At 35.7% G+C, this 72,089-nt stretch overlaps 1 protein-coding gene and 2 pseudogenes across 1 annotated transcript; all 3 read left to right on the top strand.

The window, feature by feature from the left end:
- Positions 1–9,309: 9,309 nt before the first annotated feature.
- LOC111895899 (AP2/ERF and B3 domain-containing transcription factor RAV1-like) lies at positions 9,310–9,961 on the top strand (annotated as a pseudogene).
- A 7,804-nt stretch (positions 9,962–17,765) lies between these two features.
- Positions 17,766–19,487, top strand: LOC111895898 (uncharacterized; annotated as a pseudogene).
- A 21,204-nt stretch (positions 19,488–40,691) lies between these two features.
- LOC111895893 (2-methylene-furan-3-one reductase) lies at positions 40,692–43,311 on the top strand. The gene is made up of 4 exons (XM_023891942.3): positions 40,692–40,934; positions 41,461–41,784; positions 41,970–42,123; positions 42,966–43,311. The coding sequence occupies exons 1-4, from the start codon at positions 40,755–40,757 to the stop codon at positions 43,238–43,240; spliced, it is 933 nt and encodes a 310-aa protein (XP_023747710.1). The 5' UTR covers positions 40,692–40,754; the 3' UTR covers positions 43,241–43,311.
- Positions 43,312–72,089: the final 28,778 nt, after the last annotated feature.

The raw sequence follows: 72,089 nt of genomic DNA, 5'->3' as shown, positions 1-72,089 counted from the left end.
AACCTTTTATATTTATATACATATACAGTTATATATAAGTAAAATTTAAACGACATTCAGACAAATAACCGATACCCTAAATCCACATCCAAACAAGGAAAAGGAAATAAAGTGAGATATCAGTCCTATGCCCTTTAAATCTTATATATATATATATATATATATATATATATATATATATATGATTTTGGGGAAAAATATAAGTTTATAAATCATTTTTAAAGAGTTTAACCTTTTTGAAATACTTTTGATGACTTGATGTTATTTTAACACAATTTGAAACTATTTGTTTCGAAGATAACGGAAATTCATTTTGTAAGCCATTTTGAAACCATTTGTTGATAACACAATATCCTTGTGTTAGACTTATATTCCCCCCCCCCCCCTAAAACTGTAAAAACTATGAAAACATGGGGGTATGAACTCACATTTTAAGAGTGGTTCAAATGATGATTTGATATAGGATGTTTTAGTTCCACAAGTGAAATCCCGTACAAAAACAAGTCCTATATAACAACTTGTATAGCATGTATGCAACCAATTAGCAATTATAATCATAGGAATGATTGGAAATCGGGCTAAGTTGTAAGTGTAAGTTACAAATAGGAGTGTTAGAAGCTAAATTGGAAGCTGATAGGTGTTCACGGCTAGGAGTGAGGGTTCGCGGCTCTAGCTTGAAGGGTTCACAGCCCTGTGCTCTTGATGAATGAAGAACACTTGAAGAACCTAAGCTATTTTCTAAGAAGATTCAAAGGTTTTCAGGTGGTTGTTCTTCGTGTTCTTTTTGTAATCTATTAGACATTGTGAAGAGCTAATGATAATCACTTGAATATGGTGAGAAAGGATGATATGGGTATGTTCTTGAGGAGATATGATGTTCTTGGTGTTCTTGACTGATGATACCTGAGAGAAAAAGGATTAGATTTGTGTTTGGAAGCGTAGAAAGTGAAGAAAATTCGGCTGCCTTATGTGTGTGTGTATATATATATATATATATATATATATATATATATATATATGCGCGAGGATTCACGTTCCGAGGGGGTTCACGGTTGCGAGATCTCGGTCCGAAGGGAAGAAAGAAGAAAAATGTGTGAAACTTCTCGATTTAAAGCAGTTCCCTTCTAAAATCAAACCCAATATTCCAAGGTTTTTAACAAATAAAGGTTTATTAAACTAACCTTAATAAAAACCCAAGCAATAAAAAGGACTATAGTTGACCCAAGTTTGACTTTGGTTGACTAGGGTTGACTTTTATAAGATAGAAAATAACGGGATGTTACAATAAAGCCAACACCACTCCAGTTCCCGTACACCGAGGTGCACACGAACCATGTGTCACACGACCATTTAGAAAGTTCGTGCAACTAACAGCCGATAAGGCTTAAGCTCTTTCAACCTATTAGACTTGCAAGGATCTACCCATGTCACCTTTACACCCCGCAATGTCATTTATACATTAAGTAAAGCATGTAATGCATACCATATAAACATGTATTAAACATGCAGTTTATGCAGTTATTGCGGTCTAAAATCTTATTGCGGTCACTTGTCGTGATTTAAAATAGCGGTTCTTGCGGTGGGATTGTGGTTTTTAAAACTTATATATATATATATATATATATATATATATATATATATATATATATATATATATATATATATAATCACAAAAACTAACTTGTTTACAAGTTAAAACTATAACTTGTTACACAAAAAGAGTTACAAATTAAATGCATAACTGAGGTTTGATTACAATTACAAATTATACACATCAACCAAGGTTTAATTGCAAATTAACAGTCTTTATATCTTTATCTATTCCAACTTGTTTCCATGTGGTTTCTTCTAAGTTCTGATTAGGTCACAACGTTAACGAAAGGTGATTGGGATTATAATATTACAAGTTTTGGGCTAATCCATATCAAAGTACTTATTTTTTTTTATAAATCTATATAAAAGGCCCAAAAAATCAAATAGCGGGAAAATAATGGGATACCGATATTGAAATATCGGTGAAATAGTGGCTGATATCGGCGATAATCTCGGCTTCGATATTTCAGACCACTATTTGAAACTGGGATTTTGCAAACACCTGAGAAACGTTATCCCACCGAGATCTCACCGAGATCTTGGCGCTATTAATTACCCAGCATGCAATGTATTCATAACCAACATATCAAAACACAACCATACATCATATTTCAAGCAACTTAAGCTAGCATGTTATATACATCAAGTCCATCAAAGTGTAAGCAACATAACAATTAGGTCATAACATGAGATTAGCACAAAGCATATCTTGGCATCACAAATATCATATCATCATCAAGCACAAGTAGTTACATGGTCATCCTAAAGTAAGTCAAATCACCATCTACAGATTACACTTTTCAATCATGCAACCTTAGTGAGTTAAAACTATGAACTCACCTATAGCCTTGAAGAAATGCTCCTTCTATTCCAAGTCTTGAACTTACTTAAAATTCCCAAGACACCACCTAAACACCACACATAACAAACAATTAACAAATAAAGTATATGTTTCAAAAATACAACTTTATTCTAACTATTATATTAATTTTTATGATTTCCCAGCCCGGCCCCCGTTCAATGTTTTAAACATAAAACCGAATCTATAGCTCTAATTGGGATGACATTGGACTTTCTGGAAACTAGACTCGATTTCCAAGAACTTCATGAAAGCGGAGCATCAACCAATTTGTAACGCCCGCAGATTTGCGCTAGTCAATTTAGAGACGACAAGCATAAAAAATGATTTTTTGATAGAGGATTATTTAGAATAAAAATCTAACTAAGTTGTAATATATGTCACAAGGTTTCCGTACATATAAAGAACACTGAAATCCGAGTTATAATGACGAAGTTATGACCTGTCGAAGTTTCGCAACAAAACCGACACGATACCAGGAATCATAAAAAGTGAGTTTATGATAAAATATTTTTTAGCCTTAGGGTTATAAATGAAAGTTGTATAGTACTTCTCCACCTTTGCGTGGATATAAAAAACGTCAAAAACAGAGCTCGTATTTTATGGCTTTCCGAAGATGTAGTTGTTTGAGAGCATGACAGGTGTCAGAAACCCTAATCTGACTGGGCTCACGATGTGAGCATCAATTTGACCGGGCTCACGAAGATGTACCTGTTGGAGTGGTTACATCTATCTAAGTGGTTTATACGAAAATGGGAATGTCTAAAGAATTTAAGAGATTAATAAAACATTTTTGTGAAAATATATTTTTTACGAAGATGATCCTTTTCGGTCTTTCCATAATCACATAGTGTGTACATATTATATATAATTCAGATCAAATAGACCTTTGAATAAGTGATCCTACTCTAAAACCACAACCACACAAGGAACAGGAAGTAGAGTGAAATCACATATTCTATGTCTATAAAATCTCAACTATATATAACTTTAACGTATACACTTAGAAATTATAGACTTATAAGTAAGGATCTTTTAGTTTTCATATAAGATTTATGGTACCTAAAATATTCCTATAGTATTTTTAAACTTTACATTTCTTTATGTATATGTTTGGTAAGTTTTAGACTTGTTGCAACACCACTATCATTCCCAAACACATGTTGGTCGTATCTCAAATAAATATAGTTGATCATGCTATATTTATCCCAGATATGATTACATAACTGTCCTCGTTTGACTGTAGTGTCCAACCTCCAAATACTTTTGTTTTGTTCTTCTTGTGATACTCGTTCTAGTATATATGTATTATGTAGGTACGTATACTATTATAAAATATGATCATATTTTAAAGTATAACTTCTTGGTCAGAGTGTTTTTATCCCAATGTGTTTATAGTTGTATATCTTTTATAAATTGATATACTGAGTTCACTATAAACAAGGCTCTGATACCAATCTGTCACACCCCCAAACCGGAACGGCGGAAACGTTCGGGGGCGGAGGACGTCATGTTTAGTATCATAACAAAGCACAATACTAATCATAGTACAACATCCATTACATTTATGAAATATAACTTTACATCTGTGTTCAACTTATTGTATGTTTGACACCAAAAATTATAATTTACAAACATAATTATATAAAACTCTATCTTCCTCAAAACCTGCTAATACATGTTTAACGATTTCCTGAAAATACAAGTAGTTTTGAAAAGAGTGTCAACAATTAAGTTGCTGAGTTCATAAGTATGTTATAAAAGTATTCTGTCATTTGTTCTCTGAAATGTAAATATGTTCACCCAGAAAATCCTATATTTTCTGTTGTATATGTATTTTTATTCTGAAATAATATAGTTTTAAATTCCCATAAAACTATGAAAAGTATGTTTTCTCTGTATTAGAATAGTATTCCATATTTCTACTTGTATGAAATTGTATTATAGTTTTAATTTATTAAAACTATATGAAGTTACTTACTTATTCTTACACTAATATATTAATCAATATCAAATTGTGAGTTATCATAACTGAAGGGTTTTGAGCATTTTAACACTCTTATGGTGTACATGCAACCCTAAATACCTTGGATCTAGGTTTTCTCTATTATAAATGCAAATATCAAATTTTCCAAGGTATTATCCTAACTAGCATATTATGAAGTACAAGTAATATAAAACTAGTAGAATTACATACCTCTTTATTGGTGCTTGATTCCATGGAGCTCAAGAGCCTAGTGCCCCAAGTGTGACACCTCAAATGGTTCACACAACACCATGAACATTTGGAATAACCATGAGAGAAGAGATGAGTGCATAGAAATTGGCTTGCCCTCTTGTGTATACACTATTGCCAATTTTCCAACCAATGGGGTATTTATATAGTGTGGCTATTAGGGTTACACCATGTAACCCATGACTTTACCCATTCCTTATGCTCCATGGGTTTTAACCTCCATGGAGTATCCATGGTCCACCACATGGGTTAAACCCAACATAAGGAATCATGGATCACAAGCCCACATATATAAGAATCAATGATTTACGCAATCAATGCCCATATATTTAATTAATCTCTTTTTGATCACTAAATTAATTCCAAATTAATTCTTGATCAATACTAATTAAATAATATGATTTCATAATAATATATTAGAACTTATAATATATTAATATGTCACAAATATCTTATTCTCATTAAAAGGTCTACCCAAATGTTTCGATGCCATGCAACCCAAATGGACCATGCCTAGTCGGGTCAAGTATATACCAATTATAGTTATGGACTTAGACACTAATCCAACAGTAACCATGCTCGATGACCTAAGCCTCGACTGAAACACAACGTTCTTTAGGCGTTGTAATTTGGTACAACAATTTTCATCCCAAGCCTACCGACTTGACTGTAGCTAACAGTCGGGATGTGAGATTGTCAGTCCCGTATAGATCTATACACAAGTGTCACGCTCTCCCTCCAGGAGACTCTGGTTATAACTTTCAGGACTTCTGTTTTTATACTTAAATAAGTACTTGAAGCGTGTCTCACAAATGCTATATTGATAGTTATATGTAAAATAATGAAAAATATCTTTGAAATAGATATATTGTAAATATCTCATAGATTATATTTAATATAATTTATATGGTGATTTTCGTAAGTTACTCTAAATATGGAAAGCAATATTTAGTTCCATAAAGTGTATTGATAAGTATACACGATTCATAAATTATACCTATTATAATTTTTTTGTTATTTTCGTAATAAATCCTGAATCGGTAAAATAGTTTGTTTATAACAATCATAAACTCATTGAATGAATTTTGTTATTTATACAAGAATTCTTTGTATTTTGTTATTTACGTTTACAGTGTTTTGCCGGTTTTATCGCGAATCTTCGATTGGTCATAACTCCTTCGTATTTGGGAGTTCTTTATATTTTTAAAATCCTTGATAAAATCTCTATCACTTTTTTCATCCCAAATAAGTTTATTTAATACTTCATTTTTTACGTTACTTTTCATCTCAATTAATTTCTATTTTTACTATTTGAAAATAAATTACAATAGTTGTCCTAGACTATTACATTGTGAATTTATAAGTATCTAGGTAAAGTTAATAACTATAGAATTTCTCTAGTTATGACATTATCCCCCCGTTAAAAGGAATTTCGTCTTGAAATTAAGTCTAAGAGATACACATGGATGAAGGTAAAAGATGTGGATACTTCTGTTCCATTTGATCCTCCCGCTCTTAAGTGGATTCAGGTCCTCGATATGTATTTTAGCGGACCTTCACTATCGGGGTATGGTTTTTTTTGTTCTCTGGACTTCACTGTCTAGGATTTCTACGGATTCTTCCACAAAGTTGAGGCTCTCGTTTACTTCGATCTAACAAGAGTCTCGTCAAAGACGTGGATGGTAGGTTAAACTCATGTTTAGTCTAGTCCCAAGAGATTTTGGAAGTGATTGCTTGAACTGAGAGGTGATTCTACTATCTTGAACTGAGATAACAGATATTAGAACACCATGTAGTCTAACTAATCTCTCGGACACACGTTCTAGTTAGTTTCTCTATCTTACCTCCTTTAATGGTAATTAGTGTGTGGGTTTGACATATTTGACTAAGTTCTTATCCATCCGTCTTAGGGTTTCACTTGTCACATTTTCAGGTTTCAAGGCTTCCTATTGGGACTCCTTACTTTGTGTGGACATATGTGAATGAATTGTCATAGTCAATGATTTGACTCTATGACTTGAGTACTCTTTCCTACTAAGTGTGTCAGCTACTATATTGGCTTTACTAGGATGATAACGGATTTCATATTCGAAGTCATTTAGTAGCTCAACCCACTATCGTTGTCTCATGTTGAACACCTTCTGTTCGAACACATGATGAAGGCTTTTGCTTTAAAGTTCATGGTAAGACTCATACTTGGCTCCTCCATCATCACCTTGTGTATACAAGTCGTATATAATTAAGACTAAAAAGACGTTCGGATGGGTGACTCTGCCCTAAGTCCACAACCAGACAAGGAACGGGAGATAGGGCAGAATCACACATCCTAAATCTTGTTAAGTCTAAATTATATATCACTCTTGCGTATACACTTAGCAATTATAGGTTAACCTTATGAGTTCTAGTCTCTATTCTCGAATTTGACTGGCGGTACGAGTGGTCTTCCTAAGAGATCTGTTGGGTATATTTTGGGTGGTTACGGGCTTCTGGAACACCTTTGGTGTTTTTCGCTTCAAGGCTATTGACGAGTGAGTAGGCTAGAAGGCGTGGTACCCCTCGCCTGGGTACTTCTAAGGTTTTGAAACGAGAGATGATATAACGGTTTGAGTTATGTTTGTCGTTAAAGATTTAAAGAATTTCATTTGACGGTTGACTAAGGGAAAAGTTCTTTTACATAGCATAGGAATTTGGTATGGTAAGGACCAAGCCAAACCATGTCGGATGATGATATCGGAACTCCTCGATGTAATAAATATTAAGTCGATTTGGAAGAAGTGATTTATCAGGATGATGTGATATTATATTCACATCTGTTTTCAGTGCTTTCGGTTTTCTCCTTGGTATTATTATCATGAACCTTAAGCCCCGAAAATAATGAGCACTAACAATACGAAGGTTCTGATAATTTGAAATAATGAACTTTCATGAAATGATCCCTACTAGGTCTCTCTATAACCGCTTGGTGTATACAAGTCATGAATAATTAAGATTGGAAAGACAGTTGAATAAGTAACTCTGCCCTAAATCCACAACCAAACAAGGAACAAGAAAAGAGGCAGAATCACTCACTCTAATTCTACGAATCTTAATTATAAACGACCCTAATGTATACACTAAGCCATCATAGCTTACCTGTTAGGGTTCCTAGTTTTATATGATTTCTGTGATTTGGTTCGAACGAGAGAGTAAGTATAATTATGATTAATCATTGGGGTTTTGAAGCGTACAAAAATTATAGTAGGGTTCTTTGATTCTTCCCCATGATCTGGGGTCAAACTCCTCCAGCTCCCTAGTAATTCTTCTATGTTGGACAGTCCCTCTTTAAATGTCATATTTCACCACAAGGTAACATATTAGACTCGTTCCAACATTGGTGGTTGAAGTAAAGAACTCAACCGGGATCCTACAGAAGCGGGCGGTGTGCCCCTTCATGTTGCATCTAATGCAATGCAGCACTCGACAGACTCCCTGATGATAGAAGTTGCACTTTTTGCATTTTGGTAGATTTCCAACACACTGTTTTGTTGGGATTAGGGTAACCGGGACAGCAGTAGGCACGATAGAAGGAGCAACAGATGTCGTGGCCGCAGAGGCTGCCACAGGTTGTTGCTTCTTGGCAAGTTTTTGAGATAACTTGCGCTCCTTTTTATTCTAGAATTTTCATTTCTTGCTCTTCGATTTTAGGTTCGGAGTGTCCTTACAGGCAGGCACTCGTTGTTGTACTTGGTTATCACCACGATTGGGATTGTCGATAAAATTTCCACTAACATTTGCGTTGTTAGCATTAAGGTGAGCCATGACAACTGCTACGACTGCAGTTACTGCAACTTGAAAAGTTGAAGAGTCTATATGTAGAATCGGGGTTTCATCGGTTTGCCGGGTATTTCCAGGTGAAGACATGATTCTATTACATAATGAGAAAACAAGCTCGTGAGCGACGATGGTTGTTTCTAGATGTACTCTAATTATATATATATATATATATATATATATATATATATATATATATATATATATATATATATATATATATACATATAAATTTTCGCGTTTTGATATATGGTTCTCAATGTTTCGACCTACATCCCTATGATGCAGTACTAGTAAAGGGGTAGAAGTAAGTTTTTAGAAAGGGTGATGAACCGAGTGTCATCCGAAGGGTGGGTAAATGTCAATATAGCCCATTCAACTATCGTCATTTATTCTATTTGGTCACTAAAGTATTTTTTTTACTGAATAGGTCATTAAACTTACAACTTGCATGTCTATTAAGTCATTTTCGTTAGTTTTTAACAGATCTTCCATTAACTAGTAATTATAATTTACAAGAATAGTCCCTATGATTTCAGTTTCTTTCGTGGTTGGTCTTATACCAACATAGTTCTTCACCGACGTCACCACCGTTTAATTCCGACGACCACCACCCTTTACCTCAGGCAACCTCGTCAACTATTATACTCAACCTTTCTCTTACACCCACCTCATATACATCATATTTCTCTCTCTCTCTCTCTCTCTATATATATATATATATATATATATATATATATATATATATATATATATATATAGAACCTCATTCTTCTTCCAGCTTCTATCTCCTTCAAGAACACTAATTACAATGGAAGGAAGTTCCACTGATAATCAAAGCACAACTACAAAAACAACTTCAACAGTTGCAGCACCGGTGACTACGCTTCCACTGATCGACAGTGGGGGCAGCATGGTTCTTGACACTAATGAAGCGGGGTTGGAAGCTAGTTTCTTTAATTCTCATTCAAAAGTTGATATCGTCGCTTTGTTGAGGAAACACGCATATAATGATGAGCTAGAACAAAGTAAGAGAAGACAGTTACCCCCAGCGAAAACTTGGTCAACGCCCGGGAACAACTTTTTGAGAAGACAGTCACCCCCAGCGATGTCGGAAAACTGAACCGGTTAGTGATACCAAAGCAGCATGCAGAGAAGCACTTACCGTTGCAAAGTGGAAGCACTTCCAAAGGATTTCTTTTACATTTCGAAGACATCGGGATGAATGTATGGAGATTTCGTGATTTCGTTACTCATACTTGAATAGTAGCCAGAGCTACGTTTTAAGCAAAGGTTGGAGCCGATTTGTGAAGGAAAATAACTTAAAAGATGGTGACATTGTGAGCTTTCAGATATCCATGGGTTCAGAAAAGCAACTTTACATCGACTGGAAGACAAAAAACGGGTCAGGTAGCTCTAATATTCAAGAACAAGCAACTTTACAACATGTTCAAGAACGGTAGTGGTGCAAGTGACGAACGATGCTAGTAAAGGACCAACCACGAAAGAAATTGAAATCATAGGGACCATTCTTGTATATTATAATTACTAGTTAACAAAAGATCTGTTAAAAACTAACTAAAATGACTTAATAGACCTGTAAGTTGTAAGTTTAATGACCTATTGGGCAAAAAAAAATACTTTAGTGACCAAATAGGATAAATGACGATAGTTGAATGGGCTATAGTGACATTTACCCGTCATCCGAACTAAGTTATCTTTGGTCAGAGAATATCATGCTCCAACTTTCGAAAAAATTTGAAAACAATTCATAATAGAGTCTACATGGAATAGATTTATGAATTTTTAGAAATAATCACTCTCAATTGAGATTTCGTGATTTGATTTACTGTTATTAGTCGTGACAGGAAAAGGCGATAAGCTTAATACCTAACGTGAGTAGTGTAATCACTAACTCACTAGGTCGAATTAATTTATTAGATATTAAAGTGACGCAAAAGGCACTTAAACACTTCGCATGTTTCACATGTGGCTTCCCTCTGTTCTCTGTTCTACTCTCAGCGGTAATCATTTGTTCTCTCCTGGTATCTATATGGTGTCCTTCTCCTTCGTAGGTATATTGAATTTCCATACAGTCTTACTTCCGATTCTGACTCTGATCCCCATTACTTCATAATGGAGGGTTTGAATCCAAGAACTTCATGCGAACTTCTCATCAGTGCCCTTAATAAGGTAAAGACACTTGATGATTTCTATAGTTTCTTTACTGTTCATTGGTTTCCTTCTCAAAATCCTCCTAGTGAAACTCTGTTGGATCTTTGTTGACTCCTCTAAAGAATTTAAGAGATTAATAAAACATTTTTGTGAAAATATATTTTTTACGAAGATGATCCTTTCCGGTCTTTCCATAATCACATAGTGTGTACAAATTATATATAAGTCAGATCAAATATACCTTCGAATAAGTGATCCTACTCTAAAACCACAACCACACAAGGAACAGGAAGTAGAGTGAAAATCACCTATTCTAAGTCTATAAAATCTCAACTATATATAACTTTAACGTATACACTTAGAAATTATAGACTTATCAGTAAGGATCTTTTAGTTTTCATATAAGATTTATGGTACCTAAAATACTCCTATAGTGTTTTAAACTTTACATTTCTTTATGTATATGTTTCGTAAGTTTTAGACTTGTTGCAACATCACTGTCACTCCCAAACACATGTTGGTCGTATCTTAAATAAATATAGTTTATTAGGCTATATTTATCCCAGATATGAATACATAATTGTCCTCGTTTGACTGTAGTGTCCAACCTCCAAATATTTTTGTTTTGTTCTTCTTGTGATACTCGTTCTAGTATATATGTATTCTGTAGGTACGTATACTTTTATAAAATATGATTATATTTTAAAGTATAACTTCTTGGTCAGAGTGTTTTTATCCCAATGTGTTTATAGTTGTATATCTTTTATGAATTGATATACTGAGTTCACTATAAACAATGCTCTGATACCAATCTGTCACACCCCCAAACCGGAATGGCGTAAACGTTCGGGGGCGGAGGACGTCATGTTCAGTATCATAACAAAGCACAATAGTAATCATAGTACAACATCCATTACATTCATGAAATATAACTTTACATCTGTGTTCAACTTATTGTATGTTTGACACCAAAAAGTATAATTTACGAACATAACTATATAAAACTTTGTCTTCCTCAAAACCTGCTGATACTTGTTTAACGATTTCCTAAAAATACAAGTAGTTTTGAAAAGAGTGTCAACAATTAAGTTGGTGAGTTCATAAGTATGTTATAAAAGTATATTGTCATTTGTTCTCTGAAATGTAAATATGTTCACCCAGAAAATCTTATATTTTATGTTGTATATGTATTTGTATTCTGAAATAGTATAGTTTTAGATTCCCATAAAACTATGAAAGATATGTTTTCTCTGTACTAGAATAGTATTCCATATTTCTACTTGTATGAAATTGTAATGACTGTATTATAGTTTTAATTTATTAAAACTATATGAAGTTGCTTACTTATTCTTACACTAACATATTATTCAATATCAAATTGTGAGTTATCATAACCATGCTCGATGACCTAAGCCTCGCCAGGAACACAACGTTCTTCAGGCGTTGTAATTTGGTAAAACAATTGTCATCCCAAGCCTACGGACTTGACTGTAGCTAACAGTCGGGATGTGGGATTCCCAATCCCGTATAGATCTTTACACAAGTGTCACGCTCTCCCTCCAGGAGACTCTAGTTATAACTTTCAGGACTTTTGTTTTTATACTTAAATAAATACTTGAAGCGTGTCTCACAAATGCTATATTGATAGTTACGTGTAAAATAATGAAAAATATCATTGAAATAGATATATTGTAAATATCTCATAAATTATATTTAATATAATTTATATGGTTATTTTCGTAAGTTATTTTAAATATGGAAAGCAATATGTAGTTCCATAAAGTGTATTGATAAGTATACACGATTCACAAATTATACCTATTATAATTTATATGTTGTTTTTGTAAAAAATTCCGAATCGGTAAAATAGTTTGTTTATAACAATCATAAACTAATTGAATGAATTTATTTATTTATACAAGAATTCTTTGTATTTTACCTGTATTTTCCCCCTTAAAACATTATAAAAATAGTGAAAATATAGGGGTATAAACCCTCTTGATAGAAGTGAAGAATTGAGTAGCAGTTCGTTGCTAGAAAATATTTATTTCTAAAAACCGGGCCTTCCAAGGGTTCGGATTTAGAAATTGAAAGACTCTATTTTTGCTTACTTCTGGCGTCTCGGGGGTGTTATGTGAGTGTTGGATATGATACTGGTGCTTCAGGGGGTTGTGAGTAGGTTTGTGGAGTTGAAAGTATTGAAAGAGATGCGAAAACGAGCTAAAAGTTGTGAAGGAACCGGAGATCTCGCACCCTTATATAGGTGCGAGAGTTCGGACCGAAGGGGGAGGCAGGCGAGACACGCAGCTCGCAGACGAGGGGGACACGAGGCAGAGCTCAGAAGGCGCCATCGCGAAGCCACGCATCGGATCAGGAGAGGATCGCGTCTCGGATGCGAGGGGAAACTAACACGCATCGTACATCGGGCTTCTTCGCGTGCGAGGTGACGTGGCCGGTTGTAGTCCATGTGAAATTTCCCGGTTTTCCATTAAATTTTGGTTTTTGTGTCCAAAACTTCCAAAATTCATAACTTTCGCATACGAGATCCGTTTTTGACATTCTTCGTATGCACGCGTAGACGAGAATATAATCTACAACTCTCATTTAGACTTCATCGGCTAATTTTGACTTTATTTTTAATATTATTATTTTTAACAGACCGGGATAGGAAAATCCGTTAAAATTTCATAACTTCTCCATCTGAAGCCCGTTTTTGTCTGTATTTTTACCATTGTACTACTATTGATAAGACCTTCGATTATCGTTTAGGTTGTGTCGGCTAAATATCATTCGATTTTTATTTCGAATTTCTGGGTGTATACTGTTATGTCGATTCTTAGAAAAATCATAACTTCTACATACAAAGTCAGATTTGGATGTTCTTTTTAAAGACATTCACGGTTTAAAGTATACTACAACTTTCATTTAGATTGTTAAGGCTAAAAAGTATTTTATTGAAAACTTAATTTTTACGTTTACAGTGTTTTGCCGGTTTTGTCACGGATCTTCGATTGGTCATAACTCCTTTGTTATAACTCGGATTTGGGAGTTCTTTATATTTTGAAATCCTTGATAAAATCTCTATCACTTTGTTCATCCCAAATAAGTTTATTTAATACTTCATTTTTGACGCTACTTTTCATCTCAATTAATTTCTATTTTTACTATTTGAAAATAAATTACAATAGTTGACCTAGGCTATTACATTGTGAATTTATAAGTATCTAGGTAAAGCTTAGACCCTAACAACTATAGAATTTCTCAAGTTATGACATTATAGTCACTCATTTTTACACACATAAGGATTGAATGATAGTATTAATACACCAATTGTGTACTTTATGAGAATATCAAACAAATGACACAAAATTATTGAGAGTAGAATACCTAAACATATAGACGAACGCTTAGAACAAAGTTCTAGATTTTGACCCGTAACAGCCACCTGTTCAAAGCCATTTTAACACCACTTAAGCCTGTAAAAATTTTAACTTTATTCCATATTCAGGTAGTTCATAATTTTAGCTTTAAAATTACTACTCGCACAGGTCTAACCGATTTATGTACAATTTTCTATGAATGTTACAAGACAGCATGTTCATGCAGCTAATTTCCGAACAGTCAGTGGAAAAGACAATTTTCACCTAAGTTGGAGGCAACAACATGTACTGGAAAAATTCATGGGCAAACTAGACTCAAAATTCAAACTTTTTAGAGTTTACGGATCATCAATCAGACTTTTGATGTTTTTTCTACAGTTTTTTCAAAACAAGGACAAATTGGTAATTTTTCAGAATTTCCCAGCAATGCATTTTAAGGGTTATTTGACAACTTAACCCATTAAGCCATAACCAAAATTAACTATAAAGTTGAAAATTGAGTACTTAACAGTAGCAACATGTCAAGAAGTTAAAATAACAATTTCAACTTTTAATTATGGGATTTAAGGGGTGGTGCCCTTAGTAGTTAAACTGCTAAGGTTATGGCCAATGTCCGGAAGCTTGTTACAAAGAGAAGCCAAGAGACAAGCATAATCAGAATCTATATCACACATGTTGCTATCTCGTAAGATGTTGTCTTGCAACACCCAAGGTTGGACCCTTGAGGCAACAAAAGCATATGAGGTAGCCTCTACTGGCGAGTACAAATCCAAACCACTAAACCTAATGGGTAGAGAAACAATTCGCCACTCTATATAAATGATAGAATCTAAGGAGTAGCTAAAAATTTTGTTTTTAAAAATGTAAATGTAGACCAATATGATCATGAAAGGTTTGAAAAAGATTGGACTAAAAACATGGTTTATGTGACAATTATGGAGTGCATAGGACCATTGTCTTATTCACATCCATGTGATTGTGATGATCGAATGAACATGGTAGATATAACTGGTTATGTTCAAAGTGTACCTACTATTATGCCATTCCAATCACTTTTGTGTTTCCTATATGATGTCTTCATCTGTGGGGCAATATTTTCCATATATATTTTCAAACTTCGACAAAATTACAAACTTCTCTAAATCTACACTTTGCACTGCACCATCTCCTTTTTATCTGTCTTTTTGTTCTGGAATCTAAATAAAAAAAATAAACGAAGGGCGTTTGGATTTTTCCATTTATTTTGCATTTTAAAATTATTTATTAGAATATGTACAGTGTCATATTCTATTAGAATATTTCACGTATTTTTCAAAAAAAAATGAATTTTTTTATTTATTTTTTATTTTTTTAGTTAATTTAAGTTCCGAAAATAATATTTAAAAAAAGAACTTTTAGATTTTTCCATTTATTTTGCATTTTAAAATTATTTTTTATAATATGTCAGTGTAATGTTCTATTAAAATATTTCATGTATTTTTCAAAAAAAAAAAGGATTTTTTTTATTATTTATTATTTTATTTATTTATTTTTTTTATTTTTTTTAGTTAATTCAAGTCCCAAAAATAATATTTAAAAAAAGAATTTTTGTATTTTTCCATTTATTTTGTATTTTAAAATTATTTTTAGATTTGGTCTCACGGTCTCACAAAATTAGAATGGTATCAAATGAACCTAAACATATATATATATATATATATATATATATATATATATATATATATATATATATATATATATATGGGGAGGGTTCATGCGAAAATGCAAATAATTTACGAAAATATGAAAACAAGAAAAATCTATGATATTGTGTCACCTCAACATTATATTTTGGAAAATAATTCATCCAAACTTTGAAATACATTATGATAATCGATGATAGACGAGAAATTGTTTCATATTAGCAAAGTATGACTTTTAACATTTTTATTATGAAAACATAAATTTAAAAATGATTAAGGACATGAAAAAAAAATTATTTAAACCGTCTTTAAATTTATATTACCATAACACCATAAACTTACTATCTTTAATTTATTGCTAATAAATTTATTTTTTTATAGTACATGTGTTTGACTTTCATAACATAAAATTTGTTTTTGCAAGATATTTATGTTTTCGCATGAACCTATATATATATATATATATATATATATATATATATATATATATATATATATATATATATATATATATATATATATATATATTAACTTATAAAATAAATCCTACTATTTCTATAAATAGATCCAATAAAATAATAATATTTTTTTAAGACGTTCAACTCTCTAAGCGTAAAGTAAAACTAATCATGAATAAAATAATATTAAATTTTAATCTGATTACCTTTGATCTTATCTCTTCCAAAAGTTTGACCCAATCTCTTATCTAATGAAAATAAAACAAATAATCCATTATATAGGCCATTTTATTTGTAATTTTTTTAAGCTTTATTTATTATTTAAGCCCTCTAATCGAAATTGACCAGTCAGTTGTAAAATCAAATACTTTGTTTAATATTAAGAAAAAATATCTATATATGATTTATGACTAATAGAAAACTAGTATTCCATTTGTTATTCATGTTCCATGAAATATGGTTGTATTAATTTTATTATCTTTCGGTTTAAAACTTTAGATAGTAAAGTGGATAATATGATATATCCGTTTAGACTTATCTGTATCAAGCAAACCGGGTTGTTAATATTAACTTTGATTCTCCCTTTTATTAAGTTTATCAATACCAATAAAATATGACTATTTAATTTGATACATAATAGCAGTTTTTATTTATTTAATAGTTAATTCATGCTTCATAATAATGTTTTTTATTTGATAAATAAATAATGGTTATTGACATTATTGAATATATATATATATATATATATATATATATATATATATATATATATATATATATATATATATATATATATATATATATATATATATATATATATATATATATATAGAGGATGACGTTCAATAGAGAACCATAATTAACTAAAGAACCAAGGAATCAATCTTTTTTCAACTTTTAGAACTTATTTTTTATCAAAAAAAAAAACTAAAAATACAGAAATTCGTAACTTTTTTTTATCCTTTTTCCAATGATATAAAATTCGATTTTTTTTACGTCAAATTCACAATGTGAATCTTCGAAAATTCACAACATGAATCCGAAAAATATTTTTCACGTTCACAATGTTAATATATGAATTTAGATATTTTTAAATTTTTTTTCGATAAAGAATAAGCTCTAGAAATTGAAAAAAAAAATTTGGTTCCTTGAAAAACCCATAATTATGGTTCTCTATTGAACTTTTCCGTATATATATATATATATATATATATATATATATATATATATATATATATATATATATATATATATACATATATACATATATATATATATATATATATATATATTTACTAATTTATAAAAGAAATTCTACTATTTCTATAAATAGATCCAATAAAATAATATTATTTTTTTAAGACGTTCAACTTTCTAAGCGTAAAGTTCAACTAATCATGAATAAAATAATATTAAATTTTAATATGATTACCTTTGAGATCTTATCTCTTCCAAAAATTTGACCCAATCTCTTTAATCCCCGGTTTGAGTCCATGCTTATTCCTAAACTCTTGGAAAAAATCTATCCATTGGCACGCCATTCTCTCTTCACGATCATCGTCAAATTTAGCAATGAAAGGTGGGTTTTCAACGCCTGGTGATTACATCTACTTCAAGTCCCAAGTCCCTCTCCACAAGATCCCAGTAAGTTTTTCTGGTCATATATTTCGTCGATCTTTCACTTGATTATACATCTATTGACTTACCCAATTCGATAAATCACTGGTTTAGTTGGTATCGATTGTTACTTTCATTATGTCTAAACCCTATTTACAGTTTCGATTCAGTATCAATTGTTCGATGTTTACTCTCAATAAACCTTAAATTATTGAAATTCACATTAAACTGGAGCTATATTCAACTTTTGAGATTAAATTGGCTAATTTGCAGCTTCCGATTGGTGTATTACTTACAAAGATAAAGCATTAATCTTTATAGCAAGTTCTATAAACAGAAAAAATGTTGATATTAGATTTTACATCCAAATTGATATAAGAATAACATATATGGACATTAATTTTGACATAAATTTTACAGATTTGCACAAAACAATGGAGATATTATGAATCCTGGAATTGCTGGAACAACAAATGTTTACTACAAACAAATCATGGCACTCTCCATGAAGGTAACAACAACTTTAACATTGTTAAAGACAAAAACCAAGTTGAAGGATTTTTTTTCATAACAAAGTTTTCAGAAATCTTTTTTTTGTTTTGTTTCTTTTTCAGGGTTATCGATTGATTTCTATTAATATTCCTCGTGTTTGGAACAATCAAGAATGGGTTCAAGCATTTGAGAAGTTTTTAGATATTAGTGATGTCCACCATGTAAGATTATCTGATTCCATTTTTGATGTTATTGTTATTTATTTATCTAATGAATCTTTTTTTAACAGACATCTTTATGGAACATCACTTGGTGGATTTTGAGCATTACTTTTTGCTCAACATAGGCCAAGAAGAGTAAAGTCTTTGGTCCTTTCAAATGCATCTTTGGATACAAAATATTTCTTAGCTGCAATGCCTTGGCCCCTGTGTACGTATCATAAAAAAGGACACTTTCTATATACAACTATACACAAAAGTCTTTTTTTTGGACTGAATGAACTGTGAGTAAATGACTATTTTACCCTTATGTAACATTGTTAGTTAGACCCCTTCTTTCCTGTTGAAACGGTACGTCCTAACAGGAATCCCAAATGGTCCACATGAACCATTTATTGTTGATTCTGTGGACTTTGTTGTTACACAGGTGAGTTTTATAAACACACATACTGAATTATTTCCTAATAATTTCAAAAAGAAAATCAATAGTTTAAAGTAATTATGTCGTAATAAATATGTTAAAAATATAAAACCTGCAGGTTGAGACCCTGACAAGGGGGGATTTGGCTTCCAGATTGACTTTAATAAGTGATGTTGCATCAGTGGGACCTCTTCTTCTTTCGGATTGTCTAATCACTATAATGGATGTAAGCTTCCATAACTCATAATCATATTAAAAACAGCAACCTAAACCTATCCCACCTAAGGAAATGTTAGATTTACACTTGCTGACTTAACACTTTGCTGTTGGTATTAATGAAATCGGAAACCAATTTTTACTTTAGAGCTATGTTACTAATAAGCATGAATTATGTTTCATGTCATTGTTAGAGAGCTCAAGGAATGTTTATCCATATCTGTAAAACATATGTTCTTGTGAATCATTTATTTATTTTTTTAATTAATTTGGTTAATAGATAATATTGTTTTGCAGGTAGAAGTGAAGATGCTACTGATATCATCATAGACTCATAGTACTACTTCTAACATAGCTTTCTATTGGAAGGGTATGGATCTTGCTATGTTGGCGAAAGGGGAGCTTAAGGAAGGGGTGTTGATTTAGGTTTCTTGGGATATTTATCTATTTTATGTAGATGGGTATGGGCTGGAAAACGGCATTGAGGAGGCTAAGTTGGCCAGCCTCAACTCCATACTCCATGGAGACTATTGGATCACTGCCCCCTCTAATGTCAGGCCAAATTACGTTGGAGTGATGACGCAAGCAAGGCAAAGCATATCTCAAGTTTGTCTTTTATTGAAAGGTGTTTTTATTTATTATCTTTTTTATTATTTTTCCAATAATACCTTTTGTTAGATACATATTATTTGCTTCATTACTTTATTTAGTTATTACTTGTTAGTTTTGTTGTTTTTTTTCTTCATATTTGTATTTCTCCAATTATTATTTTATGGAAGTCAATATCGTGCATGGAATAATGTATTAAAATATAGGCTTAGATATAAAAAGAAAAGTATAAAATATTACATTATGAATAAAATTGTTGTGATGGATGCTAGAAAAAAGAAAGGTATAAGCAAGTCACTTCGTATGGATGTGTCCTGATTTCTAAAATGAAGGACTATAAACGTACACTACACACCAAAATATTTATTTTCTTTTGTATTGCTAGGGTTACATTTATTTGTTTCCGTAAAACCGATCGATAACAATATGCATATGTTTTGTGTTACTTGAAATCTAACATGTTTCCGTATAGAACTTATTGCCGAATGAGAAACTATTTTTCGCCGTCGCTTTACACGGTTCTACGGCTAGTATATATATATATATATATATATATATATATATATATATATATATATATATATATATATATATATATATATATATATATATATATACACACACTAGCCGTTTACCCGCGCTACGCGACGGGTGTGAATAGTTTGCTTTCGTAATTTGTTCATTTTCGGCGAACAATGATTACTTTCAATTTAATGATTATTTTGATTTGGGTAAATTATATTTTTCATTTTTAAGTTTAATTGATTTTGCAAGTTTGGTTTTTAAGTTTAATTGATTTTGCAAGTTTGGTCTGAAAAACTAACTATTTAGCCCTTAAACCAAAATAAAAAATATACCATGTGAGACATATTTGTAATTTTCGTTTATGAAAAACTTAAAATATCTTTAGTGTATATTGTAAATTGAATGATTTATTATTATCAACGTTTTAATACCACAACCCAAGACGGTAGGTTGAACCAGTTGGATCGTGACATAGTTAAAATATCGACCAAATAGAAGACAATTGAATATTTTAAACTTACATAATTGAACATTATAATTTGACAGGTGGGACATTTTGATATGAAAAAGAATTTAACATTATAATATTTTTATTTTCTTTTGTACTTTTCATAGCTGTTGTATGGAAGAAAGCCAACTCCATTAAGTATAACATATTAAGGCTTTGGAAAGTTACGATTTCACATTCACAAACATAAAATACAAATTGCAAATACTTCTGCAAGTATGAAATATAGAGTAACTATGTAAGGAAATTTAAATTCAATCATAGGTACTAAAAGCCTTAGAAACCATCTTTTGAAATGCATCATCTTCATCATTGGGAAGCAGCTAGTTAGGTGGATTTGATTTAATACTTCATCATCTATAGCTCTCACTCATTGGCTATAACAAACCGAGACAATATAGGCAAGAAGTAGGAAGACTCGATGAGTGAGGTTGCATAAAAGATTGAAATTCTAATTACTTTTCACTAATATGTATCAACCGTATGAAGCTCAACCATGAGCATTGTCATAGCCATCACGACACCTGATGGCATCTTCAACATCACAGGATTGTTCGAACCATACAAAAAATGAGATACTATATGAGTAATAAAGCAAATGAGAAGTATTAATGCAAAGCTTATGAATATTATTTCAAGAAAAGCATAACCTTGGACTTATATGGATATTCTAGTTTTGAAAAGATGGTAAAAGCTCCAGACCTCACATTTCTAACATAAAAATAGCAAAGACCATTACCCTGATAATCATAAAGCTCGAAATACTTATTGTGAAGTAACTTAAAATGACAACATGCCTTCCCATTTTTTGAGTGAATGCTACTTGGACCGTTTAAGCTCGGATAAACCTTTCACAATTTTGTAAAAGTTGATACCAAGATAGTGACAACAAATACATTTTTAAATTAAAAAGAAAAAACAATTTTTTTTTGCAATCAAATCGTAGAATAATAATAATAAAAGCACATAAACAAATCTTGGGTAGACTCCTTAAGCTACGTGACTTCATCTATCAAGTAATTTCAACAAATTTATTTGAAAAAAGATGACATTTGTTACCAACAATAGAGAAAAAGTAGCGACTTCACAAAAATAAAAGTAATTTGTTTATTTTCTTGATTTAACTTAATTGAAAAGAAGTAGGTCTAAGAACATAGTGTGCGAAAGCCTCTCATGAAAATCACATGTCATGCCTAAGTTAAAAAAAGATCAAAACCTGTGGTATAAAGGAAGCCCATCTATATTGACACTTGAAATAGTGAAATCCTTCCAAATTCAACATAAATACCTAAAAAGTTCTACACAAAAAATAGTTAACTACGTACATGTTAGCCCATTAAGCCGGTTAAAGAAGGAAATTACACTTTGTGGTGTTATATTCTCTGAGAAAAAGGCATAAAGAGGACCAATAAAATTTCATAGTACATACTTAGGGAAAATGAAAAAGGGGACACTGAAGCAGAAAGTGAACAATCCTCAAACCCATCTTCACTTACAAGTTTCTAATTAACCGGAGCTAGAGTGAAGCCCATCTAAAGGAACATTCTGAAATATTCATACAACAATCAATAGCCTACAAATAAAATTAACTCATACAACAATAAATAGTCTACAAATAAAATTAAGTATATTCATAGCAGACACAAAAAGAAACAAAAAAAGAGTATATATCTTATAACACCAAACCCGTCAGGTGAATCCTAACTTTAACCAAGAAAAAAAAGTAAATATCAACTCAATGGCTGAAAGTATAAATAGAAAACAAAAATTGTCAATATTTGGAAAATAACTATGAGTAGTGTGCATGGAGATGGAAGGGAGATATGGACTTCTTCACCAAAATCGAACTTGAGATACCAATAATCAGGACTGGGAAATCAGAAAACCCTATTTCAAGAGTTATAAGCTAAAGAAACGCAAAAAGTCAACAAAACAAATTCGTTTGTATAACACGTATAGGTGTTCATCAAGTCCTAATCATAAAAATAAGAACATGTTTAAAACCATGGTGTTTACCAAGCCCAAATCTAAATCTGGTAGAAAAGAGGTTACATGAATGTGATACATTTACCTGCTACATGGACAGCTCCAACTATGAAACTTGACCTCGTGGCATATTTTCTAGCTTCGTCTCCTGGACAAAGAGCTTCACATAGAAGAAATATCAATAAAGATGAAAAACACTATAACAACAAAAACAACAGACTGGGAAACATATTGGTGCCTCAATTTGGCTGATTTCATCTTTTGAAAAAAAGACGATGGTGATGGTGGGTCGTTAACTGATGATGGAGATGGTTTCCAGGGTTCATACATGGAGATAGTATGAGCAACGTTTGATCTAGTGTTATTGGAGAGAAAGAGAATGGTTGTGTCAACCTTCAAAGTGAAGGCAACAGTGGTAAGTGTTATGCTTTCCAGGGGTGTCTGTATTTTTTGAAAGGGATATGATGAAGAAGAAAAAGCAGGGGAGTGGACGGCTAAGAAGGAGGTGTAGCCCTGGCTGTGATTGGAATGGTTGGGGCATAATTTTTTTAACGTTTTCTCTATGAAGAGGCTCCATTCTATTTTTCACTGAAGCAAAAAAGAAATAAGAAAAAAATTAGAGACATTGATGGATCTGATGGCTTTGATGGTGTGATCGTACCTGGACCCGACGAATCCGCCTACATAACTTTGAGGTGGTGATGGTGGATGTTAGAGAGATAAAGAAAGGTGGAGAATATAGGGTTTCCAAGTTATTTTTGTTGACAAATCTAGTAAGGGGTGGACGATAGAGAAGATGGTGAAGCCGACAGTTGGTGGCGACGATGCTTACGATCGAGGAAGTGGCCAAGTGGGACAGGAGAGGGGAGATTAAGGTGAAGGTGTTGTTGGTTTGACTGGATTTTAAGGAGATGGGATAGTGAACCATCGTGAGATGAAGTGAGACAGTGGTGAAGGTGGTCATGAAAGCGGGTGAACCGAGTTCCAGAATTCGTTGATAATAGGGAGAGTTTAGAGTGTGGCAGTGGTGGGGAAGAGATAGGATATGCTATATAGACATCATCTGTAGACCGATTATATTTGCTTAAAATAGGGAATACTAAGTCTAATTTTGACCTATTCAGTCGACTAAAATTGAGGGATTGTTAGGTTCAATTTTGACGGATTCATAAATGTTGACTGAATCAAATTCCAAAGCATAAAGTCATTGTACATAATGCAATAATGACTTGTACCTCTTAAAATTCAACCTTTGACCAAATATGTATATTAAGGTGTGTGTGTGTATATATATATATATATATATATATATATATATATATATATATATATATATATATAGATAGATAGATAGATAGGTTCAAATGTTTTTGACAACTATTGTGTGCCTGTGTGCACCAATAGGAATTTAGGAATAATTAAATAATTAAAAATTGTAATAAGGGTAATTATGTAACTTTAGCATGCTAATTAAAATAAAATCCCTTAATTCATGGAAATTGACATAAAAATTTGTTTGACCAACTATTTAACCCTAGCCTTTTATATCATACGTAATATGCCTCCTCTAATTTTCTTATGGACGAATGAACATCGTCTGATCAAAAGAGGTAGTCAAACCTCTTGCTGCAAATCTGTTTCCCCATTCCATTGATTAAGAAGATGTTATTCTTGGTGGCTCCATCTCCAATCGAAGCTAGCATCAACATCGAGGCAATTTTGGAGTCACAAGAAGCCGGTGTATGTTTCTGCATCATTGTTACAGTTCCTTCGATGATCGGTTCTCTAGAGCTTTTCCAAATCGAGCAAACTTCGTATGCCCTTATTTATCCGGTAACAACTCTTCAATTCTCATTAATTATGGATTGTTAACTTGTGATTCAAATTATCTATTTCTATTGTTCGCTGAACTGGATGGTTAAGTAAGGGAAAACCTAACGTGTTCAAGAAGAACGAGCTATGCACATAAGGTGCTCGACTAAATTCCTGAAAGAAGGACCAACTTGCTGTCTTAGTGAACTGTTGGTGGAATTGAAAATATTCTGATTTGCACACCAACTGTTTGTTAAAATGTCTCAGTGAACTTCAGTTACTTATTCCAAAATTGGTTCTTTCTTGCTTAATGAGTCACTTTTAGTTAGAAGGAAGCATAGAAAAAGATGTTAGTTCGTATGGTTCCAGCTCTTGTATCAGGGCCTTATAATGTAAGTAACATTCTTTATTCATGTGTTCAAGTTGATGAGTTTCAATTTCTTTTATGTGGATGCTCTTCTTTCTTACAAAATAATGTTTTCAAATCTTATATGAAAACCACGTTTCTATGCTTTAATGGGTCTGCCATATATTTTGTTTTTCTTTCGGTTATGGAATACAATTCTAGGTTGTTTGTGCCTTTTTATTTTTCATCAACACAAATTAATTTACACTTTGAACCTTGTGGTATGCATTCTAAATCATGTTGCTGGAAATTATGTTTATATGTAAACTATTGTAAGTAAATCAAATATGGTTTTTGGCTTGTTTGATGATAATGTCTAAAAAGTGTTTGTTGAAATGCCTGAAAGAGTATTTAAAGAATTTAACCTTGTGGTATGCATTCAGTCAGAATTACTAGCTGTAAATACAATACCTTTGAATGTATTCTATATATTCTATCAGAATAAAATCGATATATTCTGCCAGAATGTATTATATGTATTGTATCATATTCTATGTATTCTACTAGAATATATTAAGTGATAGATAACTGTAAGTAACATGTTTTTAACAAATATTAGTTTTTGTTGTATTTGTGATAGGAATGACTGGAAGAAGGCGTTGAAGACCTTGATATTCTTTTAGAATATGTATAATTATATTAGAATGTAAGAATATGTATGAATTTGTATTTAAGTTTGGATGTATAAAAATATATTAGAATTGATTCAAAAATTCTGAAAGAGCATCGTTCTAACAAAATAATATTCTATTAGAATAAAATTCTGAAAGAGCATCATTCTAACAAATAATATTCTGACAGAATAAAATTGGTAAAAAGTTGAAATTAAATTAATTAAAAAATTTAGATTTTTTTTTTTTAAATTAGAAGAATTAATCATCCCTAAAAATCCGAAAATTTCCTTTTATAAATGTAGTTAATTGTCCAAAATACTCTTTTGCTTAAAATTGTGTGATTATATGCTACATGTTACCCTATTGTAATATCATACACCCTCAAATCATGTCCATTGATTAATTTCATCCATTGGTCCAGATTTGTGCATTCTGTCACATAATACTTAGTAAAAACAAAATAACCTAAGCCTATATATATATATATATATATATATATATATATATATATATATATATATATATATATATATATATATATATATATTGAAAAGTTAAAATTTCTAAGTTATTGAAATCTTCTTTTGAAAGGTTGATGAGAAATTATTTTCATATTGTCAACTTTTTTTTTTTTTTTTTTAATTTAATGACTTTTCAAAAAACCAATAAGTTAATAAGTTGGTTTTAGATAAAATCTCAAAACACCATCATACTATTGTGTGGGTCGATGTAATGCTAAAGGACGGAAAGTTAATCGAATGAAACAAAATATATATAATCAACTTATATCTGGAATACAATATGTTTTGGATCGAGCACAATATGAGATAATTTTTAGTGATTGATCGCCACGTTATATAATTTAAAATATCAAAATTTCATAGACTAAACTTATGTCATTATTATAACATAATTAAATTATTAAAAGAATTCCGGTTCTTTAAATTGATTTGACTAAACTATACAAATGGTCCCTGTGGTTTGCTCAAAATTGCTACTTTTGTTCAAAAATATTTGGACTAACACTACAGGTCCAAAGTTTTCATTTTGTTGCGAGTTTGGTTCGATTTGATTTGAACTTTTTGATAAAGACGATTTTGTCCTTCCTTGTTTCTTTTTTAGTTTTATCTAAATATTTTTCGGTTTAAAAGAAAAAATTGCATTTTCCATTTTATTTATATAATTTTTTTTATAAAGGAATAAAAATAAATAAATAAAATATACAATCTCTCTCTCTCTCGCTTGCTCTCTCTCTCTCTCTCCCCCCCCCCCCTAAAATCTACAACCCCATCTTGTTCCATTCTCATATAAACGCCGATGCACCACCATTTGACGGAATATATGACCTTAACATACCACCATCAGCCGCCGTCCTCACCACTGTTAGCTAGCGTCGTGTCCGTCACCACCACTTTCCAAGTCGATCTCTTTTTTTCTCTAATCTCCCGGATCCGTTTCATCTTTTACTCACAATCATCGTCTTTTACACACAACCAACAATCAACAATACAACCACCAGCAATGGCCAACACAACAACCACCACCACGACCGGTCAATGACACCACCGATCAACATCTACATCTATAAAGAAAACGGCGCCATCATAGATCCAATAGTAACACCATTTTTCTTTTCTCTCTCTCTCTCTCTCTCACATCTAAGTTGGAGCACTGTCTCTCTTATATCCGATAATAGGAAGGTGATGAGACAAATCAGAAGATCGACGGTTCGTCATCTGAACAAATCTGAGTTGGAGCGCCTTTTTCATCGCCGACATCATTACTAGGGTTTCTGCACCTTCTTCCTTCGTATAGTGATAAGCTTCATTGTACAATGGTAATCCCCCTTTCTTCTCACCGGATGATCGATTTCGAACAACAACAAGTATGTGTGATTTAATCAACAACGTACAAAAACCCTCATGTGTGTGGGTTTGTTCGACCGACGCACAAAAACGCCATCTCTCAATCTCTGATTCGCTATACTCTTCTCATTTAGACCTAATACCTAAAATCGAAAGGGAAAGGGGGTGATTTTTGAAGTATTTTAGTTTAAATCAACAGAAACTACACATAGAGGTTGCAAAAAAGCAAAGCATACATGTAGATGATGAATGATGAATCGATGCATAGAAGGGTGGGATTTAGAACATGCTATGGTGATTAACTATTTTCTACAAATGAGTGATTTTTTTGTTACGATGAAAGAAAAGAGGAATTATGCTCTTATGTTGGGGGGGGGGGGGGGGGGGGGAGAGAGAGAGAGAGAGAGAGAGAGAGAGAGAGAGAGAGAATGTATATTTTATTTATTTATTTTTATTCCTTTATAAAAAATTATATAAATAAAATGGAAAATGCGATTTTTTCTTTTAAACAGAAAAATATTTAAATAAAACTAAAAAAGAAACAAGTAAGGGCAAAATCGTCTTTATCAAAAAGTTCAAACCAAATCGGACCAAACTCGCAACAAAATGAAAACTTTGGACCTGTGGTGCTAGTCCAAACCTTTTTGGACCAAAGTGGCAATTTTGAGCAAAGCACAGGGACCATTTGTGTAGTTTAGTCAATTAATTTATATTCAAATTTTATGGACATATTTGCAAATTAAACTTTGAAAAAATTGCAAAAGTGGTCCTTGTGGTTTGTCAATTTCTTTGGGTAATGTCCAAAAGAAAATTTAATACCAAAAAAGGTCATTATTTTGTGGTTTAGTTGTGGTTTTAGTTCCTATGTCGTTAACTATAACATTTGACTGTTAACTTTTTTAAAATGACAATTTTACCCTTAGGGACCATTTTTGCAGTTATCTCTTTTTTCCAAATTAGAATGACCATTTCTACAATTCTTCATTTTAAATTTATTCAATTATTATATACTAATTTTTCTTTCTTTTTAATTTTATTGAACTATTATACATTAATTCTTTTTTTAATTTTATTTTTATTGGATTAATTTTTTTATGTGAATACTATATATTAGTTAATTTTATTTTTAATATATAATATTTATATATTAGTAAATATTATATTTTTATATTATTAATTAATTTTAACTATTTTTTATAAGAAATTTATTGGATTATTTTTTTTAAAAAAAAATTATTAGATTTTTTGTTGGATTATTACATTTAATTTTTTATATTCTATATATATAATAATAAATACTATTTTAGTGGATTATTAATTTTTTTAAATGTATAATATTAATTTGTCACACCCCCGAACCAGACAACGGAAACGTCTGAGGGCATGCGTGACTTAAATTGAATATCATCACAATGAATATACATGAATCATAACATAAACATCACCTTGCATCAATATATTACAACTGGAATTGTTCACATCAAGTACATTGTTTTAACGTTACAAACCCATACATAAACTATTTGATAGTTTTCAATGACAAAACAAACTAACATACTTGGTACTTATTCCTCAGTTTACCTGTTACCGGAGAATACAAGTTATTTTGGAAAAACGGTCAACATATGGAATGTTGGTGAGTTCATAAGCAATGTTGTGATAAAAATGATCTGTATAGTTTGTAAAACCTAGAAAATCCAATATTTTCTGAAAAGGCCATTGTTTATAAAAAGGTGTGAAGATCCGTACAATATGCATGATGATTTCAAAACATGTATAATTGAAGAACTTAGTATTAAATGTACAAGTGAAAATGTTGAACTTCCCTGGAAAACCCGATGTTTTCCAAATACATAAAATACAGTGATTTCTCAAATTGTTATACCGCCACAATGAATGATTTTGATTACTCTTCCTTGATTACTCAGGTGGTGTTGGATTAATTAAGGTTTGTGAGTTGTTATAATCATGCATTAGTAATGACTAGTTATAACTACAGATTACGAACGATCCTTAGAGGCATCGCCCGTTATCACTCACTTAATCCAACCACCTTGATTACTCTCGATCATCAAGCTAAATCTGTTTATCTTGTTTACTCATAAGCCTAGCAAACGAGGAAAAGAGGAGTACAAATCCTGCTACTTCCGTGAGTTTACTTTAGGCCGTCGGGGATGCAAAAGACTCGTTGGCCCATCTCGCATTTGATTACTTTGACCTTACTGGCAATACTATTGGATCACTAGGGCCCAATAGCACTTAAGAGCCATTGAAGGTCCCTTTATATGGAATTGGGTTATAGAATGCCCAATAACATACAATCATTATCCCTTGGGCCCAAAGATCATGTTAATGGACTTGCAAGGTCCAACAAGCATGAATTGAAACTTTCAAGCCCAAGTGTCGAATGTTTACTTGTATTAGGTATTGCATATCTACTGGAGAGTTCGATTTAACGATTGTTGTTTCGTATCGACTCGAGACCGATGGTTTTGTTTGTAACGATATTTGGAGTTATACGTGTATTTGTCTTTCGATTTTTGTAAACCGTAGATTAGTATTTTTGACTCAATATTCTATAAATAAAATAATTGGTTTAAAAATAGTGATTTGACCTTTTCAGCCCCTTTCTTTTGTAAAATAACAAATGTAGTCCTTAATATAAAAGAAAAGTCATTTTAGGTCCTTAAAACATTTTCATGAAACTTTTGCATCATAGATTTGTTGAAATGATATTTTTAACTCGAAACTAATTTTGTTAACAGTTTCAGCCCTTCAAGAATGATATTTTCCGGTTAAACACTTTTTGCAATTTTTACACTTTTAGCCCAAAATCCAAAAACTTTACATTTTTTTTTATCCTTTTTGGAAATGAAAACCATCTGTAACCCTTGAAATAGTTTTGTTACACTTTTTATCCCCTGTTTTGAAGAATTTACTACTTCAGCCCTTTTAAATGTCATATTTTCGCAATTTTGGGCTTATTGGGCCGAAAGCCCAAAAATTAGCCCATTAAGCTAAAGATTTACATTTCAAGTCCTTTGAAAATTTTAATATTCAGAAAAACAATTATTTTAGCTGTTTTGACTCTTTAACCCTTAAGAAACCATGATTTGGCAACCTTTAACCTAAATTTTGTATTTTTGACAATTTAAGCCCAAGAATGGACTTTATGTTGAAATATGTTTATCACAATCTTATAAGTTATTATTCTTGACTTGTTGGGTGCAAAATAACTTAGATCATGTTTGTTTTCTTTCTTATGTCATAGATCTCGTGATATCACCCCTTTTTGGTTACATGTTGATCACAAAAACACATAAAATCATACATACATGCATAAAATCACACATAGCATACACATACATAGGGGTGAACGCGGTGCGGTTCGGTGCGGTTATTAGCCAAAACCTCACCACTAACCGTACATGCGGTTAATCCATTTTCAAAACCGCATGGTGCGGTTATTTTTGCGGTGCGTTTAGGCGGTTATTTTTACGGTGCAGTTTTGTTTTTCTATGTTGCGGTTATTAACCGCATTGATTTGGTGCGGTTATTTTGTATGGTTTTTAACCACAGTTTTGAACTCAAACGATTTTAAAAGTTCAAACATATTACTTGTAATAATAAAAAAAAACCATAAGGTATAAGACAAATAACTTAAATCACAAACAACTAATATCTTAAAAACGTCAAATCAATAGTAATTAACAATAAATATCTTAAAATTGTCTAATTTCATCATTTTTCTAAGTTAAACATAAGAAAAAACCAGCACTTTTGTCTTCTAGTATTTTATCTATCTTTTATTTATGAAACTTGTCTTATTTTTAATATTTAATATATTAATAATTAATAAAAAAAAATTGTATATAATATATGCGGTGCGGTGCGGTTTTTTTGCGGTTTTTGAAAACTAATAATCGCACCGCACCGCAATTTTGCGGTTTTTGAAAAATAGAAAAGCTCACCATCGGTTTTTATTGCGGTTGCGGTTTTTCGGTTACTGTTTATACGGTTTTTGCGGTTGATTTTAGTTGCGGTGCGGTTTCTGCTCACCCCTACACATACACATAGATCTACACATTTTCTTGTATTCTCCCCCATAAAACATATGAAAACCGTAAAGAGAGGGGTATAAAGCTCACCTTGAGTTGTGGGTTCGATTTTCGAAGAGAGAAATGAAGAAGATTCGATCCTAGCAAGCCTTCTTGGAAGATCTTGAACTTAGAGGCTTCTAAGATGGTGATCATGAGTGTGAATAGATTAGGAAGAGGTTTTTGATGAAATGAAGTTGTTAGATCATAGATTAAACATCAACTTACCTTAGATGATGAATTTTGTGGAAAATCCTCCTTGAAAAGCTCTGAAATCTCGAAAGTTTTGAAGGAGAAGTGAGAAGATGTTCTTGAAGACTTAGAGAGAGTTTTAAGTGTTTTGTGTGTGTGTGTTTTCCCTTGCTCTCGGCCGAGGATAGATAAGAGAGAGAAGAGAGAGTGTTGAAGTGATGTGTACATGGGAACATGAGTTATTGCATGGAGATCCAAGATGTAATAAAGAGGTGGCAAATGAAAGTCAACTGTCTTCCATGTTGGGTTGTTGGGCCGAGAAGAGGAGAAAGGAAAGGAAGGATATTGGGCTTCTTGTGTTTAAGCCCATATTATGACTTAATTATGAAATTTTCGGCCCAAATAAATCAAGGAATGATTTTTATGACCCATTAGGGTTATATAAATTTGTTGTGACCCAATAAGGTCCATTAGGGTATTTTATTTCATTCTAGCCCAAAATGTTAAAATAAATGAAAGTGGGTCCAAATTAGAGCCCATATAAGAGTTCTAAGCCCAAAGTAGTCAAATTGGAAGTTTATTGGTCCATTAGGTCCAATAAGGAAATCCTAGTCCAAAATGGACTTAAACCAGGATTTTTAGGGTTTCCAATCCTTTGTTGACTATTTGATGTACTTGTATGAAGTATTTGATGGAAGTTTTGTTGTTATTGAATAGGCATCATACATGCTTTCACATTGTTGGTTCACATTTGTTATCATTATTCAATGTTTACAAGGCATCCAAATTCCTAGTTGTGACATAATTCTTTTTAATTTATTGGTTGTACCACAAAGTCTTCGGAATAGGCAAAAGCACCGCATACCATTGTCGAAAATTGTTGGGACACCCGCTAATTGTAAGTCCCCAAAATGCCCGTGTATCAATCAGATCCGTTTGATGGTACGGAATCCCAATCAAACGGATGATGTCAAATCAAATAGAAGAGAAAGAGAAGAAGAATATGACGAATCTTGTATGTATTGATATGAATGAAGATCTGGATACAAGTTTCACACACACTAACACACACTCTCTTTTCTCTCTCTCTTGGCCGTACACTCCTTGTGTTCTTCAATCTACTCCTCACCCCTTACACTTATATTTATACATAAGAAACAGGGGCTTGGTGAACATGGGCCGTGAATGGGTTTATGGCCGTAAACCGGTTTACGGCCGTAAACACAACCGTAAACACGTATACGGCCATAAACACCAAGTTGTTTACGGTCCAAGACACAAAAATACATTTTCCTAGAAAAGTAAAGTATAAACCATATTTTTGACCCAACAATCTCCCCCTTGGTTTATAACTTTCTTTTCTAAGTTGACCCAACAAGCTCCCCTAAAAAGTAGCTGGATTTTCTTATTAATCTTTAGTTGGAGATTGGCTTCAGAGTTTATCTTCGATGATTTCACAACCTCAAGATGAACTTGATGAATCTTCAATAAATGACTTCATCTAGAGCAGTTGGGCATTTCTTCATAATTTGACATTTAACGCATATTGGGTGAGGAGGCTTCTTGTAGAGATTCTTGAAAGATAGTGCTTTTAGCTTGAGAATCTTTAGAGAGAACATCAGGATCACAAATCTTCTGGATCACTTCAGCTGGTTTAAGATAGCAGCAGGCTGATTGAGGAGGATTCAATGCAATCCGTCACATGATCTTCAATTTCAGCTTCACCTTGCTTCTGGGGTTGAAAGATTGAATGTCGAAAGAATAATCTTCATTTCTTGCTCCTTCGAATGAGAATTCTTCGATGATCACGGATGAAGCCTTGGCTTAGAAATCTTCGACACAAACTCCATGAGTTTCATCTTCACTTGAATTCAATTTCAAGACAAAACAAAACTAAAAGAAAATTTAGCACACAATATTTTTGGGTTTTTCATATTTTCTGAAAAGAAATAAAATAGAAACAAAAATATTTTTGGATTTTTTTGATTTTCTTGAATAAGAAATAAAATAGAATATAACACTATTTTTGATTTTGAATTTTCCGATTTCTATTTGTTTGTTTTGTTTTATTTTGTTTTGTTTTTTTTAATTCTCCCCCTAAATTTGTGCATAGAGGAAAACTATGAACAAATTTAACAAAAAGAAAAATATTTAGGATCAAAGTTGTGAAACAGCCTGAACTTGTTTATCAGTACCTTCACTTTCATGAAAAGATCTGGTCAATTGCCGTTATTGTGGTCCACTTAAACACGAAGGATATTGAAAAACTTTTCTAAACAAACCATGTCGCCGACAACGACCACAGGTATTGTTGTCCACTTAAATTAAGCAACGAGATCTATAGGCAACCTCTTAAATGGTTTAATTTTAGTTGCACTAGAACGTGTTCCCCACTTCCCGATATACCCTGGTTATCAAAAACTTCCAAAAAAACTCCTTACTTTAGGTAAGTAAACAATTATTAAAGAGGAAGTCAGATTTAGAGATAGATGCATATGTTGTGTCCCAGGTCAGATATATTTCAATCACGCAGAGGGGACAACATATGGCTAACTAGGATAGAGGGATTGAGAGGTAGAATGTTGCATATGCTGTGTCCCAGGTCGGATCTTCCGATCACGCAGAGGGGACAACATATGACTAACAAATAGAGATAGTTTCATAGATAAGAAGGTGTGTAGAAATAGAGTTGCATATGTTGCAATCTAGGTCAGATCTTCCGACCACGCAGAGGAGGCAACATATGATTGATAGATAGAAAGCAAGAAAATAATTTCCTACAGACCTACTTTATCAGAACCCCCTAGTCGCCCTATCAGAACCAGAATTAAGGACATAAGTGCGTACATCAAGGAAAAGTCGAACCACAGTTCTAGATGTGTATTAATTTAGTGTATCCTGTAGGTTCCCGTGTTTATCTCACTACTCAATCTACCCGAGCGTCGCATGGTCAGTCTAAACAGTCCTAACTAAATCTACACTGTCAAATCCTTTGTGCCTACCAGCACATTGAACACAGAGTCTAGATAATTCAGATTCAGTCCCTTACATATGTTTTAGACTGCCCGTTATCACATCACATTCTTGATATCACTTCCCAATAATAACTACTAATGAAAAACTATTAAGAAAATGAAAAATTGTCTTTAAAACGAATCAGAGTAAGATAAACTCAGGAGTATAGAGAAGAAAACGTAAACCGTAATTCATCGATTGAATTTTCATCCAGAAGGTCTGAGAACAGCACACATAATCTCAGAACAGATCTTAAAATTCTTCATGTCATTAAGCCCCAACCCTATTTGTGATATCTTCCTTTCCTCCTTTCCCTCAAGAACACATACTCTCAAACAATGTCCTGAGTGTTGTACAGTTGAGAGATGCCTCCATATCATGTGCTTGGAACAGCCACTACCAACAAACCGAAGTCTGATGATATGCCTCCATAGCTGCTCCGATACAGAGCGAGATCAGTTGGTCTTTGGAACCCAGTCCATTTTGAAACTAGGTCAACCTTTGTCATCATTGCAGGGTACTCTCTCCCATGACATAACCTGTTCATCACAAACAAAAGATGTAGAAATATTAGAACTGAAGATTTGGGAGAGTGAGCCTTCGGAACTCATTTGTAGTTGGGTTTAACCCACTCCTTTTTCGTTCTGATGGGTGCCTCGGCACTTGATTTGGAACTTGATGTCAGCCGTTGAGACGACTTTGACCTAACCGGTCTTTTTTTCACTGGAGCATCTCTTGGATTGGGCTTCTTGGTTGACATTCCATTCTTTCCCTTGGGATTCGGATTCTTGGCCTTGGAAGTTTGATTCTTGGCCATCTGTGCGTTCCAGTCACCATTGTCTGAACGTGATCTTGAGGGGTTTCTTTTGGAGTATCTCCCTCTTGGCTCGTTCTGTCAGCCTTGTGCATAGTAGGGAACGTATGCGCGATTAGGACAATTTTTGGAAATGTGTCCATGTGTTCCACAGTGAAAACAAGTCTTTTTCTTCACTGTGAAGTTGTTTCTTCCTGCCCCTGATGGCGTATCCTTGCCTTGTCTCTTATTGTTCCCACAAGCGCAGTTGCAGAAGGCACTCTGTTTCATTGGAATTGGTGGCCTGTATTTCTCAACAGTAGGTTGATCAGAAGCAACTGAGTTCGAAGCAACAGATTCAGAGCTCAAGGAGATGTTGGTTTGTTCAATGGTTTTCTCCTTGTTGAACCCTACCTTCTTATCGGCACTCATACCCCAGTTGTTCTTCCCGGTCTTCTTAGCAAACTGCTTCGCCCTGAAAACTGCCATGGAAATTTGCCAAGTTATATCCATTTCTTCTACGTCTTTTGGATGAATCTGATCCAAATAAGCAAATGACAATTGTGGTGGAAGATCTCCAGCTACAAGAACATTGTAACAGTTAACAAGTCCTGTGGCGAGAGCAAGATTTTCATCACACTCCTTAGCACTTGAGGAAGAAGCCCCATTTGAAGAAGAAGCAACTTGAGAGGCAACAAATGATTGGTTCTGAGGAAGAGGCATGGATGATACAGCAGGAAGTGAAGTAGTTGATGAAGTGGAAAAGGATTGATTCTGAACTTGCTGAACAACATAAGGTTGACCTGTAGAGGGAAAAGTGAGAGAGGAAAGAGCATTGTTATATGAAATTCCAAGGTTTGCAGCTGAGTATGAATTCACATGGTTTATCTCCCGCTGTTTATCATCAATATCACACGCCTTGATGATTGCCATCACTTCAGCAAAAGTAAGGCGATTTAGGTCTTTTGTCTTCTTGATAACGGCTATATTCATGTCCCATGACTTTGGAAGGGCATTTAGTTGCTTCTTGTTTATTTCAGAATTTTTCAAGAAGATTCCAGCTATGCTCATCTCAGTGGTGAGAGTTGTGAATCATTGAAGCTATGCCTCCAAGGTCTCACCAGGAATGTAATTGAACATATTGAACTTTTGGTGTAGCATGTCCTAGCGACTCTCCTTCATATCTTCATTCCCTTCATATACCTCAATTAGGGCTTCCCACAAAGCCTTTGCTGAAGTATACTCCCTAAAACCTTGAGCTATGTCCGGAGAAGGGCCATGGTCAGAGTGGCCAAAGCCCGTTCTTGCTCCTCAACCTTCTCAAAATCTTCATCAGTGTAATTCTCAATCATTTTGTCAACCACTTGCCGTGCAACAGTTGTGGTTATTCTGACGGGATTCTTTACGATGCTTCTCCAAATTTTGTAATCCTCCATTTTAATATACTTCTCAATTCAGTATTTCCACTCAGGAAAACCATCTGCAGATAAGAGTCTTGGAATGCGAGTAGTTGTGCCCATAACAGAGTCCAGCTCACGGTGATGTGTTTGACTTTGTGAATCCATTGAATATTAATTTAGATAAAAATTAAATTATTTTCCTAAAAAAAATATGAGTTTCCGGTCAAAAACAAACATTTACGGTCAAAGGGGTGTTTACGGCCGTAAACTCGGTTTACGGTCAAGAGTTTACGATCGAGTTTGCGGTCGAGAGTTTACGGTCGATGTATACGGTCTAACATTGCGGTTATTGATGAAACTTAATTTACGGTCTAAGAACTGAGTTTGCGGTCCAAGAAACTTCTTGGTCTTGCGGCCGTAAACTGAGTTTATTGCCGTAAACTCTAGGCAGTAAACTCCCAGAACTTCAAGAAATCATGATTTTTGGATTGAACTTGATTCCCCTTCGCAGAAAACACCAACTCCAGTCATAGACAATGAAGAATATGGCCAAAAACTCGTTTTAAAGATGGTTTGACACTGGTTATGCTCTGATACCAATTGTAAGTCCCCAAAATGCATGTGTATCAATCAGATCCGTTTGATGGTGCGGAATCCCAATCAAACGGATGATGTCAAATCAAATAGAAGAGAAGGAGAAGAAGAATATGATGAATCTTGTATGTATTGATATGAATGAAGATCCGGATACAATATTCACACACACTAACACACACTCTTTTTTCTCTCTTTTTTGGCCGTACACTCCTTGTGTTCATCAATCTACTCCTCACCCCTTACACCTATATTTATACATGAGAAACATGGGCTTGGTGAACATGGGTCGTGAATGGGTTTACGGCCGTAAACCTGTTCACGGCCGTAAACACAACCGTAAACACGTATACGGCCGTAAACACCAAGCTGTTTATGGTCCAAGACACAAAAATACATTTTCCTAGAAAAGTAAAGTATAAACCATATTTTTGACCCAACACTAATCACCTTCATCTTAGGTCTGACGATAACACTACCAACATGTTTCACCCAACTCCGCTATCCAGCAGTCACCTGCGACAACCTCTTCACAATCCGTTAGAATCCTTTATATTTTCCACTAAGCCGATCGTTTTCCACTAGAACCATCACTATTTGAACCACCAAGAAGTCCAACCTAAACACCCATGTCAGCTCCTCCATTTGTTGTCTTTTACCAGCTTACGCAACAAAATCATACTACCTGATCAGTTCCTCCATTCGTTGTCTTTCACAACCCGTGCATAACCTTATAACATCAAAGCTTCAAGCCCACACTACCTGAAAAGATCTAGCGGTGGATCTAGTGGTTTGAAAACCCTATATCTAACATTTTCGCCATTGACGACAGTGCGGGTAGTCAATTAGTGTAGTTTTGATTGCGAATGATGGATTGTAGGCAACGATCGAAGATTTTAGATAAGATGATGTGGCGGCGCAAGGTGGTAGAAAGCAACAAATGGAGGAACTGACCGAGGGTGTTTGGATCAGACCTCCTGGTGGTTAACACAGTATTGGTTGTAATAGAAAACGACCAACTTAATGGCAAATCCGAATTCTTGTTCTACCCAACATTGATAGTAGCCACCGGCATCAGCCAATATTGTGTTAACCACCAGGAGGTTCGATCCAAACACCCCTGGTCAGTTCCTCCATTCGTTGTTTTTTATTACCTTGCGTCGCCACATCATCTTGTCGGAAATCGTCGATCGTTGCCTACAATCCGTCATTCTCAACCAAAACTACACCAATTGACTACCCACATTGCCGTCAATGGCGAAAATGTTAGATATAGGGTTTGCTAACCACTAGATCCACTGCTAGATATTTTCAGGTAGTGTAGGCTTGAAGCTTCGATGTTATAAGGTTGTGCCTGGGTTGTGGAAGGCAACAAATGGAGGAACTGACCAAGTAGTATGATTTTGTGGCATAAGCTGGTAAAAGACAACAAATGGAGGAGCTGAAATGGGTGTTTGGGTTGGACTTCTTGGTGGTTCAAATAGTGATGGTTCTAGTGGAAAACGATCGGCTTAGTGGAAAATATAAAGGATTCTAACGGATTATGAAGAGGTTGTCGCAGGTGACTACTGGATAGCGGAGTTGGGTAAAACATGTTGGTAGTGTTACCGTCAGACCTACGATGAAGGTGATTAACGGTTGTCCTGACGATTTTCGACAATGAGATGCGGTGTTTTTGCGTATTCCAAAGACTTTATGGTAGAACCAATAAATTAAAAAGAATTAATATTATACATTTAAAAAAATTAATGATCTACTAAAATATTATTTATTATATATAGAATATAAAAAATTAAATGTAATAATCCAATAAAAAATCTAATAATTTTTGTTTTAAAAAAATAATCCAATAATTTTTTAAAAAAATAGTTAAAATAAATTAATAATATAAAAATATAATATTTTTTAATATATAAATATTATATATTAAAAATAAAATTAACTAATATATAATATTCAGATAAAAAAAATTAATCCAATAAAAATAAAATTAAAAAAAGAATTAATGTATAATAGTCCAATAAAATTAGAAAGAAAGAAGAATTAATATGTAATAATTCAATAAATTTAAAAAGAAGAATTACAGAAATGATCATTCTAATTTGGTAAAAAGAGATAACTGTAAAAATGGTCACTGAGGATAAAATTGTCATTTTAAATAAATTATCAACCAAATATTAAAGTTAACGAAATAGTGACCAAAATCATAGCTAAACCACCAAATAATGACATTTTTTGCTAATAAATTTTTTTTAGACCTTATCCAAATAAATTGTCAAACCATACGGACCATTTTTGCAATTTCGTCTTAAACTTTAAACAACAAAATATTTCTTTTAGTTTCGTGCCAACCATATGCATGAGCTTTAGAAGAAGAAAATATCAAGAGGTGATGTCTATCTAATCAAATTGATTTTTAGAAATTCGCATAGTTTCAGAAAATAACAATTATGTAATTAGGTTTCGGGTTTTAGTTTTCGATTTAACTTTACTTTTACTTTTATTTTTTTACTTTTACTTTTATTTTTGAGTGTTAAGAGAAATAATTATAAAAGATAGAGAACACATTTAGGTTTCTAATGGAAGATGACAAAGATAATGGCAAAATAAGTCATTTTAATTTTGAATTTAACTTTAAGGTGCTGTGTGTTTTTTTGAAGCAAAAATTCATTAAGTCTGCGGACTACTTCTGCAACCGTCTGCAGCAGAAGAGGTGAACAAAACGACAGCAAACTGTAATAAGAAACGTGCTTGTTTTTTAATATCTGTATACTGTGCATATTAAAAAAATAAAATAAACTGATTTTATATAATAAAAATAGTTTTTAATACCGAAAATTTAATAATGTTAGTATCAAACCTCGGTTTTAATACCGAAAACAACATTAGTATCAAAACCGAACTTTGCACCAAAAACAAAGTTTACTGCAACAAATGAAACATTTAGATTAATTCAATAACTTTTGACATTCACAAGACAAGAACCTTTTCCATTAATAACAAATTAACAATACTACACGAAAAAAATGAAAATATAGTACAAGGACCATTTGTGTATATCACTCCCTATATAATAACCATTAACCAGTAACGAAAAACCAAAATGAACTAACACAGTTCTCTGAATAATCTCTCTGGTTCTTATCAATCACGTAAAACAATCCTCTAAAGCATCATAAGAATGAAGGCATGGCAATATGATGAATACGGCAGTGTTGATGTACTGAAGTTGGCGACCGATGTAGCGATTCCTGAAATCAACGATGATCAGGTGTTGCTTAAGGTCGTTGCTGCTGCTCTGAACCCTGTCGATTACAAAAGGAGACATGGATACTTTAAGGCTACCGATTCTCCTCTTCCGGTAAGGTTTCCGGCGATAATTTTCTGTTTCAATCGTTCGTTTTTGCTTGTTTGTGAGTTTTCCGTCGGTCGTGGTTGAATTTTGGGATCGAGGTTTGTTTTCTGCGTAGAAATTGGCGGTGTTGCGCGTTAATCGTACGAACTTCAGTTTCTCTTCTTCACTTCCAAGATTGCATCTCATTAGATGAGTTAATTTTTACAGTTTTACTCATTGTATCTGATTTTTTTTTCTGTTTCGGTATGTTTAATTGTGTTTTAGGTCGGTTAATTTTGCTGAGGTTAGTTAATTGTGTAGAAATTGAAGGTGATATGTTGCTAATCCTACCAAGCTTCTATACGTGTTTTCTGCATTTCAATAACATGAATCACTGTACTACTTAGATCAGCTAGTTTTAAATCATTCTAATTCAACCGATTCCTCGTTTTTGCATGTTTAAGAGAGTTTTAGATCTCTTTTGGTTGAATTGTAGGATTGAGGCTTGTTTATAGCGTAGAAATTTTGAATCGATTTTTGATTTTGGTAACAGATTATTCCAGGATACGACGTCGCAGGGGTAGTTGTGAAGGTTGGAAGCGAGGTAAAAGGACTGAAAGAAGGAGATGAAGTGTATGGAGATGTAAACGAGAAAGCTCTGGATGGACCTAAACAGTTTGGAACTTTAGCTGAATACGTTGCTGTTGAAGAGAGATTGTTGGCTTTGAAACCTAAAAAATTGGAATTTGTAGAAGCTGCTGCTCTTCCTCTTGCAATTGAAACTGCATATGAAGGTTTAGAAAGAGCCAATTTCACTCAAGGTCAATCGATCCTTGTTCTCAATGGTGCTGGTGGTGTTGGATCCTTCGTAATTCAGGTATCTCTCATAAAATTACATATTTTTTCATCAATTTTAATCCAAACTTCTGTAACAAATCTCATTAAATAAGTTAGGATTAATATGGATGAAAAAATGTTTAATTTTATGAGACAATCTTTTTTTTTTTTCAAATATTCTTAAATGTTATTTATTCAGACGACACTTAATGAGATTTGTTACAGCTGGCAAAACACGTGTTTGGGGCTTCAAAAGTAGCTGCCACATCTAGTACAACAAAACTCGAATTACTTAAAAGTTTAGGCGCTGATATAGCCATCGATTACACAAAACAAAACTTCGAAGATCTCCCTGATAAATACGATGTTGTCTATGAGGGTGTTTGGATAGGGAAAAAAATGACAGCTTATTGCTTATTGCTTATTTTCACCACAATAAACTAATTTAAGTGTTTGGATAGAATGCTTAAAAAATTAGCTTATTGCGGTGGGAATAAGCTAAATAAGCTGATTTTAATAAGCAAGGGGGGTAATGCTTATTGCTTATTGCTTATTGCTTATTAGTCATTTTACTCATATAAGCTGTTTTGTTTGCCAAACACTTCAAATGCTTATTGCTTATTGTTTATTCCCACCTCAATAAACTAATCCAAACACATTTTAAAAAAATGCTTATTCCCACCACAATAAGCAATAAGCAATAAGCTAATTAAGCTAAAAATGTATTTATCCAAACACCCTCTATGATGCAATAGGTATTAATCACGTTTCATATGATTTATCCTCATATTATGTGTGTATGTGGCCCCCACAACGTTTATTTAGCTTGTAACATCTGGCGTCTGTATACCTTATTTACATCTCACAAGATGTTCCAAGTACAAATGCAGTGTGGTACCGAGCTTACTAGAAAAAGTGTGTATTCAGCTCGTACTGACGCCTCCTCCTCCTCCTGACATGTGTATATTTATTTTACATCTCACAAGATGTACAAAGTACAGATGCAATGTGGGCCCGGAGTTATCAGAAAAAATATGTATTCAGTTCATACTACGTCGTCTAACGTCTACATATTTTATTTACATCTCACATGATGTTCTAAGAATAGATGTGATGTGTATGGGTCCGGGGTTACTGGAAAAATAACTTTTTTTTGCAAATAAAAATCATGAAAGTATTTTACGTTTATTTTTCACGTATGGTGATGGTATGATATTGTAGGACAAGTGGAGAAAGCTGTGAAGGCGATTAAGGAAGGTGGTAGTGTAGTGTCCATAGTGTCCATAACCGGTTCTATTCCACCACCGGGATTTAGCTTTGTGCTCACGTCTAATGGATCCATTTTAACAAAACTAAGCCCTTATTTAGAAAGTGGAAAAGTGAAACCGGTTCTTGACCCTAAAACACCATTTTCGTTTGAAAGTGTTAAGGAGGCTTACACTTATCTTGAGAGCCATCGTGCCATTGGAAAGATAGTTATATACCCGATGCCATGAGTGTAATTAGTATATATTTTTGTGTTATATAATATCAATAAATAGTGTGGGTTACTTGGTGCTTGTGTTAATAGTGGAAATAAATAGCGTGGTTGTGTTAATAGTGGAAATAAATCATGAATGTATTAATTTATCATTGAAGGCGTTAAGGACTATCAAAAGGGTGAAATGAGACAAACAAATTGAGTAATGTAAAAATTACAATGTATTCAAGTTGGACTTGATTATGTTGAATTAATAGTGAAACGAAAGACATTTGGTCGACACAAAGTAGAGTTTAATCTTGGTTTAAAAACTGCCAAATGGGAGTGTTGAGGATTGTTAAATTGACGTGTTGATTTTAGGGTTTTTGTAGATGTCGAATTGGTGGAGTCGTGTATATTGAATTAATGTTAAAGTGACTAATGGGATTGATTCAACTAATGTAATTATATTTTTTGATAAAGTAAAAACTTATACTAGGGTATAATAAGCTCGTTACATGAAATCAAATAACTTTGAGAAAACTGGGGAAATGGTTAGTATGGTTTATTAGTATTTTCTTTAGAACGAGTCCAAAATGTCTTGTTTTTGCAAGAAAAAAAACACATATTTTTGATATATATATATATATATATATATATATATATATATATATATATATATATATATATATATATATATATATATATATATATATATATATATATATATATATATATATATATATATATATTGGATTTAGTTGCTACATTTAAAATTCGTATATTTCTTTTTGTTATTCCACTAGGTGTAAGACCCGTGTACTATACGGGTTTATTAAAAATACAAATTTAATATCAATATTTAAACATTAAATTTAATATCAATATAAATTTTAGAGCTCTCATTAATTATGACATTTCTTTCATTATAAATATATCAATTGTTTTTCAAGGAAGCATTTATTTCTCTCAATATTATAACCGAAATAAGTTATGATATGTGAACAAATCAGAAAATTACACGTGGAAATAAATAAATTCTAAAAATCTATTAAAATGTCATGTGTCCAAATCAATGAGGACATGACATTTGGCAGAAAATAAGTTTTATTTATTAGTATAGATGCAAGTTCCTTTTATATAATGGCATTTTCGAATTTTTTTCTCTCCTAATATTTTAATAATTAATTTTCTTTTATATTTGAAAATCATCAGTTTCTTCATCATTAATAACGTCTTTCTTCTTCTTCTTCATCCAAACTCTTATCTATTAAAGTGATGCCTGTGATGGTTTTGTAATGTAAATGTTGCATTCGAATATGTTGGGCGTACAACTTAGGTTTTTGCTTCATTCTCAACTACCATATCAACTCGCAACGGCAACACTACCTCAAAATAATAGTTTTCTAACTTCTGTATTTTGTTAGAACTCTTTCAACTAACCAACAAAAAGTCCAACAAGAGAAGAAAGCAAATCTTAAAAGAATAGGGAAACAAATTATGCAATTGGATAGTAAGACTTGAATCGAAAGGTAAGTTACTTTCTTAAACCAATACAAATAAAACAATGAAAAGGGTTGAGAAAGATAAGCAAGTAGTCAAACCATCGCTATAACTAAAAGAGTTTCATGCAAAATGCATACATCCGACCATCATTTCCACCACGATACAGAATTCCAATAAAGAGAAAGAAGAGCAAGAAATCATGGAAATTTGTCAAGAGTTAGAGGCAAATATTTCACTTTTAGATGTTGGTAAGTAATTTTCCCATTATGCAAAATTCTTGAAAGAGATTTATACAACAAAAAAGAAGTGAATGAGAGTGTGAGTGAGTGTTATTGAAAATATTTCGACAATTTTACGAAAAAATACCCCCAAAATGCAAGGTATGTTTTCACTATCCCTTGCATGTTTCGAAACATTTTGCTTGTGTTGGAATCCTAAGTCGAGTAGGACTTGAAGACCAAGTAATAGCAACCTAGTTTTTAGGAAATCATAAACAAGTAGGTTTCTAGTTTCCTAATTGTAATCTAATTACAAGTCGGTAGTTAGGAGTATATATATACATTGTTTTAGGTCGAGTTAGGATCATTGGAAAACATTGTAATATCGTGAGTTTTGAGAGAGTTTCTCATATAATCAAAGAGTTATTTTGATTAAAACAATCGTGTCTACATATTCCAATCTTTAATTGGTATCAGAGCTAAGAAACAAGAAGCTGTGAGATCGATTTTACCTGTTGACGAGTCAGGTCAACATGGCTGATGTAGGGGAAGACGGAGGACCTGCTCCAGTGAGGACCAAGCAGGTGGGAGCGACTTCTGTTGTCTGTCCGATGCTCACACCAACAAATTACACTGTCATTATTAAGTAAAAATATCCTTTACTTTTTTGCTCATTTTTGGGATGACCTAAAGAGGTTATATAAAGTTTTACTTTTTCGTTCTTAACTAAAGTAACTATTACTTGATAAAATATAGGGTGACGTTATTCTTACCTTAGATTTTATATTTCTATCCATGTAATAATTATTTTTTAGGTGATCCATTAATTCAGTAAGAACTTTTACTTTTTTTCAACCTATGCATGTTCCGAAAATTTTATGTTCTCAATAGGAGTGTTAGACTTTCAAGATTTCAGCTTTTTCAGTAAAATCAAAGTATTGGAATATGTATTATATATACTATTAATCCTTAAAAAGACGGTGAACTGGAAAGTTTATGATTTCTTATTTATGCCACTTATTTTCCTTCGATTGCTACTTTTGCCCTAGGATATTTTTTGAAGCCTCACCGCCTTAAAGAAATTGTAGATAGACGTTGGCTTGACACGGAAGTTGTACTTTTTCATTCTATCGCCACAATCACGATTCTCTTTGCCGCCCTCCTCGTCCAGTAGGATTTCTTTCGCTTTTGCTTATTTCTTCTTTCTTCCTCTTCCGGATCCCATCGCTTCATCTCTCTTCCTCCCCTCAGACTGTCGTTCTAAGGGGCTGTTTGTCAGGATCTGAATTTTTAAGATCTGAATTTTTAAGATGTCTGAATTTTTAAGATATGAATTTTTTACATACTGTTTGGTTGGAACCTCTGAATTGTTGTCCTGATTTATAAAATGACCATTTTACCCTTCTTTCTTTTATTGTTTTTTTTTTTAAAATTCAATAGTTTTGTTACAAAATTATCAAAATAATTGAGATAAAAACTTCTAAAATAATTATAAAAAATAATAATCTAAACAATCTATACAAATCTAAACAATCATCAAAACAAATCTAAACAATCATCAACTATCCTTCAACTTCTTGAAAACACTTAAAACCTACCATTTACCATCAAAACATAATAAATGATCTTTCCTTGAAAGTAGGATGATAGAAATGAACATCAAACCCTTGAAATCCATAATGATCTTTTGTACTTGCAAGTGTTCCATATTCTCAGATTCTCAAGCCACAATATAATCAATCATAAGTTTAAATTTATAAATTCACAACAAACAAAATAGGAAAAGGAAGCAAACTCATTATCTACAACCAGTCTTGCATAAAATAGCACCAAAAAAAAAAAAAAATTCCAGAGCAGATGTTCATAAAATAACAGAAAAAGAACATTTCTCACACCTTTTAAAATGGTCAAACCCAAGCTCCTACTGGCTTCATATATGGTCATCAATTCCGTCGACAGCTTTGAGTGCAAAGCATATGATGGAATTTATGATGAAATTAACAACATTATGTTATTAATGTTATTTACATAATCAATTCAATCAAAGAGAGCACCAAAAAAATCAGAAACTTTGAATCCAAAATCAAAATCATGATGTTATTCACATAATCAATAACGCAAGATATCAAAATTTATTTTAAAACATCTGATTGATAGAGAAACAACGTCAAACCTGGAAATCGATTGCAGATGTCAAACCTAGAAATTGATTTCTCCAGGGCGGTGGTTGTGGGGAAGACGGAAGCGAAGACAACTATGGTGGAAGAGGCATCGACTATGGGAGGAGGTTATGGGTCTAGCTTCGCCAACGAAGGAAGGAAGAAACAGAGTTCTTAAATCGATTACATAAAATCGATTTTAGGATAAACCTTACCAGATGATGTTGTCTTCGAGTTTTGACGGAGCTGGATGCAAAGGGGATGGCGGCGGTGACCGGATCGGAGGGCAGGCGGTGGAGGCGGTGACCGGTGGGTTGCAGGTCGCCGGAGATGGGGGAAGTCGTATCGTGAAATAGATAAGAGGAGGAACATGTCTGGGGTAAAATAGGAACACGCCTTTTATTTTTCTTTTCAAACACAATCTTATATCTGAAAAATTAAGAGGTATTTTAAGATTAAGAGGAAACCAAACACTCTGAATGTAAACTTTTAAGAGGTTGCCTCTTGATTTTTCAATTAAGAGCTAACAGCCCCTAACTCGTCTTTTGATCTTTCTTCTTCGGACCAATTCTCCGTCTCCTTCCAGCTTTCTCCCTCTAATCCATGTTCGTCTTCTTCACCCAAAAATCAATTTGTACCGGCTTGGTTCCATCAAAATTCGATCCCTCACCACAAATTCTATTTCCCAAATTTGAAACTGACCACGAATTTTCATTCAATGGCGTCCGACTTCAAACTTCTGAATACCGCCGTCGCTCAAAGACTTCACACTAATCATCACATGTTCGGTAAAATATATGGAAAAGTAATGGTTGCAAGAAAGGTAAAGTTTCTGGGTGAAGTTCAAGCTAATGGACGACCACACAACAACAAGGGTGATTCATACCCACTATTCTCCTCTAAACCAACCAAGCTCGACTTTCCAAAGTACAAAGGGGACGACCCAAGTGAATGGTTTACACGTGTTGATCAATTCTTTGAATTCCAAGGCACCAAAGAAGCAGAGAAAGTACCATTGGCATCGTATCATCTTGAAGGAGAAGCCAACCAATTAAAAAAGAGGTCACCTGGGAAAAAGAGGTTACCTGGGAGATCTTTACTGAGGAACTATGGGCTCGATTTGGTCCTACTAATTGTGAGGACTTTCATGAAGCATTGTCGAAGATCAAGCAAACGGGATCTCTACGTGACTACCATAAGGAATTTGAACGATTGGGTAATCAAGTACAAGGATGGTCACAACGAGCATTAGTCGGCACCTTTATGGGTGGTCTAAAAGATGATATTGCCGATGGGATAAGGATGTTCAAGCCCCAGACTTTGAAAGATGCTATCAGTCTTGCAAGAATGCGTGATGAACAATTAACACGTCAAAGAAGGAACCATCGATCAGTTAATGCCAACAACGAAGTTTCAACACCAACAAGACTCAAAACAGCCACACCTTTGAAAAGACTTACATGGGATGAGATGCAAAAGAGAAGATCACTAGGGCTATGCTTCAATTGTGATGAGAGATTCACCATTGGTCATAAATGTTGAGGACCACAACTCTTAATCTTATCGGGCAACGACGATTATGATGATGATGAGACGATCTAGGATTTGACGGAAACACAACCAGAGATCTCTTTGCATGCATTACGAGGTTGGTGTTTATCTAAAACGATTTGGGGCTCAAGCTATAGTAGTTTTGATTGACAGTGGATCTACACATAACTTTATTAGCAAACACATGGCCACCATGTTGAAACTTCCGGTTATTCCGACTAAATCGTACAATGTAAAAGTTGCCAATGGAGAGCCCTTAAAATGTCAAGGCAGATTTGAGAATGTTCCGGTAGATCTTCAAGGTATTCCTTTTGTTCTCACTCTATATGCATTGCCACTAATTGGATTGGATATGGTTCTTGGGGTTCAGTGGTTGGAACAATTAGGCCCAGTGCTGTGCAATTGGAAGCAATTAACCATGGGAATAATAAAATTCAGAAATTACACAGCTTGGATACACCTATGATTCAACAACAATAGTTAATCCAGAAATGGACCAGTTGCTAAAACAATTTGAAGATATATTTCAAGAGCCTACCAGGGATATTACTCATCACATCAATCTGAAAGATGGGACTGAATCGATTAATGTGCGACCCTACATGTATGCTCATTTTCAAAAGGCGGAAATTGAAAAGCAAGTTCAAGACACGTTGAAGTTGGGGCTTATACGACCTAGCACTAGCCCATTCTCTTCTCCTGTTTTACTAGTTAAAAAAAAAGATGGATCATGGAGGTTCTACACTGATTACAGACCACTTAATGCGGCAACAATCAAGGATCGATTTCCAATACCGAATGTTGATGATATGTTAGATGAACTCTTTGGAGCCACTTATTTCACCAAACTTGATTTAAGGGTAGGGTATCACCAGGTGCGAGTACAAGATACATATATTTATAAAACAGCCTTCCGCACACATAATGGTCACTATGAATATATGGTAATGTCGTTCCACTACAAGGAACGAGGCCAGACGACTTTTTTTACACATTTGCAGACGACATGTCGTCGGTAAAACCTATACAGACAACTTGTCGACTGTACAAAGTCGTCGCTATAGCTCCGTCGGTAAAAGTCAAAAATGTCATCGGTACAGATCCACCTATCCAGACGACTTGTCGTCTATACCTGATTTGCGAGGTAAAAAAAAAAGTTTTATTATAAATCTATACAGACGACATGTCGTCTGGACAGGGTGGGCTATAGAGACGACATGTCGTCGGGAAAAGTTTCCAACAGAAAAAAAAATATACTAACCTGTTTAAAACAAACTCAATACATATGTTCAAATCTTCATGTTCAAATCACCAATTATAAAAAAAATACTAAACATCTAATACAAAAATTAGGAAACAAAAAAACAAGTCTTCATGTTCAAATCACCTATTATAAACATGAAATCAAACATATATCAAATTCCAAAAAAAAAAATTAGAAAACAGAGAAAAAAAAACACTTATCTGTTTTGTTCTTCTTGATGTGATGTCGGATTCCGGTGGTCGGATTTGATGGTGGTCCTCTGGTGGTGGCTGGTGGGCACCGGAAAAGCACAGAATAAGAAAACAAAAGAAAAAAAAATCCCAAAATCAGAAAAACCTCATCCTTACCTGTTGTAGCAAATAAGATAACTTGGGAGGAGCGGGGTGGTCGAGAATGGTGGTGATGGAAAGAAGGTGGTGAACAGGTGAAGGATGGTGCAAAATCGCCGGTTGAGTCCAAGAAAGAAAGAGTAACTAAACAATGAATGATGCACTGATACCTTTGTAAGGGTAAAAACCTATGCAGACGACATGTCGTCTGCATAGGGTTCAAATGACGACGTCGTTTTAATCTTTTGTCTTTATTAAAAGAAATTCAATTTTTCACGCGTATCGCCACGTTGGATTCTTACTCTATAGAGACGACTTGTCGTCTGCATAGAGTTTTAGAAAACTATGTCGTTTCGGTTTTCTACAATATCGAATAAAAATAAATCAAAATTCAATTTGTCGTACCCTATACCGACGACTTGTCGTCTGCATAGAGTTTCAGATGACCGCACAAATTTTTGTCTTTCCCGCCCAACTTGTCCAGACGACATGTCGTCTCTATAGGTAAATGAAAACGGCGTCGTCTCACTTCGTTTCATTAAAAAATAAAATAAAATAAAATAAAAAATGGTTTTCACGCGGATCGGTCTCACCTTTTCTAGACGACATGTCGTCTAGATAGCTTGACCAAAACGACATCGTATTCTATTTCTGCAAACTGGATAAAAAATAAATCAAAATTAATTTTTAAGCACCCTATAGAGACGACATGTCGTCTGCATAGGCTGACCAAAACGGCACCGTATTGCTTTTCTGCGGCTAAGAATTAAAATAAATCGAAAATATGTTTTTAATTCCTCCTCCCGATGACATGTCGTCGGGATAGAAATTCGATATACCGCCAATATTTTGCCCCTTCCTGCTGAGCCTATGCAGACGACATGTCATCTCTATAACTTTTCTAGTCAACAACATATGGTCAATGTTGAAAACTCTATCCAGACGACATGTCGTCTCTATAGATCGACTTTTGCCGACGACATATGTCGTCTGGAAAGGTGTCGTATGCAAAGGGTTATATCCTTGTAGTGTTCGGTCTCTCTAATGCTTCTTCGACCTTTCAAGCCATTATGAACTCTATATTCCGTCCGTACCTTCGCAAATTTATTCTTGTCTTTTTTAACGACATCCTAATCTATAGCCCCAGTTGGAACAAACATCTTGAGCATGTTACAACAGCTTTTGAAATTTTAAGGCAACACAAATTTTTTTTCAAGCTTAGTAAATGTGCTTTTGGATTGCAAGAAGTGGAGTATTTGGGTCATATTGTTACATCTCAAGGGGTTAAGGTTGATCAGACAAAGATTCAATGCATGTTAGATTGGCCTACACCTACTAATGTTTCTGAACTTCGTGGGTTTTTAGGCTTAACAGGTTATTACCGTAAATTTGTTCGCAACTATGGCATCATCGCAAGGCCTTTGACTAACCTTCTAAAAAAGGGTAAGTTTGACTGGAATAGTAAAGCAACACACTGGTATTGGTGCAGTTCTAAGTCAACACGGGCAACCAATTGCTTTTACGAGTAGAGCATTAGGTGTCTCCAAACTGCAATTGTCTGTGTATGAAAAAGAGATGCTTGCGATAATTCATGCGATTCGAATATGGCAGCCATATCTGATGGGAAAAAAGTTCTATATTCAAACGGATCAGAGAAGCCTCAAGTATCTACTGGAACAACGAATTGGCACACCGGAGCAACAAAAATGGGTCTCTAAATTATTAGGCTATCACTATGAGATCAAATACAAGCCGGGTCGAGAAAACAATGTTGCTGATAGCTCGCAACGACTGATCCCGGTAATCCATATCATCAGCATAATGGGTTAATTTATTACAAGAACAGGGTAGTAGTGCCTCCTGAGTCTGATGTTGTCAAACTACTTTTGAAAGAATTCCATAATTTCCCTGTTAGAGGACATTCAGGTGTCTTGCGCACTTATAAGAAAATCTCACAACAGTTTTATTGGCCATCTATGTATCAAACAGTGAAGAATTATGTTTCTTCTTGTGATGTTTGCCAACGCACAAAGAATGACACTCTAGCCCCTGCTGGGCTTCTCCATCCCCTGCCAATCGCTAGTCATGTTTGGGAGGATATTACAATGGATTTTGTTGATGGACTTCCACCTTCAAATGGTAAGAATACAATCATGGTCGTGGTTGATCGCCTAAGCAAATCAGCACATTTTTTAGCTTTGTCTCACCCGTATACAGCGAAAATGGTGGCTGAGAAATTCATCGATGGTGTTGTTAAATTGCACGGCATGCCACATACAATCATTAGAGACCGTGATCCGATATTCATCAGCAACTTTTGGTGTGAATTTTTCAAGTTGTCTGGTACTCAACTGAAAATGAGTTTGGCTTACCATCCTCAAACCGACGGCCAGTCAGAAGTTGTCAATCGTTGCCTTGAGCAGTACCTTCGATGCTTCGTGCACCAGCAACCCCGCAAGTGGCACTCTTTTCTTTCTTGGGCTGAGTTTTGGTATAATACTACGTACCATATCTCGACCGGGATGACTCCATTTGAAGCTCTCTATGGTCGACCCCCTCCCGTGATTCCGCACTACCAGGACGGTAAATGTCCGGTACATGAAGTTGACAAAAATTTAGCCACCAGGGATACTATATTGCGACATCTTAAAGAAAATTTACAGGCCTCAGTCAACCGAATGAAACAGCGATCTGACTCGCACAGGAGGGACATTGAATTCCATGTGGGAGATTTGGTGTTTCTGAAACTTCAGCCATACCGTCAACAGTCGATCTTCAAGAGAGCATACCAGAAGCTTGCAAGCAGGTTTTATGGGCCTTATCCCTATAGAAGAGAAAATTAGCAAAGTGGCTTATAAGCTTAAGCTACCGTCTACTTCATGAATTCACCCGGTCTTTCATGTATCTCTCCTCAAGAAAAAAATTGGTGATGATACTACTGTTTGCACCGAGTAGCCCTTTCCACCTAATCAATCTCTCTTTCATCAAAATTCTTAGTAACTTCCTGTGGTTTGTTCTTACCCAAAGGAGAACTTGTTTAATCCTCGTAAGCTTTGACTGGGACCTAATACACCACCGCTAAAAACCACCGGAAATCGCATGAAACATCCGCTGGCCACCATTAACCACCATCAGGTAGTGAGATATAGAGAGAAAATCGAAAGAGACAAAAAAAGAGAAGGAGAAAGTCTTCCGAAACCGTACCAGAGAAGGAGAACGAGCATTGCACACGAGGCGTGAACCTCGTCGGAAAACACTTGAAGCTCGTCGGAAACGTGAAACCTCGCCTGAAAAGTCGTCTAAAGCGTGGAACCTTGTCGGGATCGCTTGAACCGCTGGTATCACTGCCGGATTAAGAACGAGAGAAAGAGAAGTTAAAAAAAGAGAAAAAACCGCGCCGAAAATCTCTTGAAGACGACGGGAATCTGCACTCTCTCGTTGGACGGCATTTTTGCTAGGGCAGAAAGAGAAGTAAGTGTTTTTATACTCTACAATTTTACATTTAAAGCCCACCTATTTTGAAGATATTTTAAAATATACCCTTTAACTTTATAAAAGTATTAAAAAAATATACAGGACGAATAGTTTTAATTAGTAGTAAAACGACATATATTAGATTACTGTATGTATATGTTATTTGATTTTAGAGTTAAGATAATAAGTGGGCATAAATTTTAAAAAGTGATCATATTTAATTTTTGATTGATTACATAAAATTTAAAAAGTGGACATATTTAATTTTTGTTAATATAGTTTTTTTATTTTAATAATATGATTTTTTTTTTTTTTTTTTTTTTTTTTTTTTTGTATACAGAGATGTTTAAGTTATTTGGAATCAACGTATTTCCTCGAGATGAAGATACTTCTATCAAGAATTCGCCATTTTCCACCAAACAGGTTATATACTTCTACCATATCATGAAGTTCTATATTTTTCATGTAAACTAAAACACTTAAAATTCAATTTTGGATGTTCAAGTCTCATGAGGAATTGTTTGAGTTGACACAAAACAAAGCACACTCTCTAGGATATGTCATTATCAACAAAAGATCAAAGGCATATGTCAACGACTTCGTGTATAAAGTCATACTTATGTGATCGTGGGAGTGAATATAAAGCTACTAACATGGTTAGAGCATCTGGAACCAGAAAGATTAATTGTAAGTTTGAACTGGAAGGAAAGATTAATTGTAAGAGCATCTGGGACACGGTTGATAATGTAGGTTGCTGTACTGAAAGCATCAACCCAGAGAGATGGTGGAGCACTGGCATTAAAGAGCATGGCGAGACCCGTTTTTGTAATATGTCTGTGTTTCCATTCAGCCTGACCGTTTTGTTGCGGAGTATAAGGACACGAAAGACGATGAAGAGTGCCATTTTCCAATAAAAGAGTGCAGAATCGATTGTTGATAAACTCTGTTCCACAATCACTTTGAAAATTTTTGAGCTTGCACGAAAACTGTGTTTGAACAAATGCTAGAAATGTGGTGAGGACACTAAAGAAATCAGATTTCAACCGTAAGGGATAAAACAATGTAAATCGGGAGTAATCATCCACAAAAATACAATAATATAAATAACCGTTTGTAGAGGGAACGGGTGTCGGTCCCCATAAGTCACAGTGAATCAAATCTAGCACATGTAAGGATCGTTTAGAATTAAGCTCAAAAGGTAAGTGTTTGCTTTTTGAAATTTGACATGAATGACAAATACGAGGTTTAGGTAAAACTGATGTAACAGATAAACAACCCGCTTTATTTAATAAAAAAAATAGTGTCAAAAGCAACATGTCCTAATCTAGCGTGCCATAATTCAAAGGATGTAGATAGTCGTGAAGATTTTAAAGCTGCTACAAGTGCTCCATGTCCTTGCTTGAGTACATATAATCCATTTTCACATGTTCCTCTTGCTAGAATTTCCTTTGTTGACCGATTCTGAATGGTAAAAAATGGATTAGAAAACAAAACATCAACCGGAGAACCTTTAGTCAATTTGCTAATTGATATAAGATTCTTAGTAATATGGGGAACTACAAGCACGTCTTTTAACTGAAGATCTTTGGATAGTGAAGATTTACCAATGTGAGATATATGGGAGGTATTACCATTACCAAAGACAATATGATCACTGCCCGAATAAGATGAAGATGATTCAAGATTAGTACGAGAGGATGTCATATGAGCCGATGCACCAGAATCAACGTACCAATCTGTGTGAATCACGTGTGATATGGCATTGTGCTTGGAATGCTTGGGCTAAATGAGCATTCTAGTTCGATCCTTGAGTAGCAAAAGTACTTAATTGAGGACAAGAGCTGGCAAAATGACCGTTTGTATGGCAAAGCTGACAATGTGGTGGTCGTCGACCACGACCACTAGAAAAGGAACCACAGCCACGGCTGCGACTGGTAGTAGTGTTGCCACGAGAGGGAGCTGTAGAAGGAGTCACTGAGGGCTGTTGGCGATCTACAGTGAAGGCAGTAGCTGGAGGAGAAGATCCGTGAATAGTTGTAAGGAATAACTCATGAACTTCTGCTTGAGATACAAGGTCACGGAATGAAGGTCGAGGCCTGATAGCACGATGGGTTGTGGAGAAAGTCTCGAAAGAAGTACCAAGTCCACAGAGAAACCAATGACTTTTATCTTGCTCATCAACTGGGTGACCAATTGCAGCAAGTTAGTCGCAGACAACTTTGAACTTGCGACCAAATTCAGAAACAATAGAAGATACTTTTTGGAGTTGTGTGAGATAATCCTTGAGATTTTGCATCCGTTCTTGAGAATCATGACTGTAAGCAAGTTCAAGAGATCGCCAAATTTCTTGGGAGGTTTGAAGCCCTAGAATTTCATCCATGGCTTCTTCAGATAAGGAAGACCGAAGAATAAGTAATGCACGCTGGTCTGCTTCCAGCCATGGCGTGTAAGCAGGATTTGGAAAAGAACATAACCAGATAGGCGTTGATAAGAGAGAAAGGGCAGAAGTTGATTCCGCCATAACAGATATGTAACTCCCCATCTCTGGTATGTTGTTCCTGTGGTATTTATTTAAAAGTTTTATTGAGGGACTCGGCGAGTCTATGGCCCGACTCGTCGAGTAGGGTCGAGTTTTCGTGCACGTGTTAGTCGGCGACTCGGCGAGTCCATATTCGGGACTCGGCGAGTCTGCCTGCCTAGAAGAAACCCTAAATCCCCAGGTTGCTCACTATTTAAGCAATGCTATGTGCCCCAAACTCGCCTCCTTCACCCTCAGAGAGCTGTGAGAAAACCCTAATCCATCCCTTAGTTTGTTTTAAGTGCTTTTGTGTGTGGATTTTGAAGGCTTGAAGAAGAAGAAGAAGAAGAAAGGAGCAAAGAGAAGAGGTGTAAAGCAAAGATCCAAGGGCAAAATCAGAGTTCATTGAGGTATTTCTCGGATTCCTTCTGTTTTATGCTTTAGACCTCCATTAGAACTCTTCTAGGGCTAGTTTGATGCTTTTTCCAAGCCTTATAGTTGTATGGATGCCTTAATAGGTCGAGATATCCCTAGATCTGTTCATTTAGGAGTTGTAGAGCCCGGATCTATTGCCTTTTTGATGATGCTTTGCATAAGAACCCTAGATCTAGCCTTTATTATGCTTTTTGAGCCTTATTACCTTCTTGGTCGCTTATGGGCACGTAAAGATAGAATCTTTACGTGCTAATCGAGTTAAGGAAGTCCAGATCTATAAGTTTCAGACGCTGGATTCAAGCAGAATCGAGTTTAGAGTAACTGCATGGATGTGACTCGGCGAGTCGGAAGAACGACTCGGCGAGTCAAGTCGCGAGTCCCGTTTTCCCCTTTTGAGTGATGTCGAGTGGAAGCCTGTGAGTAGTAGAGTGGACTCAGTGAGTTGGAGGGCAGACTCAGTAATGGTGGGACTCGACGAGTTGTTCATACAACTCGGCGAGTCCAAGGCAATCTTCTTAGATCGAAGAACAACTCATCGAGTTGTTCATATGACCCGGCGAGTCGGATGAAGATTGTCTGAGTTCTTGGATCGAGAGGGTACTCGTCGAGTCGATGCCATACTCGACGAGTAGCCACGAGTAGGGTTGAGAAGTGAGACTAGAGGTTCGGCGAGTTGGCGGCCCAACTCGGCGAGTCAGGTCAACTGTGGGTTGACTTTGACCGAGAGAGTTGACTTTGACCAAGGGTAAAAGAGTCATTTTACCCCAGTGCAGTGTTTAGCATTTGATTGAGTGTGTTTATGGACTTGTAGCCGGGGAGATACCGGAGCAGCAGCAGTTAGCTTCCAGAGCCATTCACACAACAGCCAGTTCACGAGGTGAGTTTCCTTTCAGTAGGAACGGGTCTAAGGCCACAATGCCGGCCCGTTCAGTTAACCGTAGTTTCTGGACTTCGGTCCAATGCAGTAGCTAGTATGTTTGACGCCTCCGTGGCTCAGACAAGATTTTATGTGTTTATGCTAGTTGATATGTTTATGTTATGTTCAGTCAGCTTCGGACTTCGGTACGATTTAGGGGACAGAGGTCCCAGTTAGCTTCGGACTACTGTCCGATGTAAGGGACGAAGGTCCCAGTCAGCTTCGGACTTTGGTCCGATGTAGGGGACAGAGGTCCCAGTCAGCTTCGGACTTCGGTCCGATGTAGGGGACAGAGGTCCCAGTCAGCTTCGGACATCGGTCCGATGTAGGGGCAAGGCCCAGTATGTGCTTATATGTTATTATGTGGTATGTGGTAGTTTGGAGGAGCTCACTAAGCTTCGTGCTTACAGTTTCAGTTTTTGTTTCAGGTACTTCCGCAAGTAAAGGGAAGAGCTCGGGATGATGGCATCGCACACACCACAACTTCAGTTTTGTCCTGGGAGTTGATTTAGTTTTCTTGATATGTTTGGATACAGTTGTGATACAGTTTTTCTCACAGTATTTTATTATGGTTTTTGAAACACGCAGCATATGGTTTTATTATGTGATACTCAGTCTCGTGGTTTTGTTATAATAAAAATCGAAATTTTTGGGTGGTATTTTTGGGTTGTTTCAAGTTGGTATCAGAGCCTTGGTTTGAGGGATTCGGATACACCTCCGGGTGCATCTGAACTCAAACTAAGGGAAAGATAAAAAGATTTTCAAAAAGAAAAATGTTTTCGAATGAAATTTTGAAAAGCACTTAGAAAGAAACGAATTTTCAAACAAGATAAGGGTGTGGTGCATGCGATCAGCCGAGCTCAAGTAAGTACCCCCAAATTACCAATACAAGTTTTATTATTATGATTAATTGTTCCAGTTTCAGTAGAACAGCATGCTAGCATAGGACTAAGGATCTAGGAGGATGCCTTATGTGCCTGCTATATGTGTTACAGCTTTATGAGAATTGCATGCTAGTATTGAGTAGACAGCAGTAGGATAGCCTGTTTAGGTTATGCCTGGTAGCGCAAGCTTAGCATTGTATGCTAGAGTAGCTTCTCGTTATTAGAATAGTTTTGCCTGAGTATGTTTCCTTTATCCGAATGTTGCTTGCTTTGTGCTTTGTGGGACTCTGAGTGGTGGGAGTTAGCCATTAGGTGAATACGTCACATCACATGTGACCAGGGTTGAATAATCTCAGAGTGCTGGATTTGGCCCTATTGCGCAGCTCTTGTCTGAGTCCAACCGTTGTAGGGACGAGTCTTTTACTCGAAGGATTATCCGAGCCTCATTGCATGTGATGGTATTCAGGTGGTGGCTAATTAGCATTACAAGGAGGCCTTCAGCAGCTGAGGACTGGTTTGAGTGGAGTCAGAGATTTCCCTAGGGCAAGCCTAGGATGAGAGTAGCAGAGATCAGTAGTAGTAGAAGTGACTTGGTGGAGTCAAGGCAGTTCTTGAGGAAAGTACGGATAAATGTGGAAGGTAGTATGGGCCCGTAGTACTGAAAGTAGAGGATCCGTACTCGAATCAAGGAAGGCCGAGACAAGACCAGGAAGCTAGTAGTAGTATCAATGATCCCTTGAGATATTTCAGTTTTCTGATATTGCTATGATGTGTTTCAGAATGGTGGTTTTGCGTCCGAGGACAGCAGCCGACAGTGGAGGTGCCGGGGAGGGATCAGGATCAAGCTCGGGGGACGAGCGCATGGATGAGCAGACCAGAGAGTTTCTTTCTTCAGAGATTACTCGTATCATTTTGGAGCAGACTCCTGTGATCTTCGGTTCGATCAAAGAGGGTATCCTAGAGCTGATGGATGAGAGATTGGGCACCTTCCGTGCCGAGATGGCGGCCATGATGGGGTCGCGTACACTTACATTCAGAGAGTTCAGGGCATGTGGAGCTCCAGACTATCACGGGGCGCGGGACCCCATAGTGAGTACTAGATGGTTGGCGGATGTGGCCAACACGTTCCGTACTAGCAGGTGTCCCGAGGGGGACAAGGTCAGGTTGGCGTCCTGTCTTCTGAAGGACAGGGCACGAGATTGGTGGGAGGAGGTCGGACATACCATTGGAGATGATGCAGCGTTGGATGCCATGACCTGGGCTGATTTCTCTACCAGGTTCAGGGCGGAGTTTGCACCAGTCATTGAGGTGCAGCAGTTAGCCAAAGAGTTTCAGGACCTCACCCAGACTACAGAGACCGTGGTGGAGATCACCGCCAAGTTCAGGGAGAGGGCTCTTCTTGTTCCTCAGTATGCAGCCGATGAGGAGATGAAGAAGGCCCGCTATCATGAGATGTTGCGGAGCGATATTCGCCAGTTTGTGAGCCGGTCCAGCTGTAAAACGTTGGACGACATGATTGCTAGGGCTCGAGAGAGGGAGATTGATCTTGAGATGGAGAAGAAGAGGAAACCGGAGACGGTTTCGGGTTCAGGAGGTTCGGGCAAAAAGCCCAAGGTTTCAGATCACAGATCCAGGTTTCAGCCGAGCCACAGCCGATGTGGCAGGTGTGGGAAGATACACGATGGGGTGTGCAAGGCAGGGAGTTCCGGCTGCTTCAAGTGCGGTCAGACTGGGCATTTGAGCAGGGATTGTACGGCCCCTGCTACTGCCGTTGCAGCATTAGATCTGATTTGCTTTCAGTGCAATCAGAGGGGACATAAAAAGTCCCTGTGTCCGAGTTTAGCTGCAGTAGGGAAGGTGGCTGCACCTGCCCCTGCTACTTTGAGGATTACAGATGGCCGGCAGGGCCGAGCCGAGGTGCCAGTGGCGAAGAGTAGGGCGTTTCAGATGACAGCAGAGGAGGCGCGAGCGACTCCTGATGTGGTGACGGGTATGTATCTTCCCTTCATCTTTATATTACTATTGATTGATTATTGCTTATGATTGTATGTTTTATATAGGTTCGTTCTCTGTGAACGACATTTCTGCTATGGTATTATTCGATTCGGGGGCTACCCGATCATTTGTATCGCTTGCGCTTAGCAAGAGATTTAGCAGAGCTCCAGGGGGAGCTGGATTGTCCACTAGAGGTTGAGATAGCAGATGACAGGACCGTGAGGGTCGCCAGAGTGCATAGAGGGTGTTCTCTTCAGTTGTTTGACGAGCAGTTTTCGGTGGACCTGGTTCCTATTCCCCTGCGAGGGAATAAGGTTATTGTAGGCATGGATTGGCTAAGACCCAATGGGGCGGTGATTGATTGTGAGCTTCAGCTAGTGAGGGTTCGCACTCCCAGTGGGGGAGAGTTAGTGACTCAGGGCAAGAGGCCACAGCGCGGACCGACCTTTTGTTCCGCCGCAAGGGCGAGGCGCTATTTTCAGCAGGGTTGCGCTGGTTATGTAGCTTATGTCTTGGATGCCCGGGAGAAGGGCAAGACGACAGTTGATGATGTTCCGATAGTGCGAGACTTTCCGGATGTATTTCCCGAGGATTTACCGGGAATACCTCCTGAGAGGCAGGTTGAGTTTGGGATCGACCTGATTCCTGGTGCAGCTCCGATAGCCAAGGCACCGTATCGCCTAGCTCCCCCTAAGATGCAGGAGTTGTCTACGCAGCTGCAGGAGCTGCTAGACAAGGGTTTCATTCGGCCGAGCAGTTCGCCTTGGGGAGCGTCGACCTGTTTGTGAGGAAGAAGGATGGGTCGCATCGTATGTGTATAGACTACCGGGAGTTGAATAAGGTAACGGTGAAGAACCGTTACCCACTTCCGAGGATAGATGATTTGGTTGACCAGCTTCAGGGAGCGTCTTGGTTCTCCAAGATCGATCTACGCTCCGGGTATCATCAGATGCGGGTTAGGGATGAGGATGTGCAGAAGACTGCTTTCAGGACCAGGTATGGTCATTATGAGTTTGTGGTGATGCCATTTGGGCTCACCAATGCCCCAGTCGCGCTCATGGATCTCATGAATTGCGTGTGTAGGCCGATGCTGGATCGGTCAGTGATAGTATTCATAGATGATATCTTGGTATATTCCAAGACGCAGGAGCAGCACGAGGAGCACCTAAGGGAGGTGCTGGAAGTTTTGAGGAGGGAGAGACTTTTCGTAAAGTTCTCCAAGTGTGAGTTCTGGTTGCGAGGTTCAGTTCCTTGGTCACTTCGTCAACCAGAAGGGTATTTTGGTAGATCTGGCCAAGATAGAGGCCGTGATGTAGTGGGAGGTCCCGAAGTCTCCATCTGAGATTCGGAGCTTCTTAGGGCTGGCAGGGTATTACTGGAGGTTCATTCAGGATTTCTCCAAGATAGCAGTGTCGCTCACTCGACTGACCAAGAAGTCGGTGGTATTTCATTGGGGGCCTGAGCAGCAGGCGGCGTTCGAGACCCTCAGGCAGAGATTATGCGAGGCTCCGATCCTTACCTTGCCAGAGGGAGTAGAGGACTTCGTAGTCTACTGTGATGCCTCAATCACAGGTATGGGAGCAGTGTTGATGCAGCGAGGCCATGTGATATATTACGCCTCGAGACAGTTGAAGCCTCACGAGGCTAACTATCCTACCGATGATTTAGAGCTGGGGGCGGTTGTGTTTGCCCTCAAGATTTGGAGGCATTATCTTTATGGGGTCCGTTGTACTATCTACACGGATCCCAAGAGTTTGAGGTGCCTTATGGATCAGCCGAGTCTGAACATGAGGCAGAGGAGGTGGTTGGATGTGCTGAAGGATTATGATTGTGAGATCCTTTACCATCCAGGGAAGGCCAACGTGGTGGCCGACGCCCTAAGCCGCAAAGTGTCGGCAGCCCCTATCAGAGATTTGTGTTTGAGGATGACAGTGATTACTCCGTTGTTGGAACGGATCAGGGAGGCTCAGGTTAAGGGCCTCAAGGAGGAGAGGCAAAAGTGTGAGAGGATAGTGGGCCGAGTATCTTCGTTTGATTATGACAGTCGGGGATTGCTGACACTTCATGGGAGAGTGTGGGTACCGTACTAGGGAGGAGTACGGCAGATGTTGATGGACGAGGCTCATAAGTCTCGATTTTCTATCCATCCAGGGGCGACGAAGATGTATAGAGATCTTCGACCCGATTATTGGTGGCCCTGCATGAAGCGAGATGTCGCTTGGTATGTTGAGAGGTGCCTGACCTGCAGGAAGGTCAAGGCGGAGCACTAGAGGCCTCACGGCAAGATGCAGCCGTTAGGCATTCCCGTGTGGAAATGGGAGGACATCACCATGGATTTTGTCACCAAGCTTCCCAGGACCGCACGAGGAGTAGATTCGATATGGGTAGTAGTGGATCGGTTGACGAAGAGTGCTCATTTTATCCCGATCCAGGAGAGTATATCAGCAGAAAAGTTAGCCGATATCTATGTGCGTGAGATCGTGGCACGTCATGGAGTGCCGGTATTGGTAGTGTCTGACCGAGATGTCCGTTTTACATCCAGATTCTGGAAGCGGTTTCACGATGAGATGGGTACTCGTCTTCATTTCAGCACCGCTTTCCACCCTCAGACGGACGGGCAGAGCGAGAGGACGATTCAGACTCTCGAGGACATGCTCAGGGCGTGTGTTCTAGACTTCGGTGGCAGTTGGGATACGTATCTTCCGTTAGCGGAATTTTCGTATAACAACAGTTATCATGCGAGCATTGATCGACCTCCCTTTGAGATGCTTTATGGGAGGAAGTGTAGGACCCCGATTTGTTGGGGCGAGGTTGGGCAGCGAATCGTTGGGAGCACAGAGGTGGTGCTCAAGACGACCGAGTTGATTCAGCAGGTCCGTAGTAGACTGCAGACTGCGCAGAGTCGGCAGAAGAGCTACGCCGACAGGAGGCGTTCAGACTTGGAGTTCCAGGTGGGCGATTTGGTCCTCCTGAAGGTCTCACCCTGGAAGGGTGTCATCAGGTTTCGGAAGAGGGGCAAGCTGGGCCCCAGGTTCATTGGTCCTTTCAGGGTTTTAGCCTGAGTGGGTCGGGTTGCTTATCGGTTGGATCTTCCTGTAGAGCTTAGCCAAATCCACAACACTTTCCATGTGTCTCAGTTGAGGAAGTGTTTGGTGGATGAGTCAGCAGTTGTTCCCCTAGAGGATATCCATGTTGATAGCAGCCTGAGTTATATTGAGAGGCCGGTCGCGATTCTGGACCGGAAGACAAAGACCTTGAGGAACAAGGAAATTCAGTTAGTGAAGGTGCAGTGGCAGCACCGGAAGGGGTCTGAGTGGACGTGGGAGGCTGAGGAAGAAATGAGAGAGCACTACCCGGAGTTATTTGCAGATTCAGCCGTAGCAGACTTCGAGGACGAAGTCTGAGACAAGTGGGGGAGAATTGTAACGCCCCATCTCTGGTATGTTGTTCATGTGGTATTTATTTAAAAGTTTATTGAGGGACTCGGCGAGTCTATGGCCCGACTCGTCGAGTAGGGTCGAGTTTTCGTGCACGTGTTAGTCGGCGACTCAGCGAGTCCATATTCGGGACTCGGCGAGTCTGCCTGCCTAGAAGAAACCCTAAATCCCCAGGTTGCTCACTATTTAAGCAATGCTATGTGCCCCAAACTCGCCTCCTTCACCCTCAGAGAGCTGTGAGAAAACCCTAATCCATCCCTTAGTTTGTTTTAAGTGCTTTTGTGTGTGGATTTTGAAGGCTTGAAGAAGAAGAAGAAGAAGAAAGGAGCAAAGAGAAGAGGTGTAGAGCAAAGATCCAAGGGCAAAATCAGAGTTCATTGAGGTATTTCTCGGATTCCTTCTGTTTTATGCTTTAGACCTCCATTAGAACTCTTCTAGGGCTAGTTTGATGCTTTTTCCAAGCCTTATAGTTGTATGGATGCCTTAATAGGTCGAGATATCCCTAGATCTGTTCATTTAGGAGTTGTAGAGCCCGGATCTATTGCCTTTTTGATGATGCTTTGCATAAGAACCCTAGATCTAGCCTTTATTATGCTTTTTGAGCCTTATTACCTTCTTGGTCGCTTATGGGCACGTAAAGATAGAATCTTTACGTGCTAATCGAGTTAAGGAAGTCCAGATCTATAAGTTTCAGACGCTGGATTCAAGCAGAATCGAGTTTAGAGTAACTGCATGGATGTGACTCGGCGAGTCGGAAGAACGACTCGGCGAGTCAAGTCGCGAGTCCCGTTTTCCCCTTTTGAGTGATGTCGAGTGGAAGCCTGTGAGTAGTAGAGTGGACTCAGTGAGTTGGAGGGCAGACTCAGTAATGGTGGGACTCGACGAGTTGTTCATACAACTCGGCGAGTCCAAGGCAATCTTCTTATATCGAAGAACAACTCGTCGAGTTGTTCATATGACCCGGCGAATCGGATGAAGATTGTCTGAGTTCTTGGATCGAGAGGGTACTCGTCGAGTCGATGCCATACTCGACGAGTAGCCACGAGTAGGGTTGAGAAGTGAGACTAGAGACTCGGCGAGTTGGCGGCCCAACTCGGCGAGTCAGGTCAACTGTGGGTTGACTTTGACCGAGAGAGTTGACTTTGACCAAGGGTAAAAGAGTCATTTTACCCCAGTGTAGTGTTTAGCATTTGATTGAGTGTGTTTATGGACTTGTAGCCGGGGAGATACCGGAGCAGCAGCAGTTAGCTTCCAGAGCCATTCACACAGCAGCCAGTTCACGAGGTGAGTTTCCTTTCAGTAGGAACGGGTCTAAGGCCACAATGCCGGCCTGTTCAGTTAACCGTAGTTTCTGGACTTCGGTCCAATGCAGTAGCTAGTATGTTTGACGCCTCCGTGGCTCAGACAAGATTTTATGTGTTTATGCTAGTTGATATGTTTATGTTATGTTCAGTCAGCTTCGGACTTCGGTACGATTTAGGGGACAGAGGTCCCAGTTAGCTTCGGACTACGGTCCGATGTAAGGGACGAGGGTCCCAGTCAGCTTCGGACTTCGGTCCGATGTTGGGGACAGAGGTCCCAGTCAGCTTCGGACTTCGGTCCGATGTAGGGTACGAAGGTCCCAGTCAGCTTCGGACTTCGGTCCGATGTAGGGGACAGAGGTCCCAGTCAGCTTCGGACTTCGGTCCGATGTAGAGGCAAGGCCCAGTATGTGCTTATATGTTATTATGTGGTATGTGGTAGTTTGGAGGAGCTCACTAAGCTTCGTGCTTACAGTTTTAGTTTTGGTTTCAGGTACTTCCACAAGTAAAAGGAAGAGCTCGGGATGATGGCATCGCACACACCACAGCTTCAGTTTTGTCCTGGGAGTTGATTTAGTTTTCTTGATATGTTTGGATACAGTTGTGATACAGTTTTTCTCACAATATTTTATTATGGTTTTTGAAACACGCAGCATATGGTTTTATTATGTGATACTCAGTCTCGTGGTTTTGTTATAATAAAAATCGAAATTTTTGGGTGGTATTTTTGGGTTGTTTCAAGATAATTGGTGGAGGAGATTTTGATAGTGAGCATGTGCAGAATCGTATTTAGAGGAAGAGTGCCATCTGTGGGTTTAGAAGTAGAAGAGGCGTCGCCTGCCATGAAGAGGAGAAGAAGAGAAGGAGGCGTGACCTAGACTGATACCATATAAGGATTATAATATTTGCCTTGAATACTTTTGATTATTGTTCACATATATATAATACAGAGGATACAAGGATATACATGCCAATAAACTAGCCTAAACATAAGGAAAATAAATGTTATCAGATTATCTTAACAGATGTCAAGAGTTATCGCTAATACGCATACCATAGAGTTTTTACTGATGGGTTCAATGAGGTATACCGGTCATTATGTTAGTTTCAGTCACCTGCACCTTCCCGGCGACATTGGTTGCATATGCCTTTGACTGGTTACTTGATTGCCAACAAGTTTGGTGTAATCGTTCATTGCTTAAGCCACGAACAATCTACGACATGCTTCCCTCTTTGGAGAGGTCCCGAAGAGTTTTAACCCCATCGAGCCATTACGTTGGTACTTATAAACGATATTCATTATATGTCGGTGTTCTTGAAAGGAAATTATCCAATGCCTCCTAGCACAACATATTGGAATGCCTATAGAAGTCTGTCTACATCTACACGACAAACTATGTATTGGTCGCGTTTTGATTTATACAATCAACTTAGGTCTCGTATTTCTGAAACACATTTGATACATATTAAAGACTAAGTGCAAATGTATTTGAACCTTTTTATTATTTTTTGCATCAAATATTATTTTATATTTGAACTTTTTTTATTATCTGTTGCGTTAAAATCTTATTTTATTATTGTTGTGTCTTGTTTTAACTTTATTTTTTTAAAATTGAATAAAAAATATTTACATATATTTTATAAAAATAGTATTATAAATCATCTATTTAATAAATGAAATAAATAATATTTTATTAAAAGAATATTACATCGACGATAATATATTTTGTAGTAAGCTCATACAAATGAGTTATATATATTATTATGTATATATTGTAAGCTTAATAAAGAGAATGTTAGAATTGAAATAAAAATAATATATTAAAAAGCTATTAATAATAACTATGTAATCATAATTTAATTAGTAATGATTAGTAAAAAAAAAGTAAAATGAATAATAAAAATAATAATTGAAAAAATGAATAGAAGGCAGAGATAAGAGATAAGTGATAAAGGTGTAGGAATAAATGAAGCCCTAAATATACTAGAACAATCATTTTGTTTTAACAACTTTACCATGACCGAGATATTATTGCAACAATCATTTTCTTTTGACTTTTCACCATGATTTGAGGGATTACACGCATAGCATAACCCTGTCTCAAGTTTAGATAGTGTCCATTACGATAGGTTATTAATAATTTGACTTCAAGAAAATACATGAAGATATGGCTTTAGATTTTTTTTTTAACTACAAGCAATTAAAAATAAACAAACGGATAATAAGCAAGAAGCTCAAGCTAGGGATGAGCAAAAGGACCGAACCGGTCGGAACCGGCCCGAACCGAATCGGACACGGGAACCGGCTTCGGCCAAAATCAAGAACCGAACCGGCCCGGCGGTTCTACCGGTTCCCGGTTCTTGTCGTGTCGTCAAATGTTGGAACCGGTCCTCGAAAAATAGCATCATACGGTTCCGGTTTTTGCCTGTTCTACCGATTTTTGCCGGTTCTACCGGTTCCGGTTATATCGGTTCCGGTTCCTATCGGTTCTCGGTTCCAAAAATCCACAAAAACAACGTCCCGGTCCCGGCCCGACCTGTTCCATCGGGTTCTGGTTCCAGTGCCGGTACCGGTTCCGGCCGGTTCCGAGGTCCATATGCTCATCCCTAGCTCAAGCTATATTACAACAAGAAGTTTGATAAGGGGTGAATACATTATAACGACCAATCAAGCCTCGAATAATTACACCTATTTTTAATCCAGTTATAGGTATTAATACTAATATCATCTTCTTTTACACCCAGTACTCAAATTTAGAATCTCTAATAACTCCAAATAGGAAGAAGGTTGCTTAACAAGAATGCCAGACCATTCCACTGTGTATAAATTTGAGTTTATCGATAAAATAAATAAATAAATAAACAAAGCATTGTTACATGATTGCTTTAGAAAGTTATTTCTTATATCCGTTAATTGTGGTTCATCGGTGTAAAAAAGGAGACATTTTTATGATGTTTTGCCACGGGCATTAAATTTTTTAGGATGGACCATAATTGTTTTAAACATGCTTGATAGAAGCTACTACAAAAAGGTTAAAAAAACCGTGTTTAACGCAAATTTTATAACTATAATGATTCGAATAAATTTTCAGTTATGATTTTTTTTTGCTAAGAGACATGAATTTTTTTTTTGTCGACCGGTGGTATAATTGTCTCTATTATCTACAGAATAAAGAGCTTTTGGTGCTATCTATTTTAAAAGAGTTTGAGGCATTTATACTTATAAACTCGCTTCTCCAACCCCGTGGGATGATATAAACATAATAAACTATCGTATCTAATTCATCCAACTACCTAACTTTAATGATTAAATTCTCATTCATTCCGAGTCCATTGGACATGTGATATACTAAAACAAAGGTATTATTCTCCTAGGAGACACAAATATATAGCCGATCATCTATGTCCATATTGAATTAGGTTATGAATTTGTGTTCAAAACGAGGAAATCCATTTTTGGAAAATGGGTAAACCCTTTTTTTCCAACAAGAGGATTAGGTTGGAATATGTGTACAAGTAATTGTTCGTGAACCAGTCACATCACAGGAGTGATAGGAATGGAAACAAGGAGCGGAGTTTTATTAACTTGCAAGTTTGGGTCATGTGAGGTGATCATTAATTTTTCGATGTTATGCTGATGAGTAGTCACCAAAGCCACAACAATAATTGTCATGATATATCTAGGCTCCAGCAGAAAAGGCTTTGTTGAAGCCGGGTTTAGATCCAAGTGATTTTTCCATCAATAACTTCATTAATGGCTGAAAGAGAGAGGGCCGTTTGGTTGGATGCTTTTTTCTGGTGAAACTTGAGATCCGGCTGAGAGCTTTATGAACTTTCTGGCTAGAAGGAGACAATGACATTCATATGTAAGCATAAAAGAGAAGAGATATATAAAATCGAAACGAGTCTTTCACGCATCATTTTGGTTATGTATGATTGTATTTATGATGTCTAGTTCAAGGAATATAACGGATTGGTATTTTGTTGTTGAAGTTACTTCTTATTTCCATGGTGTTACTGAGTTATATTTAAAGAGAATTTGGTTATGAGAGGACTTCTCTCTTGCATCGTTATCTTGTTGTTTTATCTTGAATATATTTGATTATCTATTTATATATAAAAAAGGATCAAAGATGACACAACCCTATTAAAGAAAGGAAAAATATGATTATGTATGTGCATGTGGAAAAGATTTTCAAACGTGGACATCCATGTTTGATCTAGATACATGCTATTTCTTTATGCACTTAATGGCTAATTCACTAATATGGCAAGTAATTAGCATATATTTTTGGATCTAATTGGTCATGCATGAATTTATTGAACTGGAAATTAGTTTATGAAATTAATTTGTAAGACGATTGGTCCATATAACAACTACGGGTTTACCTGAGATTTGGTAGTGATTATGGAGAAGGTAACGATGTGCCTGATTTGTGTAATAGGTTGGACTCAATCTTTGGGTCAATTTTATAGATCAAACGACTAATCAAAATATGAAAATAAATATTAGGCTACTAAACGACTATTATGATGAATTAGACACCGTAATTAGATGAAAATGTGAAACAAAGATATCTTTAGACTACATATTTATGTTTAAACATTTGATCTTATTGTGCTATAACATGATGAAAGAGGAGATGATGTCTAGCGTTAGACATTTTGTTAGACATGACTATATTTTGAGGATTTGGTATTGACTTTTTATTGGACATCTAGGTTAGTACTTTACCGTAGAGAAATGTACCTTAATATGGCATCGTACTTTACCTTGATTTCATTTCTGACAATGCCATACATAAACTCTTGATTGGAATAGTATATGAATATTTTGTTGTATTTATTCATGCACTATTTTTATAAAGAACTATTTGAAATGGGGACATTCGTATAATGGTTTCTAAATGAAGTTCAATTTTAAAAACATTATTTTATGCATCCATATTGGGTAATATTTAGACTTGTATGGTCCGGATGACCGGATGCTTGATGACGATGTGGACAAAATGACATTGTGAATGACATTCTATAACACCTTTCACATGGGGAATGAATGATCTTGCAAACTCTTTCTAGGTTTCATGTGTGATGGTCCACATGTTATCTAATTGATTATTAAAGATGTTGAGGCATATATGTAGTCTTGTTATTTGTGTTATTTCTATTTATGTTTCTCTAAACATCTTTTTCCTCGCTTTACCTTAGGAATGACGAAAATCTATGGCATGATGATGTGGGTTTGGAGTTTCGATTCCATATCATACGTTGTTTTACATTGTTTGTTTTCCTATGATGTTTATTGAGTTTTATGATATTATAACACTTTACTTTGTGTTATGAAATGTTTTCCCAAAAAAATGAAGTTTATTGGTTTTAAGAAGTATTGATGAGTTTACAAAAGTTCTAAAGAAGTCCTCGAAAGAAGTTTGAGGTTGAAACACTTGTATATAAACCCTGTTCATTTATATAGTTTTGATATAGTGTCCAACCTAGCTCCCCAAACCTAAGTTACTATTTTGACAAAAACTCAAGTTACTAGCTGACTTTGTAGTTTTGGAGATTGAAGATCTTGCGGACTTTTAGAAGAATACTTATTGTATTGTTTGGAATAACAGTTACACTTTATCTTTTTTCTTACGTTGGTTATAATGTCCTCATATACACTTCTGATAAATTATTTTCATTTTTAAAATATTTTATGTTTTGGTATATTTTCTGCAAAAAAAAAATTAATTGTTTTCAAAGTGTTCCAAAATTACATTCCTAACTATTCATACGACAGGTGTTTCATTTAATGATTTCACCATGTAACTCCAATATTAAGTGTGCCTTTTTGACAATTTTAAAAGGGTTTTGATTGATATGAGGTACAACATTTTTATAACTTAATAAAACATATATTTCAAGTGGATTAATCAATTTATTAAATAAAAATCACTTTCCAAAAATAAGGATGTATAATAGGGGTGTTCACGGGGCGGTTCGGTTCGGATAGTAATAAAATTGTGAACCGTGACCACGGGGCGGGTACCTCATGCGCACTAACCGAAACCGAACCGTATTGACAAAAAAACCGAACTGAACCGAACCGTATAAAAGCGGGTAACCACGGTTCGGTTCACGGGTACCCGGTAAAATATAAAAAATTAAATCAGTTGAAACTACAAACTCCATTTTAGTTATCTATTTCTTAAAATTAGTAAGTCAAAGAGTTTTAAAAAAACATAATGAAGTTTAAAAAACGTAATGAATTTCAAATATCATATATTATAAGCTGTATAATAAATACAATAATAAAAATAACAAGAAAAGCAAAAGAATTTAGAATTACAAAATTGGAATTGTCGATATGGATTTTTGTTTAGGTTATTGGACTCGTAGATCGATCAAAACAATACTAATAAAATAATATTTTTTTTTACTTTATATATATATATATATATATATATATTATCAAACGGTTCGGTTCGGGTATCCGCGGATACCTAAATATGAAAACCAAAAACCGACCCGTTGATATTTGGTTTTTTCGGTTTCGGTTTTTTTCGGTTACGGTTTTTTTCGGTTTCGGTTTTGGATTGACCGGTTCGATTCGGTTTTTTGGTTTTGCGGTTTTTTTGCACACCCCTAATGTATAGTTCAATACATTAAACTTATTATTATGAGTTAGGTTGAATGAATGAGGTTTATTAAATGGTGGTATGGAGTTTTTGTTTTTTTGTTTTTTTACCCAATAATCCATGAGCATATCCTTCTTAATTTTTTTTAAGCCTAACATTTAATTCTTTTTGTTATAGAGAAATTATACATCAATGTTTTTTATTTATTATCTATTTATAATTTATTTTAATTTATATTTAATAATTTAATTTATTAAGTAAATTTATATGATGATG

The sequence above is a fragment of the Lactuca sativa genome, chromosome 8 (assembly GCF_002870075.4).
Source record: "Lactuca sativa cultivar Salinas chromosome 8, Lsat_Salinas_v11, whole genome shotgun sequence".
In the NCBI taxonomy this organism is placed as follows: Eukaryota; Viridiplantae; Streptophyta; class Magnoliopsida; order Asterales; family Asteraceae; genus Lactuca; species Lactuca sativa.
The sequence above is the reverse complement of the archived record's forward strand: the minus strand, read 5'-3'. Positions and strand labels throughout refer to the sequence as shown.

Excerpts from the sequence above, each read along its gene's own strand:
- LOC111895893 (XM_023891942.3), top strand. The coding sequence starts at position 40,755 with ATGAAGGCATGGCAATATGATGAATACGGCAGTGTTGATGTACTGAAG. Across the intron at positions 40,935-41,460 it reads CTACCGATTCTCCTCTTCCG|ATTATTCCAGGATACGACGT; the intron begins GTAAGGTTTCCG and ends TTTTGGTAACAG. Across the intron at positions 42,124-42,965 it reads ATACGATGTTGTCTATGAGG|GACAAGTGGAGAAAGCTGTG; the intron begins GTGTTTGGATAG and ends ATGATATTGTAG.